Consider the following 72,089-nt stretch of genomic DNA (forward strand, 5'->3'; position numbering starts at 1 on the left):
TAGGAAGAAAAATATAAAAATTTCTTTCAAATTACCTTGCCATGGCTTACATTTTCAGAGAAGCTTTGGGTATTTTACAAAGTGTTCACCAGATCAAGATCTTGTTCACATCTCCTCAACTTTCTTCCTCCCATAACCTTGCTCAGAAAGAAGCAGATGAGTCCCATCAGTATTGGCAGCTACCAAAGGGAAGGTCACAGGCAGTAATAATATAGGCAGGCCCATAACAAGATGTTTGAAATATGTCCCAGAGCTATTAGATGAAGTAGTGGATACTAAAATGTACTCCTAAACTCTGCTCTTTGTGTAACTTCAAGTATAAGCCAGCTGTTCATCAGCCTTAGGAAACAAATGAAGGAATAACTAATTAATGGAAGATGTTTCCAGACTGAACAAGAAAAGAATGGTGTTTTGTTGCATGAATAGTTGGCCTCTATTGTAAAATCTTTCTTTTTCTCTGTGTGACATAACCATTTGGGGCAACTTCAATCCAAATGGAATTTCTGCGGCCACTCAAGAAGTTATAAGGTGGGGTCTGCTTCAGTTTTCTGGGAGTACTCTAGGCTAACCTGGCTTAATAGGCTTCAAGGAGACCTCACACTGATGACACTGTGACTTTTACTCCTCCAGAAACATGTTTACTGAGGGGCTCCCATGTGCCATAGACTTGCCACAGGGCAAACACTGGTGAACCAAAGACATCTGGTTGTTGATCTCAAGAGCTTAAAGTCTAGGGAAGACACAAGTGGTTGAATCCTTTGTCTGAACCTTTCAACAAAATAGTTTGAAAATTAGTTATCCGGAGTAGACATGAAACAAAGCTCTGTCTTTTAGACTCAAATATTGAGAAAGCCCCATCTGTTCTGTTCTCTAGGGCAGTTTATCTCTGAAATTCATATAATCTAACATTTTCATACAATCTAACATTTTCTGAAATTCATGTAATCTAACATTTTCTCCTACATCTAACTAATTGCTCTTATACCTATCATAATTCTATCAAATTACTACATTGTTAGGATGAAGAAACTGGGAAGTCTTTTCCTCTCATTCAATTTAAGGTACCAGACTGTAGTGGTTACCAGATGTACTTACTATGATGTCATTTCCTTTGTTGTTCTCAACCTTAGGGGGAAAGGAGCTGGATGATAAAAATAAGATAATGGATGAAAGGAGGAGTCATAAGAATCAATGCCTACAGAAACCAAAAAGGAAATATACTAAATGATGTGAGCAGTGAGATATAGTAGGGGATGCTGAGAATAAGGGTACAATGGAGGGCAAATGCCCCATGTTAAGTTCCAGTTATTGCCATGAGAGATGTGGTTCTATTATCATGAGTTTTTTTTTTTTTTTTTTTTCAAGAGCATGCAGAAATCCAGATTTGGTGTTAATTCCCTCAACTTTGCAATCATGAGGAATACTTGGTTGGTTTGTTTGTTTGTTTGTTTGTTTGTTTGTTTTCCTCTTAAATAATATGCAAACCACACACACAACATGACATTGGCTGGAATGTGGCTTTGGGGCAGCCAGTTCGGTCTCCAGAACAAAGGATATAAAATTGCATTGAAAGAATGCCTCTGAATCTTCCCCTGCAATGGGTATGCTTATTGGTTTACTCAAATGGGATGCATAAGGTCCCTCTTCCAAAGTTTAAAATTCAAAGAATACCTCCTGTAGCTTTATCACCAGTCTACATGAATCTGTGGAAGAAAAGACAAACTATCCCTGAGATGCAGATGTCAATATGGCAAATCATGTCTTGTCCCTACTGTGTTGTGTTATGGTTTTCATTGAGGCCTGTTGGTTTGATAAGATAATACATATATATACCTAGGTCTGCCTGGCCAGACTACCTGTGTACCCTTGGTCAAGCCCCCTCAAATGCCTCTGGAAATGGCCGGTTCCTGGGTCTGCCTTCAGTGAGAGAAGCAAATAGAGTCAGTTTCACCAGAGGTGAGCTGGGGAGGTTGGCTGTACCCCAGGGAGCCAGACTTTGAACTAGTTTCTAATTCAGTTCCCCAAAGCAATAGATCTATTCAAAAACTCTTTCTGGTTCAGTTTAATGAAACCACAGAAAATTTGCAAACTAAACTCACCAAGACGAGGCAATAATAGAAAGCAGATTTTTCTTCTTTGGATGCCATAGCTGATGAGAGCATCTTCAGGGAGGCACTGGAGTAAACATATTCTCTGTGTCCTCAAGGTTTGGGGGAATATGGAGCTGGCAGGGCTCTGCTTTGTGGGGCACACACCATCATGCTCCAGGGCCTTTGTACTTTATATATAAAATGCTCTTTTACTCTCTCATAATTATAAAAACTTGCTCCTTCAAGTTTGTCAGATCTCTGTATAACCTCCTCACAGAGAGCTCCCTTTACCAGTTTATCTGCAATAGCACTTGCCATTGCTCTTCTTTCTCCCATTGATTCTACTTTCCTTTGTAAAACTTCTACCTTTACTACATTATATATTTGTTATTATTTGTCTTCTCCACTAGAATAAATAAACTCAGTGAGGCTAGGAATTTGTCTACGGATTCGCTACTATTGTCTACTGCCCAGAACAATATGTGGAACTACGTAGATGCTCAAAATATGTGCTCAATGAATGAATAAATGATTTATGGCTTAAACACTAAGGCAAGATATACTTTGAGCTAAACAGATCTTGGCTGAGTGTCTCCAAGAATCCTTTTTTCTGGCATTCCATCAGATGTCAGCAATGAACTTCCCCAAAGCTGTATTCCTCTAGAAAGCTTCCTGCCCTCCCCCCACCCTGCCACCTACAGCACCCCGTCATCCTAGGTGGTCTCCCATCCAAGTACTAACCAGGCCCGACCCTGTTTAGCTTCCAAGATCAGAAGCTTCTGAGATCAGACAAGATCGGGCATGTTCAAGGTGGCATGGCCATAGACACAGGAAAGCTTTTGGCAAAATGATATATTCCATATAAAAAAAGACAAAATATTTTTCTCTAAATTGCTCAAAATACAATGGACCATCAAAAGACCTTCCTTAAATTAATTTGATGTACATGAATTGAATAATATTTCCATTCATAGATAAGTAGATCTAAAAGAAGAGAGAGAAATTTATAGATTTTAGTTATTATTTGGAAAAATAATAGCTTTGGGCAATGGATCAGCTTCCTTTTTGTACATTTCACCAGTTCCTGATACTGACATTTCAAATTTTTGTATCATTTATTTTACTCACTCACTGGACTGCCTTCAACACAAGTTCCAGTTATTTCTCTTATTTTTTGATAACTGAGATATTTTCAAAAGCACATTAACAAACCAAGAAAAAATATTTGTCCTTAGGCACTTGCTAAAGCTGGCATTCCAAGTTTTAATGTTACTTTAAGACAATTATGCTATGTGAAAAGAAAACCAAGTATATTATCCCCCTCACTTATTTTCTACACAAAATTTAAGTTTTAAAAGTGAATACTGCATTCTAACACACTACAAAGACATGTGGTAGGAAGATGGGAATCAGAGGGTAGTTGAAATTAAGCAAATGTTTGATGTGTGGCTTGAGGCCATCCTGTGACAATTGATATTGATCTTTGGTTCCAATATCCATTTACTAAGGAACCAAACAAGATACTTTAGCTTTAAATGACTCCTCCAGTGTTTGTGTGAGAAAAAGCAGGACTAGGAAATATACAGAGATAATGTCAATTCATTCCTATATGTGCTTGGCCCCAGTATTGCACTAAAATAGCTTTTGTTAGTGTGACCAAAGACCTCCTCACTGAATCCAAGTAATATTCTCAAAACTTTATTTCTCTTCTCTCTTCAGCAACATCTTTCCATTTTGGCACACTCTCTCCTTACTGTTTCCATGACACAATATTATAGTTCTCCTCCTACCTTCATAGAATCTTTTTTGCACCTTCAGTATGGGAATTTCCTGTTCTCCCCATCACTAAAAGTTAGTTGTTCAAAGGTAAAGCCCAAGCTCTCTTCTCTTATTCCATAATATTTTTAGAGGATCTCAGCAGTATGCCTTCCTTCAATTACCCTCTGAGCTAGAGTCTAACCTCCAGTCCATATCTTTAAACTTTTAGATAACTGCTCACTTGCTAACTTTTATTAAATGTCTTAAAGACATCCTAAATTCAGCCAGTCCAAAACTCAACTCATGATCTCATAATCTGATCTTCCTCTTGGCTTCACTTCCCAGATCAAGATACCAACATTCATCCCATTTGCAGATCACTCTTGAGCTCTCTCTCTCCTTCACTCCCTCTCCAAACCAACTTCAATTTTACTTGCTAATAATTCTCAACTTTGTTCATTTCTTTTCAAAGCCATAACCATTATTCTAAACTATCATTTTGTTTTCTCTGGAAAACAGAAAAAATCCTCCAAATGGCTCTACCCATACCCATTTTAATTCTTCCTCCCAAATCTAACACCTCAGAGTAGTACAAAATAGGCCTATCACCATGAGTTTGGAACTCCTATGTGGCTTCTCATTGGTTTCTGGGCAAATAGCACATATTAACAGCTTCTCTAACTGGTCTTTACCACCTATCAGGTCTCATAATACACTGTAAATTCTCTCTTCCTCCACATGTGCCAGCCACACCCATAGATCTTTTTTTCCTGTTTCCTAGTGCTCCTTCTCATCACAGGATCTTCCATGTAGTGTTCCACCCTCCAGAAAACTTTTCTTCTCTTTACCTACTTGGCTCTTACTTAACCCTCACATCTCAGTGGCTACCTCCTCAGTGAAATGTTCCCTCACTTTCCTGACCAGGTCAAATTTCTTAGCCCTTCTCTTTTTAGCGCTTAAATGCAATTTTATTTTATGTATGTTAGTATTTATTAATTCATATTTATTGTCTTTCATATATTATGTATTAATGTCTGCCGTCTGTGTAGGCCACAAGTTTCATAAACACAGAAACCATACCTAGTTTGTCTACCGTTATATGTCCAGTGCCTAGCACAGTGCCTGTCAGCTAACAGGCAGACCATTAATATTTGCTGAAAAAAGAAATAAAAGGAATTGCAAAGTGGTATTTATCTTTGAACATGTCAAAGGTCAGATTTAGGATATGTACATACCTTTGGGTTCTTAAAAGAAAATAAAATTTAATTCCTTTATGTTGTCCATTAGTGTTTATTACTATTTAAATTCTATTTACAGTAAAAAATACATATTTTCTACTACATTATTTGATATTCCCTATATAATACCCCATATGAAAACAATTTTCTTTTATAACTCAGTACTAGGACTTTTTTTTTAAATTAGCTTTATTGAGGTAACATTGGTTAATACAATTATATAATTTTCAAGTGTACATTATAATTTGACATCTGTATATTCCATTGTGTGTTTACCACCCAAAATCCAGTTTCCTTCAGCTACCATATATTGATCCCCTTTACCCACTTCACCCTCCTCCTATCTTCCTATATTTGACCCCCTTTACCCTCATCTACCTCCCCCATTCTCCTACACTCCCTACCCTCTGATAACCACTAGTCCATTGTCCATGTCCATGAGTCTCTGTTTGTTTGTCCTGCTCGTTTGTTGCTTTTAGGTTTACATCCCACATATAAGTGATATCATGTGATTTTCAACTTTTTCTGTTTGGCTTATTTCACTTAGCATGATTACCTCAAGGTCCATCCATGTTGTTGCAAATGGTAGTATTCCATCTCTTCTTATGGCTGAGTAATATTTCATTATATTACCACAGCTTCTTTAGACAATTATCTATTATAGGACATTTTGGTTGCTTCCATGTCCTGGCCACTGTAAATAATGCTGCTATGAACATTGGTGTGCAAATATCTCTATGGATATGATTTTTTAAGTCTTTGGGGTAAATATCCAGTAGAGGGATTGCTGGATCATATGGTAGATCAATTCTTAGTTTTTTGAAGAACCTCCATACTGTTTTCCCTAGTGGCTGTACCTATTTGCCGTCCCACCAGCAGTGTGTGAGGGTTCCTTTTTCTCCGTATCCCCTCCAGCATTTGTTATTACTTGTCTTGTTGATTATAACTATTCTAACAGGTGTGAGATGGTATCTCATTGTGGTTTTGAGTTGCATTCCCCTAATAGCTAGTGATGTTAAGCATCTTTTCATATATTTGCTGGCCATTTGTATGTCCTTTAGGGATAAGTGTGTGTTCAGGTCCTCTGCTCATTTTTTTATTGGATTGTTTGCTTCTTTTGTTGTTACTGAGTTGTATGAATTCTTTGTATATTTTGGATATTAGGCCCTTATCAGAGGTGTTGCTTGCAAATACATTTTCCCATTTGAATGGTTGTCTCTTTACCTTGTTGATGGTTTCTTTCGTTGAGCAGAAGCTTTTTAATTTGATGTAGTCTCATTCATTTATTTTTTGCTTTTACTTCCCTTGCCTTTGAAGTCAAATTCATAAATTCCCCTTTAAGTCCAAGGTTCTTGAGTTTAGTTCCTATGTTTTCTTCTATACATTTTATTGTTTCAAGTCTTATATTCAGTTCCTTAATCTATTTGAGTTAATTTTCATGTGTGATGATAGACAACAGTCTAATTTCATTCTTTTGCAGATGCCCTTTCAATTTTCCCAGTACCATTTATTGAAGAGGCTTTCCTTTCTCCACTGTATGTTTTTGGCTTTTTTGTTTAAAATTATTTGCCCATATAAATATGGGTTTACTTCTAAACTCTTGATTCTGTTCCACTAGTCTGAGTCTGTTTTGCTGCCAATACCATGCCATTTTGATTACTGTTACTTTGTAGTATAATTTGAAGTCAGGCAGAGTGATGCCTCCAGCCTCGTTCTTTTTTACTCAGGATGGCTTTTTGGGGTCTATTGTGCTTCCATGCAAATCTGATGATTTTTTGTTCTATTTCTTTAAAAAATTCCAATCAAATTTTGATGGGGATTGCATTAAATTTGTATAATGCTTTAGGTAATAGGGTCATTTTAATTATGTTGATTATTCCAATACAAGAACATGGAATATCTTTCCATTAAAGAAAATAAAATTCTAGGCAGTGGTTGCAGCCTATAGTTAGTGGTTCTAATCTCCTAACTTGAAGATGCTCTATAGTTCCAATCAGGTGACTCCGTATGAAAAAGAAATGAAGTATCAGGAGGTATGAGAATGGAAGAAGGATGTTGTCCAATTCTTTCTATCCTCTACTTTACTAGGGACAAATAACCTTTTATTTGCCTGGTTGAATAAAACATGTTCTCTTATAAAAAGTTTTGTTCCTCCAAGAGCAACAATTATAGTTTTAAAGTAGGAAACATGCAGGGTGGTGGTGTGGATGGAAACAAAGAATAGAGAAAGAGGAAGGAGACTGACCTTGTAAGGAAAATCAGTCTCTATATCTGAAAACTGGAAGAGAAAAGGGATTTCACAAAGGAAATGTGGAAAATAATTTCTACAAAATGTTAGCACCTAACATAAATTCCTTGTAAGCATATGTACATATGACTGCCACGATTTTGAATTTTAAATAATCTTTGCCATTCCGATAAAACCATCCCCAAATCGCCAAATTGTTGACATTCAGATGAGCTCTTCTGGAGTATTTCTCATATTCAGAAATGATGTAAGACATCTCTGGTTGACCGCGTGTTCTGATTTTTGGCTTAAAATATAAGGTTATCATATACACACTGCATTTTTAAGTTTTAGATTAAAAAAAAAAAGCCCTGGTATTCTTAATCATAACAAATCAAAATCAGTCCAATGTGTTAAATAGGAGCATGTCAGCACACAGAAAATATTTTTAAAACGTAGAGAGGTAGTGAGGCCCGGTACTAGGGCTAAACTTAGACTACAATATTTCTCTACTTTAGGACCACACATCTTGAAAGCTTTTCATAGAAGTCCTGCATGATATTGCATGGATTCTGGTAGGACACAAAACTTATTCAAGCTCTAACACTGGTGTCTGTGAATTCCACTTCACTTAGTGTTTTTGCTTCTGAACTGTTTAGGCCATTGTGATGAGAGAGTGTGGCTTAAATGAAAATTGCACTGAACAGTTGAACCCTGAGATCATAAAATGGTGGCTGGTAACCCAAATTTATTTTAAGATGATTTTTATTTAACTTATGAAATATTTGTAAAGTACTTTTTGAGTTAACAGTATTTTAAAAATAAGAGATTTTGCATAAAATTTAAGGTACTCAGCCTCTTGTTAAAAATTGTTCCGATGACAAGAATTGTCTGAACTTTGGTTGTACGTTTTATTAGGTATGTGTCCACAGGATGCCACACTTCTCGCCATGCCATATACCCTCCATTGACTAATTTGTACTACTGAAATTAAGCTCTGTAGGCAGAGTTACCAATCCTTGCCTAAACCATTACCAGTCATTTCAACACAAGCTCAAACTCTTAGAACAGTCTTATTTTCAGCAAGGTAACCTAAAATGCCCCAGGTCAGTAACTCAGGGCCTCAAGTACATTTTGTTTCTTTTATAATCCTGAACTTTTCTACTATTTTAGTAAGAATGCTATCTTTTCTTGTTATCACGGTTCAGTTTATGCCCCAAGTACAAAAATTGAGTGGTATAGCTCTATTCGCCAACATGAACTCTTCTTGTTTTGGACTATGGATATTTGTGGTTTGGCTGCTCTAAGATTAGAGTCTTGTCTTGAAATCTCAGTCCTCCTGAGTGGGTTTCCACTATTTATATGATCCTGAAAAGAATTTACTCCATCTGTGACAATAGTTCTCAACTCTGGCTGCACATTAGAATCATTTGGGGAACTTCAAAAAAATTTTGATGTCCAAGTTACAATGCAGACCAATTAAATCAGAATCTCTGAGAGAAGGCCCCCATTTTCAGTATTTTTAAAATTTCTCCACATAATTCCAATGTGTATCCACATTTGAAATCTACTCTTGGCAAGTATTGTGGATTATTTTCTTAATTCCATAAATTTGTTAGTCACAGTTTCTGTCTTTGCTTTCAGGACTATCCCACTGCCATTGACATCCTCTTGTATATGATCACTTCTTTACATGTTTCGATGACTCTCAACTCTGGCTGTGTATTAGAATCACTAGAGGACTTTTTAAAATAATGATGTCTGGGCCCTAATTAAATAAATTCAATTACTTAAAACAGAATTTCTATTAAGCTAAGGTTGACAACTATAGCAGTAAATTGTTCAGTCTAATAATAAGAACATTTCGATGAACATTGGTTACCTATTGCTGAAATAATCTGTGTAACAAATAACCACAAAACGTCAGTGACCCACAAAAATAAGTGTTTATTGTTCATGTATCTGAAGATTGGCCGAGTTCACCAGGATAGCTCTAAAGATATTGGTTAGCTTTTTCATATAACTGGGATTGACTGGAAGTCAGTTGATCTAGCCTGGACTTGGCTGGTACTCTCAGCTTTGTTTCATGTATCTCTTCTCTTCCAGGAATTAGCAAGCCAACTGAGTATGCACTTCTCATGATGTCAAGGCATAAGTAAACAAGGGGAAACATGTATGCACATTTCAAGGCTTTGCTGTGTCATTTTTTAACATTCTATTGCCCAAAGTAAATCCCATGACAAACCAACATCAATAGAGCAATATTACAGATGCTCTTGCACTTATGATGGAGTTATGTTCTAATAATCCCATAATAAATTGAAAATATCATAAGTTAAAAATGTATTTAATACTACACTATAGAGTAGTGGTTATTCTCATGCTTGCATGACTGACTAGAAGCTGTAGCTCAATGCTTCTGCCCAACATCACAAGAAATCTTACCATATTCTCACTAACCTGGGAAAAGATCAAAACTCAAAGTGTGGTTTCTACTGAATGTGTATTGCTTTCATACTATCATAAAATCAAAAAATCATAAGGCATAGCACTGTTAAGTCAGAGACTATCTGCATTCCCATAGAAGTAGGAAAAGAAAGGGAATATTTTGGTATTATTTGTGAACAATAATCTAATCTATCACAGATGATATGAAGATATTTATGAGTTTTTCCCTTGAATGATAAATAGCTCAAAAGTTTAAGATTTACAGAGTGTGTTTGAAAATTCTTAATTGATTTCACAATAGCTTTTGTGGTCTTTTCAGCACATAGTCACTGCTGAAGCTCTCCATTGACCTATTGCTATATCACATCTTTGTCACAACTCTAGATCCCTGGATCTATGCTCTAAGCATGTGCTAGCAGCAAACAGTTCTCTTGTTCCACCCATTACTGGATTTAAAAAATAAAGACAAGAAATGATACCTAGGATAATAACTATCTGTTGAAAAGTGAAAATCATGATCTTGTCCAGTGGCACAAAACATTCTTCTCTCATTGTAAGATGTAAAAATCTCTTACATTTATATACAATAAAGATTATTGGTACAACAGAGAACAGAATTACATGTACCTCAGACAGCAATCTCAAAAATTTATCTAGCAATAGTGATCAATCTTTCATTATCTTTATCTTTTTTGGACTAACTTCTCCCATTCTTTGGTACATGTTGCACAAAAGATGTTAAAAGATATTTAGATTCCTTTAAATGAAAGAATCATTTGATTATGAAAATGTGGTAACTGGGCCTAAAAGCAGGCACATACTTTCTTTTCTAACTGAAGCTCAAATCAGCTCTTTTCGGTGGTGGTTATAACAGAAAAATGAATCTTTCTGCCTCCTGCTTAGAAAACCAGACATTATTACCATTTGATTATTCATTTGCTAGTACAGCTTGTTTCATTTATTAAAAGAAAGACAAGGTTGAAATTGGATCTATGCAGTGCATGTCAGTGGCTTTATGTATTTGTAAATAATAGCCTTCGGTGTTCAATATTGACTTTCTAGGCTATAACTTGACATCATTTTGATATCACTTTTGATGAACCAATGGCATTATGGAGTTTTTAGCTTTAAATAGGAAAACAGTTAGTTATAAGGATGAGAGGGGCTAATGTTTCCTTTGGAAACAGAAGAGGACAGGGGAAGGAGGGGAGGCTTTTTTTTCAGTCACGGAAAATGGACGTGTGTCTCACGGTGGCCACAGTTTAAGTAAACATAAACTCTGAACCAGAGATCATACCCATCATTTCCTCAGTGCTAGCAGCACCAAACCAAAATATAGTTTTATTTGGCTAACCCCAAAGTAGGATGTGGGTGCCAGCCTTGAAAACCACATGATCAGGTTTCAAGCAGACACCACTAGGGCTGTGTTTTTGTCTTAAGCAGGAAAGTCATAAAGGCATTACTCCTCACAGCACCATCATTATGTTTAGCAAACAGAGGCAGCCATAACAACAGTTAACTTCAGAGAGAGGTTTGTATGGTCTTTTGCCTTTAAGCATAGAATATGCAGTTTTACCATAATATAATTCTGCAAACAGAAGGCACATTTTTGAAGGAGTGGAAGAGCAACAATGGAAGATCAGGGTATAGACTGGTGAAGGAAGAAATGATGAAATATATATCCATCCTTCTATGAGTTCTGGAGTCAACCAATCTGAAATCCATGTCTAGAATAATCACCTGTAATTCTCTGGAAATTTAGTTTTGTCAAACAGTGTCCCAACAATGAACAAAACAGCAAACTTTGGTTTCGGCATGTCACCATTTTGTCTTTCTTTTGTAAGGAAGATTCTTTAGGGTCCAGGATGATTTTAATCATCTCAAGTTCCACGAGCCTGAAGTCTTGGCTCGCTGCTTCAGAGATTTTCACGGTGTGGAGTTTTATTTATTTATTTACAATGGGGGCGTTGCTTTCCCTCTCTGGAGCCAGGGAGGAATGGGCAGATGATAGAGTTGGGTGCCCCTAGTTAATGACTAGCCCTATATTCACAACCTCGTTTACTTTTGTCCTCACTTGACACCTCAATGCTTCCAATGAGCAGGAATTAATTTTATTGAGGATCACTCAGTTCCTTAAAAGAAAAACTGCTCGTTTGGCTGGAAATGCTTTGACAGAAGGCAGCGTGGCTGGTCACACTCAAACACTGTGTCTTCTGGATTTCAGAGCAGAAGGCAAGTGGTAGATTCAGAGGGAGGAGGGGAAGAAGCAGTCATTTCACATGAGTGATTATGGGGTGGCCTGAATTACAGCAGAGTCTATCAACAGGCTCTTGTGCTAAAGACCCGCCCATGGCTCTCTTCTCTGCTACTCCCCACAGAATTGGTGCATGACCCGCCCCCCAGCACCCTTCCCAACAATCAACTTCCCATAAGAAGGTAATCATCTTATGGTGAATTGGAGAAGAAGAAAAGGCACTCTAGGAAAATGTTATGATAATAGAAAACTCTTCAGTGTTATAACCATCTGGTGTGCTGTAGTAACAAAGAAAGTGATAATTGAGTGCCCAGTAACTTCTTTTGGCCTCAGATAATGGGCACTCACCCTGATTTGTATTCTTCACAAGAGCAATTCACCATCATTTCACACCACATCTGTACCACATTTCCTCCATCAATACAGCCTTACACATAAGTTACCACACTTAATTAAGTCCACACCATTCTCCTCAAAGAACAGAAAGGTTTGTGTGTCAGCCTTAGTGGCAGAGAGGCACCGATAATATTTTAGTGATTCTTGTCTTGTGGGAGAGATTGAGATGGATGGGCTGTTCATGCCACCAAGTTTCGGCTCCAGGGTGGGGTGGAGCAGGAATACACCGTGACAGCTTCAGGATGGGCGACAGCTGTGGATAAGCTTAGGCAGTTAGCCTTGTGGCCAGGCATGCTCAGAGAGGAGATGGCAACCCCATTGTTGCATAATCTGGCTTTTGAAAATGTGGTACAATTGAGTTGATCTGATTTCTAAGGTGCTGTCACCAGAGCATCATTAAAAGTTCTTTAAGAAACTAGAGAATAGACTAGGTCACCAAAGGCAGCTTTGTCCCCACCTCTCTGTCTTGCTTTGACATGCTTTCCCTTCCAGCTGACAGAAGGGGTACAGCCTGTAAGCTCTGAACAATTAACATGGCTCATTTTATTTTTCTTTAATCAACAAGACAAAGTTACTGGGAGAATCAAAGCAAAGCTCTTTGGAAGACAAGAGTTTTATAAACTCTTTACTTCACCATCTCCTTGACATGAGGATGATTCTGTGTTCCTATGATTGGCCATAAACTTCACATTACTAAAAGGTTTGTTAGCTCTGTGTGTGTGTGTGTGTGTGTGTGTATGTGTGCATGTGTGTGTGTGTGTGTGTGTGTGTGTGCGCTCACGTGCATGTGTCCGCACATGCTTTCTCCCTGAAACCACTCCTAGAGGCTTAAAAATTCCTTTTTTCTAGAGGCTGTTCGAGCAGCAGACAGAAAGGAAAGCTGAGCCTAATGAGGACATTAATCAATAACCTAAGTACCAATGGAGGAAAGCAGAGATTCCCCCAGCCTCCCAACTATCTAAGTCCCTAAGTAAATTAGCAACTCTTTTTCCTCCCTTTAAATGATAAGGAGGGAGCCAGTGTGAGGGCCCTAAAGATATTTCTCACAACAAGTGTCAAAATACCCAGAAGCTCCCAGGAGTCCACCTCCCACACACAGTATGCCCTTCATTTGTTTATCTAAATGCTGACAAATTGCAGTATTTTAACAGCCTATCTGTGGGCTTGGCTTCATTTGCATGGCGTGCCCTCTATCTTTGAGCAGATAATGAGGCTCAACATAAAGCCCTTATTGAGGGTTCTGCAGAGCCTGACAGTGATGCATACAGAGCAGGAGAATTAGGTGGTTTAGAGAAGAATATGCTATTGTGCACAGCCTCTATCCTTTTATCTTCCCTCCTGCTCATTTTCAGGTCTTTCAAGGAAACTGCCTTGCTACCCCTTTCTAGCCAGTGTCTTTTACCTCTTTTTCACTTTGAATGGGCACCATCTTCCAAATTGTCAACTCAGCCTTCTGCTATTTTAGTTACCATAATTATCTTCCTGTCTTATCCTATGAAATGCTAGAGGTTTCCCTTCACTGCATGAGTCTCTGAGAACAGCAGTAAAGCATTGTCCCAGGAGCAGCTGGCCCCTCTACCCACTGGATCCTCAGATATTCTCTTCTGCATTGTAGAGCCCGGTCACCTTCTGTTGGAAACACTCAGCCACTGTCAACACATAGAGTTGTCTCTGAGTATACCATCAAGGCATGGGAGATGTTTAGGGAAGTTATAGAAAGCCAGTACAGTCGTGTGCTGCTTAATGATGAGATATGTTCTAAGAATGCATTGTTAGGTGAGAGCGTCGTTGTGAAAACATCATGTATGTTATAGCTTGCTGCTCGTAGGCTACAAACCTGTACAGCATGTTATTGTACTGAATAGCATATGCAATTGTAACACAATTGTAAGTATTTGTGTATCTAAACACAAAAAAAGTACAGTACAAATAAAGTGTAAAAGATTTTAAATGGTACAATTGTAGAGGGCACTTACCATGAATAGAGTTCTCAGGACCAGAAGTTGGTCTGAGTGAGTCAGTGAGTAAGTGGTGAGGGAATCAAGGCCTGGGACATTACTGGGGACTACTAAAGACTTTATAAACACTGTATACTTAGGCTACACTAAATTTATAAAACACAAGACTAAATCAAACGTAAGAGAAAATGATGCAATATAGTGATGCTGTAAACAAAGATATATAAGGCTGTTCATCATTTGATCATTATTAATGTATCGTTATGTTTGTCTTCTGCTTTTATATATATATATATATTAACATTATATTCTTAACTATACATTTCAGAGCCAAATATTTCTTTCCATTGACATATCTAGTTTTTTTTTTTTTTAAAAAAAAACAAAAACAAATACCGTATAGTACATATAATGGCTCTAAGAAATACTGTTTACATAACTGGTAATAAATGGCTAGCAAGTCCCATGAAAGAAGGTGAATAATAATAATTTCACACATAATGACAGGTTTGTGTGCAAAAGAAATTGAAAATTGTTATTACAGAGAAGTACTCAGTCAAGCTGGAAAGTCAAATGCTTTTCTATTTTATATTTTCTGGATGCAAGAATCCATAGGATATGTGTAGACTAGGCTGGAACAGAATGAAAAGCACAGGCTTTCACATCTTGACTCCATTCCTTATAATCTCTGAAAGTTTAGGAACTTTGCTCTCTGAGTCATCTTTTCTTCATCTGTAAGCGATAGGGAACAATACCTCTGTTTTAAAATGGTTGTAATGACTTAGGGTAATGTATTTTAGCCACCTAGCACAGTGCCTGACAAACAAGGAAGAGTTTCTCCAAGAGTAGGAACTTACAAAAGATATTTGTGAATCTCTCAGAATTCATCTGTGATGGATTCCCATGCCTCAAGTAGTGTGGTACGGTAGTTTAAGAGAAGACTAGCTGATCAGTTTCCATTGTGAGGATACATTTGCCACCCCTCTGTATAAAACCCAGGGACCTGCCCTCGGCACTGCTTCAAGGGTCGTTGAAGGAATAGTGATAAAAACCATCTGTCCTGCTGGGATGGAGAAAGATGATAAAATTTTATGAACATGTTCATCACAAGTAAATCACTGGGGTCTGCCTGAGTCTGAATATTCTATCCCTACAGACATTTGAGAAGACATATTTAATGGTATTTGAGTACTAATTTTTGCTTTGAGAAGAAAGGAAGATTTGCATTGGAAACATTATTAAAAACACAAATTGAGGCTGTAACATATGGAAAATAGACAATAATCCTCGGCATTCAGTATAATGACTCCAGTCTCATTGTGGAACATGAGAGAATATATACATTTACTAGCCTCGCTTAAAAATCAATAAAATAAGAGAAGATCTAAATCATTTGGGTGTGACATAGCAGAATGCAGCTGAATGGTTAAAAAATGAGGGTGTGAATTCAGTTTATTTCTTTATACAACAAGTCACTTATCTACTTTGAAATTTGATTTTTTTTAGTTGTTCATTCAAATATCATCTCTTCCAATGTACTTGCAATAAAGTGAAGCAAAGACTGACAAAATATTTACAATACTTTAGTGGGAAAGCTTTCAAAAAGAAAGTTAGAGATATAGCCCTTTCCTACTTTAATCACATTTGTATAAGACACACCCACATCTTCATGTGGCAAATGACACAATTAGCCTTGAGCAAAAAGAGATGCTTTTCCTGCTGAATCAAAAACCAACCAGTTTTCCCTTACTCTCCTATTTCGCCTTCTTTCACCCTCTTCCACTGTAACAGAATCTCTAACTTAGCTAGGCAAATGACTTCTTGAATGAAGACTGCATCTCCCAGCTTCCCTTGTGGCTAGGTGGTGTTGTGACTAAGTTTGCCCATGATATGTAGTTGGAAGAAGTATGTGCCTTTTCCTGGAGTGTCTGTTGACTTGTCTTCTTGCATGCTAGCTGGAATGTGATAGAAAAAACAGCAGCTCCCACAGTTCTCAAAGCCCTTTTTGACTGTGCAATTGGCATCTACATACAACAAAACAACAAAACAGAAAAATCTTGAATCTCTGACACCAAGGACCATCATACTATAATTTTAGGACTTATTTATATCCAAAATTTGTAAATGTCAAGGAAAATATACATTTTTACTTTTTTAAAAAACACTGGTGGTAGGCTTATCTGGTTTCTTGCAGATTGTACCTAATCTTAAATTCAGCATGTTCGGCTTTCCCTTTTGAAATTCAAATGGTTACCGAGTTTTCCAGAATCCTCCTGCAGCATATCAAGCAGTGATTTGTATTATGGGGGTGTATCTGCTGACCCTTTGTATAAGACCCAGGAACCCTCCTCAACATTACTTTCAGGAAGATAGTGAGAAGTATAGGAGGTACAAAGCCCATTCCTGTATGTTTTCCAGCTTGTACAAAATTCCACTGTGACCATGAGTTCTTCTGCATAGAGATCTGATATTTAATATTGGTGCTACCCTCCACAAAAACATCAAAAGTCATAATTATTCCTCACTAATTAATCAATTAAAAAGCACTGTATGGAACCCCTGGTTTCTGGTGAGCACTGTGTTAAGCAGTCTTGAAAATATATAGAAGACATGGTTTCTGTACTAGAAGAGTTTCATTGGGAAAGCCAAATAACAAGATGTAAACTGAAAGTATCTGAAAAGTAAGTTGATGTAACTTAATAGCAAGAGTTTCTGAGATGGGATGATCTGGGTGGGTCATAATTGTTAGGAGTGGTCTCATGCAGAGAAGGAGACATGACAACAGGGTCTAGAGGGTTCATACAATAAATGGAGGGAAAGACAGCAAAAGTATAAAGGCAGTAGAGATTCCTCCATTTATTCAATTGCTTGTGTATGCAAAGCTGTGCAAGGTGTTTGGGATGAAAAAGTAAAGTTAGTTCACTTTAGCTTAATTTCCTCATCTGCAAAATGGAGATAGTAAGAGTTCTATTTAGACTAAATTTGTTAATACATATAAAGCACTTAAACTATTGCCTGGTATATAGTACATATTCAATAAATATAACCTATCCTTATAGTTGTTATTATTTTAGAGGAGCTCAAAGCCTGTTGAGGATAACAATGTGTAAATATTATTAATGGTCACACATGTAATAATTTATATAATAGAGATGTGGATGCAGCACTCTGGAAAACAAATCAGGAAAAACTAAGAGATAGGAGGAGGCATTTGTTAATCCTCTCAAAGGAAATCATATTAGAATTTAGACTTGAAAGATAACCAGAGGGATTTCTCTAGATAAAGAATAGGATTCCAGGCAGTGACACACCTTGTGCAAAGACAAGGTGGGTGGACTAAATTTTGGCATGTTGGAAAATACTTATCATGCTTGGAGAGACAGCCAGGATTAAGTTTACCGGCACACACTGTATAAACATAGCAATTGTTTACAACTAGTATCCATTCTGATAGGTCCAGATCTGTTCCGATTGGCTGATACCTATTGATATTTTGAACATCATCCCTTCAAAATGGTGTGGGAGATGATATGAGAAATATCAACACAGCTTTGTAAACTTTGGTAAAGAATCAGAAATAAGTTTTGATCGTTAGTTCATGACTCCCTGAAAATCAGACAACCACTTCACAGAGACAATTCTTTGTTCCCCTTATCGGTGATGTCCTTGTGTAAAATTTAAATATCATCTAATTAACAATTTGTGCTCATATATATATATTATATATATAAATTTATAGCTGATATCTACAGAAGGGTTTAAACTATGTCACATGTCATTTGAAAGATGTCAATGTATCATATACAAGTGTGGTGAAAGTATGTCATTTGATCTGAGGTGGGTCTCTTGTAGGCAGCATATAGCATTTGTACGGGTCTTGTTTTCTTATCCATTCAGCTACCCTATGTCTTTTGACTGGAGCATTTAATCCATTTACATTTAAAGAGATTATTGATAGATACACAGTTATTGCTATTTTATTATTCATATTTATGGGTTTTATCCTCCTTTCGTTTTACAGAAGTCCCCTTAACATTTCTTGTAATTTTGGTTGTGATGAATTCCTTTAGCTTTTTTCCTGTTCAGGAAGCTCTTTATCTCACTTTCAATTTTAATTGATAGACATTTAATCTTAGTTGTAGGTTCTCATTTTTCATCACTTTGAATATCTCATGGCAATTCCTTCTGGCCTGCAAAGTTTCTGTTGAAAAGTCCTGACATTCTTATGGGAGTTCCCTTATAAGTAACTAGCCACCTTTCTCTTGCTGCTTTTAGGTTTCTCTCTTGTCTTCAATCTTTGGCATTTTAATTATGATATCTTGTTGTAAGCCTGTTTGGGTTCATCTTGTTTGGGAATCTTTGTGCTTCTTGGGTTTGCATGTCTATTTCCTTTGCCGGGTTAGGGAAGTTTTCTGTCATTATTTCCTCAGATAAGTTTTCAATCTCTTGTTCTCTCCCTTCTCCTTATGGGACCCCTATGATGCAGATGTTGGTACTTTTGATGTCCCAGAAGCCTCTTAAATTTTTTTCATTTTTTTTTTTATTGTTTTTCTTTTTGCTGTTCCAATGGGTGTTTTCTGCTACTTTGTTTTCCAACTCATTCCACTTCATCTATCCTACTGTTGATTCCTTCTAGTGTATTCTTTATTTCAATTACTATATATTCATTTTTGACTGGTTCTTCTTTATGATTTCTATGTCCTTTTTTAGACTTACTATCTCTTTGATGAAATTCTCACTGAGACCATCTAAATTCATTGAGTATCCTTATAGCCAGTGTTTTGAACTCCATCTCTGATAGGTTGCTTGCCTCCATTTCGTTTAGTTTTTTTTTTTTCTGGAGTTTTCCCCTGTTGTTTCATTTTCTGGCGTGTTTGTTTATTTGTTTTGTTTTGTTTTTCATTTTAGTTGCCTCTCTGTATTTGTTTCTATGTATTAGAAAAATTTGTTATGTCTCCCAGCCTTGGTCGGATGGCCTTATGTAGTATATTTCTGTGTGGCCCAGTGGCATAGTCTCCCTGATCACCTATGCTGGGGGCTCTGGGTGTGTTCCTTGTGTGGTCGTGTGTGTTCTCCTGTTATACCTAATCCTTGATTACTGTAAGCACATCAGTGGATGGGAGTGACTCTTGGGCTGACTGGCTATGGGGTTTGGCCGTGCCTACATGGTATGAGCTGCTGTGTGGGGCTGACCCCACAGTGTGGGATGTGCCCCAGCAGTCTCATGTCCTATTGAGATCACCCTTTGGGTATGCCATTTATGGGGCTAGTCAGGTGGTGCTCTGTTGTGGTCTGATGCCAGTCTTCAAATGTGTTGGTTCTGTGGCCCCTTGGGAGGGGCTCCCATGTAAGCCAAGTTCAACCACTGTCTTTGATTGTTTGGGGCTACCTGATAGGAGCTATAAAGCAATCCACGTATAGTTGCTGCCTACGCTGGATCTGGAGGCAAGCGAGAGAGGCCAAGTTGTGAGTTAAAGTTTGTTACCCCCAGTACAGAGACTGGGGCAGCTCAGTAAAAGTACCACTGCATCTCAAGGCCTGAGGCTGCCTTCCAGCTGCCCATATGACTCTACAGCTAAAGGAGCCTTTGAGCAGTCTGAAAGTTGGGTGGGGCAGGAACCTAGGGAGTCACTGGGGTAAAGCGAATGAATTTCATCCAGCCAATACAGAATCAGGTTTCATGCCAGTGCTGAATCTGCGACTTCCTGTAAAAGTCTTTGATCACAGCAAAGCCAGCCACCATCCACCTCAGGCCCTCAGACTTCCTGATCTCCCCAAAGCATATTGCAGCTCAGGCTGGCACCAGTGGCTTGCCAAGAAAAGTCTCCCCAAAAATGTATGGGCCACATGTGGGCCACATAAGCTGAGGGCTGCTGCTTGCCAATAAATAGGTAGCCCAGGGAAACTGCCGAGTGGGGATATCTGCCTGCCAATGGGCCTGCCTTAGGCAATTTGTGGACTGGGTGGGGCATGGCCCCAGGGAGACCCGGGGTGGAGTGGGCTGATGTCACTGGGCCAGTGCAACTTTAGAACTGGCCATTCAGGGGGAGGGTTCAACACAAGCAAGATGGCGCCTACCAGCAGACTGCTCCAAAGTGGGCCTGACAAAGAAGCAATGGCATCTGTCTTTCCAGCTCTTCCCCAGTTCCATGCCACTCAGTCTTTCCTCATATGTCTCTTGTGCTTCCCGAGTTGTTGACCCTCTTCCAGAGCCCAGGGTGAGTGTCTAGGAGCAATAGAGTTTGCGTGCAGGCCCTTTAATTGGGAGGTCTGGACCTTTAGGTTTTTCCAACTCACCCAGATGGCCAGAGTTCCTCTTGGTTTTTACAGTCAGAATTTATGGGAATTCCTCTTCCCAGTACTGGAATTCTGGGCTGGGGAGCCCCTGTGTGAAGCTCAGGCCCCTTATTCCTTTAGGAGGGCCTCTGCAAGAGACCGACCTCAGATCAAACAACACACTCAGACTGAAAGTAAAGGGATAGAAAAAGATATTTTATGCAAATGCAATGAAAAAACAGCTGAGGAAGCAATACTTATTATATCAGACAACGGAGACTTTAAAATGACGACTATAATAAGAGACAAAGGTATTATATAATGATAAAGAGATCAATACAGCAAGAGGACATAACCCTAGTAAACATGTATGCACCCAACGTAGGAGTACCCACATACATAAAACAACTATTGACTGACATAAAGGACGAGACTGGCAGTAGTACACTCAGTAGGAGACTTTAACATCCCATTGACTCCAATGGACAGATCTTCCAGACAGAAAATGAATAAGGAAAATTGATATTTTCAGAGTGTCTCACCCTCAAAGAAGCAGAATATACGTTCTTCTCAAGTGCACATGAAATATTTTCCAGCATAAACCACATGTTAGACCTCAAAACAATTCTCAATAAAGTTAAGAAGATTTAAATCATATCAAGTGTCTTTTCCAACCACAACAGTATGAAACCAGGAACTATAAAAAAAGAAAGAACTGGAAAATACATATAGGCTAAGCAACATGCTAAACTTAACAATGAATGGGTTGACAAGGCAATCAAGGAAGAAATCAAAAGATACCTAGAGACAAATGAAAATGAAAACACAATGACTCAAAATCTGTGAAAGCAGTCCTAAAAGGAAAATTCATAGTAATACAGATCTACCTCAAGAAACAGGAAAAATCTCAAATAAACAACCTAACCTTACACTTAAACTTGAAAAAGAGCAGCAAATAAAATCCAAGGTGAGTAGAAGGAAGGAAATAATAAAGATCAGAGAGAAAATTAAGGAAATAGAGTCTAGAAAAACAATACAAAAAATCAGTGAAACCAAGAGTTGGTTCTTTGAAAAGATAAACAAATTGATAAACCTTTAACCAGACTCACCAAGAAAAAAAAAGAGGACTCAAATAAATAAAATCAAAAATAAAAGAAGAGAGGTAACTACGGACTCCACAAAAAATACCAAGGATTATAGGAAAATACTACAAGCAAGTATATGCCAACAAATTAGACAATCTGGAAGAAATGGAGGCATTCATAGAAACATATACAGTCCCAAGACTGAGTTAAAAAGAAACAGAAAATCTGAACTGACCATCATCATCAAACTTGAATCAATAATCAAAAAACTTATGTAAAACAAGAGTCCTAGAGCAGATGGCTTCATAGGTGAATTTTACTAAACAGTCAAAGAAGAATTAACAACTGTTCTTCTCAAACTATTTCAAAAAATTCAAAAAGCCACCACTACCCTGATTTTATAAACAGACAAAGACTGTACAAAAAAAGAAAATAATAAATCTATATCCCTGATGAATATTGATACAAAAATTTTTAACAAAATATTAGAAACCAAATTCACCAATACATTAAAAATATTATACACCAAAAATCAAGTTAGATTTATTCCTGAGATGCAAGGATTGTTTAATAGCCAAAAATCAATTAATATGATACATCACATTAACAAACCAAAAGATAAAAATGGTATGATTATATCAATAGATGCAGAAAAAAATTCAGCATCATTTATGATAAAAACTCTTAACAAAATGGGAATAGAGGGAACATACCTCAACATAATAAAGGCCATATATGACAAACCTACAGCTAATATTATACTGAATGGGGAAAGGATAAAATTGTTTCCCATAAGATTGAGAACAAGACAAGGATGCCCACTTTCACCACTTCTTTTCAACATAATATTGGAAGTCCTAGCTCTAGCAATCAGACAAGAAAGAGAAATAAAAGGCATCCAAACTGGGAATGAAGAAGTTAACTGTCATTATTTGCAGATGTCATGATGCTATATAAAGAGAACTTTAAAGATTCCAACAAAAAACTGTTAGAACTATCAATGAATTCAGTAAAGTAGCAAGATACAAAATAAATATTCAGAAGTTGGTTGCATTTTTATATACCAATGATGAACTATCAAAAAGAGAAATTAAGAAAGCAATCCCATTTACAATTGCATCAAGAACAAAAAAAAAATGCCTAGGAATCAAATTAACCAAAAAGATAAAAGACCTGTTCTCGGAAAATTGTAATTACTAATTTGTACTTCTTCATCCCTTCACCTTTTTACCCAGCTCCCCAACCCCTTCCCCTCTGGCAATCACCAGTTTGTTCTCTGTATCTATGAGTGTGTTTTTGGAAGCACGTACCGTGCTAATGGGCAGAAAGAATCAACATCATTAAAATGTCCATTCTACCCAAAGCAATCTATAGATTCAATGCAATCTCTATCAAAATACCAATGACATTTTTCAGAGAGCTAGAACAAATAATACAAAAATTTATATGGAACCATAAAAATTCCCAATAGTCATGGCAATCTTGAGATAGAAGAACAAAGTTGGAGGTATCACACTACCTGATATTAAACTATACTACAAAGGTATAGTAATCAAAACAGCATGGTATCTGTATAAAAATAGTTACATAGATCAATAGAACAGAATAGAGAGCCCAGAAATAAATCTACGCTTATATGGTCATTCAATCTATGACAAAAGAGGCAAAAATATACAATGGGGTAAAGGCAGTCTCTTCAACAAAAGGTGGTGGGAAAGTGGACAAATACATGCAAAGAATGAAGCTGGACCACCTTACACCATATACAAGAATAAACTCAAAATGGATTAAAGTCTTAAATGTAAGACCCCAAACTGTAAAACTTCTAAAAGAAAACATACTAATATTGTTATTAGTAATTTTTCTGCTATATCTCCTCTGGCAAAGGAAATAAAAAGTAAACAAATGGGACTACATCAAATTAAAGTTTTTGCACATCAAAGGAAACCATCAACAAAACAAAAAGACAACCTACTGAATGGGAGAAGATATTTGCCTACAATACATCTGACAAGGGGTTAATATCCAAAATTTATAAAGAACTCACACAACTCAACAACAACAAAAACAAACAGTTCAATTAAAAAATGGGCAGAAGATCTGAATAGGAATTTCTCTAGAGGATACAAAGATAGCCGATAAATAAATGAAAAGATGTTCAAGGTCACTAATAATTAGAGGAATGAAAATTAAAACCACTATGAGATGCCACTTCACATCTGTTATATTGGCTATCATCAATAAATCAAAAAACAACAAATGTTGGTGAGGATGTAGAGAAAAGGGAATACTTTTGCACTCTTGATGGCACTGCAAATTGGTATAGCCACAATGGAAAACAGTTGGAAGGTTCCTCGAAAAATTAAAAATAGAACTATCTTTGATCCAGCAATCGCACTTCTGGGTATTTAGCCAAAGAAAACCAAAACACTAGTTCATAAAGATCTATGCACCCCTATGTTTACGGCAGTACTATTCACAGTAGCCAAAATATGGAAGCAACTTATGTGCCCATCAATGGACAATTCAATACAGAAGTTATGAGATTATATATGTGTGTGTGTGTGTGTGTATAATGGAATATTACTCAACTATTAAAAAAATGAAATCTTACCATTTGCAATGACTTGTATGGATCTAGAGGGTATTATGCTGAGTGCAATGAGTCAGACAAGAAAGATAAATACTGTATGAATTCACTTATATGTGGAATCTAAAGAACAAAAGAAATGAACAAACTAAACAAAAACACACTCATAGATACAGAGAACAAACTGGTGATTGCCAGAGGGGAAGGGGTTGGGGAGCTGGGTAAAAAGGTGAAGGGATGAAGAAGTACAAATTAGTAATTACAAAGCAGTCACGAGGATTTAGAATACAACATAAGGTATATGGTCAATGTTATTGTAATGGTGTGTGTAGTGCCAGATGGGTGCTAGAGTAATCGGGGGCATCACTTCATGGATTGTAGAAACATCTAAATTTTAAAAATTTTTAATTAAAAAAAATAAAGAAAAATGGAACACTTTTTCAAATAAAAAGAGTTTTTTAATTAATAATTAAATCAAAACAATGAGTGTCAACCTGGCTTGTCCTTGGCAAATAGGTATATATGGCAGCCTGAATATAGTTTTTATTGATTAAATACCTATCATAAAAAATATGATGAAAGTACAAGTGATTGTGTAATTTCCATATACTCCCTACCTCTCCCAGCCCATATATAGTTTGTTCTAACAAATGATATATGAGTAAAAGTGGTGAATATCACTTTTAGTCAAGTATTAAGGGCTGGTGTATGTTTTCCATGTGTTTTCTTCCTCTGCTATTCCACCATGAAGTGGTGTGTAATGAACATTCTTGCTGGATGTGTAGCATAAATGATAAATAAAGCTTTCTTATGTTAATAAACTGTGTTTGCAGGATTAATTTGTAACCATTACATAAGTTAGCCTGATTAATGGCAGAATTGTTACGAGAAGTGGAGTGTTACTCATTGTTATGGGTTGAATGTTTCTGTCTCCCCCAAATTCATATGTTGAAACTCTACCTTACAATATGATACTTTTAGGAAGTGAGACCTTTGGGAAGTACTTAGGATTAGATGAAGTCATGAGGGGAGAGCCCTCATGAATGGGATGAGTACCCTTACAAGAGTTATAAGAATGTTTGTTTCCTGTGTCCGCACTCCCTTATATGAGACTACTATGAGAATTCAGAAGTCTGCAACCTGGAAGAGGGCACTCACCAAAAACTGACGAGGCTGGCATCTAGATCTTAGATTTCCATCCTCCAGAACTGTGAGAAATAACTTTGTGCTATTTATAAGCCACTGGTCTATGATATTTTGTTACAGCAGCCCAAACTGACTAAGACACACATCAAAAACCTAAAATACATAGCTTTGGTTTAGTGACTGGTGGTATGCAGTGATGAAATATATTAGAGGCTAAAAACATGACGATTCATGTTTTGCGGGGAAAAAAATATTTGGTAAAACTGTTCAATCTGAGAAAGTTTACTTGATACCAGACAATGTGGGTTTTAAGCCAGAAACTCTCAGGAAAGACATTGAAAAACAGAATTCTAGTTTTACTACTGCTTTTTTGTAGCCTAAATTAACAAGGATCCAAAGATTTGAAAGGGGTGACTTAAGAGAGAACTGGCTTGTGCATGCGTGTCACTAAAAGGGAATAGAAATGGTACAGAAATGTGAGGCCATGCTTTGTGGGAAAAGCTGGCTTTAAGATCTCCAAATCGTTGGTGCAGGTAAAAGTGCTTTTACTGTCGATTTCACCAATAAGATCTTTCAAAGCAAAGTTTTTGTTCTTTCTTTTCTTTTCTTTTCTTTCTTTCTTTCTTTCTTTCTTTCTTTCTTTCTTTCTTTCTTTCTTTCTTTCTTTCTTTCTTTCTTTCTTTTTTTTTGAGTATAATCTCACTAGAGCCAACAGCCTTATAAATTAAAAGCTAGAGGAAAATGCTGAGATGAGAAAATAAATATCTTAGATTATATTTAAAAGCAATAATTGTGATTATAGACATGTATAATTTACTGGAAACAAGTGAATTAGGGGCCTATTGAGCTTTTTAGAAAATTTTTATTGCCAATGAAGCTATAAATTCTGTCTAAAAACATCTGTGGCTACTAAGGTCTAAAGCCAAAACTATTCCCACAACCATGGTCCCCCCCCCCCCCCAGTCAGGAAGCAGGCTGAGAAGTAGTGCAGTCTAAAAGAATACTTCCCAGCATCTATTAAATGTGGCCAAGGAATATAATGGATGAAAAAGAATAATCTGGAAAGGGATCCAAGTACCTTGGAAAACAGTGGGTAAGTAAGTAGTCTCCTCCCAGAAAACAGAAACAGTGTCTAATCAAGTAACACTCTGCACCCCCAGGTCCTCTTCCCCGAAAGAGTAGACAAATAGCTGCTGTGTGTCTTTCATTATTCCTGATTATTCTGGTTAATCTTACTTCTCTTCTACCATTACATAATGGAGAGTGAGCATAAAATTTGTTTCATACGTGCATTTCTAGACTAAAATGAACCATATTTAGGCATGATTTAACAATTGGTGAGTATTGTATGGATATTCAGGATTTTGAGCAAGATGCAATGATAGTATGAAATCTCAGATAATTTCTCTTAGAGAACCATTGAGTGTTTTCTAATGTGAGAGTGCATCAAGTGGAATTCCTTTAGGAAACAGAAGGCTCTCTCAAATTAGGATAAATCAAAGAAGGTTTATTGATAAAGGAATTAGTTATAAAGATATTGATAGAGTGTTCAGGGAACAATAAGGGATGGTGCAGAAACCTGGGGCCATTGTCATCTCTAGGCCCAGCAGAATGAGGGGAGTGAATGGTTTCCAGGACCTGGAAGGAGAGCAAGAGTGAGTCATTAGTTCAGTTCAAAAGGCTCAGAAAGCCAAGGTGACCTCACAGGGAGAAAATCAGGGGCATAAATACACTGACCTCATTCTCCTCCTCCTTCTCTTAGGTCTCCTGGGTCTTTCTCTTTAGTAATCCCAGCTGGAAGTCAGTGGGAATGGAAACCTTTTGATGTGATCCATACATAATAGTGTCAATGGGCAGAGAGCTGGGTGATAAAGATGTGGAAGGGCAAATAGAAGATACATGAATTGGAAAAGAAGGAAAAAGAAGGTTATTGGAGAATACAGGCATGTAATCTTATACACACACCCTGCCACATATTTATAATTTAAAGTTTTCAGTGAGAAATAAATATATGTTGTGAGGGGCAAAGATCTCATGGTGAATGCTGCAAATGATAAATCAGAGCTTCAGCACAGTTACCTATATGTTTGGTTAGAAAGGCATTGATCTGGGCCAGGTCTCAAAGTTCATGATTTCTTCCTAGATATCATGATTCTGTCCCAGGACTACAAGTAAGTAGCAAGGAGGAGTATAACACAGGAAGTATGACAGTGTATAAGAACCAAAGGGACCATTTTGTATCCTTCACTGACCACCCAGTTTATCTCTTGAATGATGCTTGCATTAATGGTGCCAGTTCTTTATCCCTCTTCATACCTCTGCCCTTTACCATGTAATTTTGAAATTCTTTTCATTAAACAGGTGGAGTTAGTTTTTACATCCCCTTGAACATGGGCTGTCCCTGTGATTTGTTTCAGCCAGCAGAGATGCTAGTGATAATACACCAGCTCCAAGCCAAGAGGTCTTGTGTGTCTACTTACACTCTTGAGCTTGTGTTATCACCATGAGAACATGCCCTGGTTAACCTGATGGAAGACAAGAAATATCCCAAACAGAGCCAAGTCACTTCAGCCAAAGTCAGCATAGGTTAGGCATCAACCAGCTGAACCCCACACATAGTAGCAATCCCAGGCAAGATCACTGGATATTAACCTGCCTCCAGATGATTCAAGATGTGTTAACATTGTCTTTGTATGCTATTGAGGTTTTATGGTTGTTTATTACAGCATTACTGTGACAATAGATAACTAATACACTCTCTCATTCCTCTCTAGCCACATTAAATCACAGCTTCATAAGGATATTATTCCACTTTAATGACAGCTTTGACTGCATAATGGTTTTAGGTCCAACTCTTATGAAACAGTGTACCTTGTACCTTTAGTCCTTATAAGAATTGTTTGTTACTTTTTCACACTCAGCTCATTAATCATGCTTTAACCTTAGTTAAACCCAGGCTCTCGCAGCAATTAGTCCTGGGTTTGTTCTAACTTTGATTTTTAACAGCTACATAATTGGGTAGATTAATTAAACTTGGTAAGCCTCAAACTCCTCTTCCATAAAATGGAAATAAACTGTTGTGAGAACTAAATGAGATAATATATGTTTTTAGCACAGAGCTTTCACTTATTGATAAAACTTAGTCACAAGAGAAAAGATTATATCTAATTATTATTACTCTTGGAGATGAGATGTGGCATGTAAATCATCAAAATGGATGGAAGGAATGAGATAGACTGTGTTTACAATCACAATTTTTTATTTCTGCCTATTGTTTGCCGCATCTTTTTCAGGGAAGAGTAGATTTAATTAAGGCCAATAACTTTATAAATAAAATCAAACTGACCAGGAGTCCTTAGTTTATTTATAGTTAATGTTTATATACTCCCATGAGGTCAGCATTGCAGGTTATTAGTTAAGTTAACAAAGTTTGGAACAGGTGTTACTTGTGGTATGTTGAAACCAGCCTGTACCTGTTGATGGAAGTCAATTGTTAAATTTTCAGCATATTTTTTTCAGCCAGTTATTATATATAATTGGTATTTTAAAAAGTTAAATTTATAGATATATATGACTAAGTTACATTAAGATCAAATGTAGTAAATGCTAAAAACCCACCACTTTTGAATTATTTTATCACATTTTACTATTATCTATACTCTTGAGGTTATTTATGTTTATTAAATCTAGATGATAGAAATGCTAAATAATGGTATGTCATTGTACAACTTTTCCCATCTCCGAGTTTGGTGATGCCACACTGGTCCACTGAATTCAGCCCCAGTGGGTGTATATATACCATGGAAGCCAACACCTTCCACAGGTCTGGAATTTTCATTTTGGCAAGCTAGTTGATCAATGCGTACCAGCAGAAAATTGTGTGATACCATCATTTGCACCTGGAAGACGTTGTTTTTGCATTTGTTTTCAATAACGTTATCCCTTGCCCGCTTAGCCATGTGATGATATTAAGAAGTTGCCTGTAGCTGTCAGTATTCCTGCAATGAGAATTTTTTTCTTCAACACTATACTAATGAGTCAAACAAACTTTCAAATAGTCATCAGAATTAACTACAAAATGTAGTCATTGTCATTCTTAGCTACCTCATAATCTGGCAAGGGATAGTATGAGAAAAGTATAGCAAGAATGAGGCAGCCTTGGAAACCTGGGCAAATATTTTCTGAAAATTCTTCCATTGATCTGATTTCTTGGCTAGCTATGGTGTGTGGAAGGAATATTGACTTGTGAGGTGAACGACAAGAGTTCCAAGCCCTGCTCATTCCCTACTGTATATCTGGCCTTGTTCTAGTCACTTTTACTTTCCTGAGCCTGAATTTTACTTACCCCGAAAAATGAGATGATTGTATTAGATTATATGCAAGATCTTATTTAGCTCTCAGACTTCATGACATTTAGTTGAGAGAGAGAGAGAAAAAAGAAGGGAACATTTCTGAAAGACTGTCCATTTGATTTCCTCCATTCTTTATAAATCTTTGATGACAAAGACAATTTCAGAGATGTGTCCAGGCTGAGTGGAGCTTTTCTTTACAAGAAGAGAATTTAATGTAATAAGAATAATTTTTCATTGGGAGATTGTAACTTATGCCTCTCAGTTTCTGATTTCATTACAGGTCATGCAAAGAGAAAACTTAGGCCTTTCATGTCTCTGTATAATTTTTAAAGAGTACACAAACTGTTCTGCACCAGGAGACCAGAAATGAGCTGTTTTGTCCACTTTTAGGGATCGTTGGTCTCTGGAGATACATGCCAGCAGGGGGTAGGAGTGGCAGAAATGAGAGAGATGGGGCCTCAGGTCTTGTTGGGTAAACAGCTCCTTTGGAGCTGGTCAGCGCCAGTAGTCCCCAGGGAGTCCTGGCTTCCTCCACCGCCCCACCTCCCTGCTCCGAGGCAAGCAGTCACCCCTGCCTCTGCCTCCACTAGGCTGAGCTGGGGCTGGGTTCCCATTGCCACAGAGCAGAGCTGGGGATACTCATCACCCTGAGTCAGACAAGCTGGAGGGTATGACCTATTAGACCACAGAACTCTCGCCACACGCACACTGGAGTCTGACTCAAGGCCACAAAAGCAGGACAGTCAGACTTTTGCGGCCAAGAGCCCCTCACCTCCTGAATTCCCAAACCCCCAGGGTGTCAGTCTACCCATCCTGTGAGCACTCCTGGTGGTTGGAAACCTCAGGACCCTGGGAGGATTTTGGGAGAAAGAAACAGTTTGGGGCAGAGTGAATTGTGCTTTAAGAACAAGCTGGCACCATACCCTCAGATGAAGTTCTTTCTGACTTGCAGAGAATTTCTGACACCCGTGGGCTTTGACCTCTTGTAATTTTGTTTCCCAACTAGACTATAAGTCCCCAAGTTTTTCTTGGTTCATGCTTCTTCCAGTGCCAGTCACAAAAGAGCACCTGGTAGATACTTATAATTTGATACATGTTTCCCTACAGAGCCCTGCTGTTGAACTCGTAACCCCTCCAGAGATGGCCATCACCTTTCCGGCAATATGGCATCATCAGTCAGTGCTGCTGGTTCAGTTTCCCACTACAAATGAGATCTGCTCTTCCATAAACTTACCTGACAAAACAAAATTCTTTAGTGGCCAAGATAATATCTTTCCTCTGTTTACTTTATTTCCATGGTAGAACATATTAATATATATTCATATATATTATTCTTTTCAATATTTCTGCACAGTTTTGCACGAAACTAATCGAGTCATAAAAGGCATGATTAGCTAATTCATTGGCTTTGAGATGCAAATCAATTTTAAGGGTTTCTCTGAATCTAAGACTGATTTTTCCCCCTAAATAATTCTTTAATTTGTTTTAATAATTCTTTATTAATCGATTCATCAATCCAGATTTAAAAGTTAATTTTTAGTAGTTAATGATAGCAATATTAGTAGTTCCTTACTATGGGTTTTAAGGGTCAATGTATCGCACTCCTAGTTATATACCAAAGAGAAATGAAGACATATGTCCACACAAAAATGTGCACATAAATATTCATAGCAGCACATTCATAATAGCCAAATGTCTATCGACTGATGAATAGATAACCAAAGTAGGGTATATCTGTACAATGGAATATTATTTTGCCATAAAAAGTAATGAAGTACTGACACATGCTACAGCATGGATGAAACTTGAAAGCATTATACAGGCAAAGAAGCTAGACTCAAGGCCACATATTCCATTTATATGAATTGTCCAGAACACATATATGTGTAAATAGAAAGTAGATTAGTCATTGCCTAGGGGTTGGGAGGAGGGGTTGAGGAGAAATTAAGGACCAACTTAATGGGTACAGTGTTCCTTTTTTGGGTTGTAGAAAATTTCTAAAATTGATCATGATGATGATTGCACAATTCTGTGAATATACTAAAAACCATTAAATTGTGCACTTTATCTGGATGAATTGAATGGTATGTGAAATATATCTCAATAAAGTTATTATAATTAAAAAAATTTTAAAGAGCCAATTTATTAAATCTCTAATTTTTTTGATTTCATAAACTATTATTTTTAAATTATCGATAAAGTATCTTACTACTGTGTAATTTTAAAAAGTATAATGGCAATCATTTTATTAAGAAACAATAATCTAATAAAATCATATTCAACAACAGAAGTAACATGCTCTTTTTTAATGGAATAGCTTTTTATATGGAGCGATCAGGAAGTACTATTTAGTCAAATGGGTTGGCAACTGCTACTATTTGTCTTTTAAAACTTATTGACATATGTGAAAATCACAGTCCTTTTAATGCCTTCAGAGACAACAACCTGCTTTCTGTTTCTTCTGTGCATCATTTCCTACCACTCTTCCCTGCACAGTGGCCTCAGGTTTGCTCTTTCTGTACATGTTTGGCATGCTGCTCCCAACTCAGCCTCTGCCTGGAATACTCCTTGCACATACATGAGCATAGCTTCACACTCACTCAGTCAAGTTTTTCCCAGAAGTCAAATTCTCAGTGAGGCTTCTTTTGCCCACTTAGGGTATTCCTCAAGCATACTAAATAATTTACTTGTTTATTATATTTACATTTTCTTGTGGTCAACCCTTTTAGAATATAAGCTCTATGAGGTCAGGGATATTTGGATATTGTGTTCCCTGATACATCCTTGGCATGTACTACAGTGCCTGGCATATAGTAGATCTTCAATTAAAATCTGTCGAATGGAGGAATGGACATAGATGTTAGTACTCCAGTTTGAGATACATTCTATTTCCTGTTAGTTATTTAATTAATCAGTCCATTTCCAATTTTAGACATCTTTCTAACTTAGAACTGAATAACAACAACAACAACAACAAAAGTAAATTGGAAAACAGGAAAAATGTATCTTTGGAGATTAAGGGGTCAGTCCTTTAAAAAGAAATGAATCTGTAAGGGGAAGTACACAATATAAAAAAATCTGGACTATGTGTAATTTATTACTCTGGTAAAAGATATCCAATAGATCACTTTGAGTTCTCTTTAGAGTTAGCACCATATATTAATTCAGTCAGCCAAACAAATATTAATTGAGTACCTTCTCTGTGCTAGGCGCATGGTGGCGGTGATTTAACAAAAGAGTTTACATTATAGTGGAAAAACCAACAAAAAATAGCCGAACAAATATATATGATATCAATTGGTACTGACAGTTATAAAGAGAAACCAGTAGGGTAAGGGCTAAAGAATCAAAAGGCTTCTGGGATGGTTAGTCAAGACCTGTTCAAGGTGGTAACATTTGTACAGACTTAAGTAAAGTGAGAGAGAAATTCATGTACATCTGCTATACAAGTGTCCCAGGCAGAGAGAACAGCTAATGCAAAATCCTACAAGAGGAATATGTGGGCATGTTCAAAAAAAAGCAAGAAGTGAAGAGGAGAGTGATAGGAAATGATGTTGGAGGGGTCTCTAAGAATCAAATTGTTATAGAGCCTTGCATACTGTGGTCAGAACTTAGGGCCACAGGAGCCTCTGCCAGGTTGAACAGGCACAACACTTCTCCATTGAGTGACATGATCTGATCTACATTTTCAAAAGGCTGTTTTGACTTTGGTGATGCAAATATAAGCAAAACAATAAGATATATGATGTATGCAAATCAGAGGGAGATCTGTGGCTACACTCTACCTAACAAGTAGCAAGAAGCCTCAAGAAAAAAAAGAGCTAAAGTGAACCTCCTCTATCTTGGAAAGATAAGACCTCACAGAACTTTGCCTTCATCCTGGGAGCTGCTCTGTATGACAAGCAAGTTGGTATGTATCTAGAGTAGCAAATAGGACAGTGAGAAAGATGAACCTCATGGGGTTAGGAGCTGCCAACTGTGTTGGGATGAGTTCCCTCTTCTCAAAGCCTGGATTCAAAAATATTATGGGATATACTTCTATTCAGGATGGAATGTCAGCCTGTTCTATCAATTCCCCAAAGAGACATAAAAGCATGGGATCTAAAGTGAGCTTTCTCCTTTCTTAGATCGGATTCCCCAAAAATTCCTGATACAATAATTCAATGGCAAATAGTTTTGGGGGGAAATAAAAGAAATATAGATGAGGGAGAGAGAAAGTGACACAGGAAAGGAAAGGTAGCCCATTTAGGGCATTTCATTCAACCAGCTACTCTTACGAGCAACTGGAACTTAGTCCTGCTGGGACTGCTGGGAAAGGATGGGAAAGATATGGCTCAGATTTCTCCCTCCCGAGTGGCAAGAGAACAGGCATGTATACGCAGAGTCCTCTCTGTCATTCATCGAAGACTGCTCCCAGGGGGTGTTAATTCCTCTTCACTTTTTGCTCACCACTTGAGTGGCTAAGCTGGAGGCAGTAGGGGCCAGAGAAAGCCAATAGGCAAAGAGGAACTAGGGCTGCTATGTCCTGAAGGAGTAAGGGCAAGAAGCATGGATAGAGTTCATATAATATCTGCCGCAACCACCCCTCATGGCTATTGCCATTCAAGTAGGTTATATACAAGTGGCACTCCCTGGGATTTTGCCTCTTGTTCATTGTGACTTCCCTAAGCCCAGTCTCTGTGAGATTGGCAATGCTGAAGAGTACATGCTCCTGTGTCTAGGTCTGAGGACCATCCTTTGGAGAAATTAATAGTGTCTGTAGGGCAGATGGTATTAACATCAGTGAGAACTATGATGAGCTCTTCACAGATGAGTGATAACACCCTAAGAGGTGCTTTGAGACACTCAATCATAGAAAAGTAAGAGTTTTATAGCTCGAAGTCAGGTTATCTTCTGTTTGTACCTATTTCTGTTTGTACCTATTTCTTATGAAGCCAAGGCATCTTTTCTGGATAACAGCAGCCAATGCTTTTCTCTTTCTGTCTCCATCAAATAGTATGTCCAGGTGCATGTATTCTAAATGATTTCAGAAAAGGTGCTTTCTCATTGGCAGGCAATGCAAATATAATATGATGGGTTTAAAGCATTTCCCTTCTGAGCTGAAATTTTGATTTGATCACAGAGTTAATCTGGGAGAAATAATGTATGACCAAGTTTTAATTAGACTCTGAAATAAAGGGTATGCATGTGCATGGTGTGTGTGTGTGCGCGCGCGCGCATGCACACACACAATGTACACACACTTGCATGGCAATGGTGACCCTGTTTTAACTCTAGTGGTACAAGTTAGGCTGTTGTAAGGCAAGAATGACTTCACCAGGAAGTCAGGAAATCCTCACTTAAACTTCCAAATATACAAATAGATTCCTTTTATTTTGCTGTGAATCAAAATTATGCCATGTCCTGTCATGAAGGATGTTGTTGACCAGATTGAATGGGAGCCAAACCATGCCGTGTCTTTGTTTCTATGACAGTCATTTCAAAGTCAGCATCTTAAGGCTGCTAGTTACCTTATTTGGCAAATACTCAGGAGTTCTGTTTCCAGATTTGTTTTGGGGTGACAGAATTTTCATCTAATCTTTACCTTGGGGTAGGAGACATGTTAATGACTGGAGGCCAGATGCATAAATATTTGTGTAGTCTAGGCAGGTAACTGTGCAGTAAAAATTAAAATAGAAAGTGATAGCTAAAAAGAAAATCCCTACCATAGTGACTTAAGCTAAACTGTCCTTGAGCCAAAGGATATTTTAAAAATGTTAGCAAATGCAAATATATGTGCAAGTAGGTCAATAGATAACTTTGGCTTATTATTTCTTTCTTGCAAGAAACCATATGCAACCATTAGTCTCTCTAAATATTAACTTCTCAAACTGACCAGGTAACTCACTCCTGGGATGGCAGGATGAAATGCTCTGTTGAACAGGCACATGGGGACAATGGTAGTTGTAGCACATTCAGGGCAGTGACACAATCACTTCTAAAATCAGCAACTCAACTCTGTCAGAGAAACAAAGAAGCAATTCCCCTAAACCCAGCTACACAGGCCCTGTGTGGAACCTCCTCCTTTGGATTTCAGAAGGGGGCACGCTGCCCAACTTTCCCAGCTGCAGGAAAGAAGAAATCGCCCTAAATGTTGAGATAATGCCTGAACTTGCAAGGTCTTCTGTCTCACCTTCTAGTCCACCCCCATCAAATTCTATCTTTGTTTTAGGCCATGACTCATGACACACCCCCACCCCTCAGTCAGCTGTGACTCATAGCAGAAGCCAGATAAACCAAACGTTGAATGGCAGCAGTGGAGGAGCCACAGTGTTTTTTCCCTTTTTTGACTAGTGAGAAAAGTTAGGTTAAATGGTCAGGTGGTGGGAATCTTCTTCGAGTGTTTCTTTCCTTTTTTTTTTTTTTTTGTTTTCTTCTCTTTCTTTCTTTCTTTCTTTCTTTCTTTCTTTCTTTCTTTCTTTCTTTCTTTCTTTCATATGTATGCGTGTGTGTGTGTCTTTTTGTGTTTAATTTGGGAGAATTCCTGCACTGGATGAGAGACTCAGGTGGGTGTTCCATTTTAAGGTAACTCAGTGCTACTGTGGTTCAAGCTTCTACTATTGGGAATAATCTATGGTTGACTATGAAAATGGCCCAAGTTTTTACTATTCCCTATATTCTTGCCTTTTGCAATATAACTTTACAACTTCTTCCATGAAAGATAGAGTCTCTTTTTCCACTCCTAGAATCTGCATTTGAACAAATGACTTGATTTAGCCAATTGAATGCTGTGCCAGTTTGGGGTCCAGGCCTCAAGACATGATACATTCTCTGGCTCCCTCTTATACTCTTCTGCTTTTCTGTGATAACAAACCCTAACTACTCTGCTGGAAGATGACCACCATGTGCAGTAGAGCCAAGTCATCCAAGCTGAGTCCATTCTGGACCAGCCAGATTCTAGCCCATCTGCCATCTGACTATAGACAAATGAATAAGTCCAGCTGAAATCAGCCGACTGCTGGTCCAAGTTAACAGAACTACTCAGTTGATTGGTAGTTTCATGAGAAAAACAAAAACAAAACCAAAATTGCTGTATAAGATACTAAGATTTGTGACAGATTATAATTTTGGCAGTAGATAACTGACATACTGCCCTTGTACATTTTAACTCAACTATACAGACTGATATTTTTAGATTAGGAGAACTCATGCCACATGTGTTTCTGGAGACCATGTTTCTGAATTCTAAGTCCTCTCAATTCTCAAAATGTTATTGCTCAAAGGCACTCCAAAGATAGAGAAAGTTAAGCTCTTAAAGCATGTCACATGTATTCATTAAGAGGAAATTTTACCCCCATTCTGCTGTACACAGCTGATCAAGCTTCAGTAAAATCAATGCTAGACCCATTGTATTAGTTCGTTGGAGCCCTAAGTACAAAGTACCATGGACTTAAACAGCAGAAATTCAATCTCTCACATTTTTGGAGGCTAGAAATCCAAAATAAAAATGTCAGTAGAGTTGGTTTCTTCTGAAGTCTCTTCTCCTTGGCTTGCAGATGGCTGTCTTCTCCCTGTGTCTCCACGTCGTTTTCCTTCTATGCATGTCCATGTCCTATTTCCTCTTCTTATAAAGACACCAGTCATATTGGATCAGGGCCCACCCTAATGACCTTATTTTAACTTAATTATCCTTTAAAGGTGATCTCTCCAAATACAGTCACATTCTGAGTTTCTGGGAGTTGGGACTTTAACATGTGAGTTTGGAAAGGCACAATTCAATCCATAAGGCCCATTTATATGTTATCTCATATTATATTGCTAAAACACATCTCTGATTATACTACTACCTTGCTCAAAATCTTTGTATAGTTCTGAATTGTATATAAGAATAAAGGCTCATTTTTCATACATTGATCCCTCCAGTTCTACCTTATTTTAACCCAATAGTCAAAGCTGCCACAAACTTGATTCTTTTCTATTTATCTTTCTTTCTAATTATTCATACCATCATGAACAAAAAATATTTGCTACCCTAGTCTACTTTCAGTTCCCTAAACACACACACACACACACACACACACACACACACACACACACAATTCTGTGCTTCTCATCCAGTTCTTCTCCAAGTCTGGAATGGATTTTCCCATTGCTTGTCAAAATATTTTTAATTAGTAATGCAATCAGATTGAATCTCTCCCAAGTATTTTGGCATCACATGACTCCTCTATTACTGCACTTTTTAAAAACAGTCATTCTATATTATGACTACTGTGAGCTGGAATTATAGCTTATTCACTTTTCTGTTTCCTACAGTGGCCACCATGGTGCTTTTTATATTGTAGATACCTGTGCCAGAAAGTACCCTGGTCACCATATTCCATATCACCCCCTTCTTTGTGGGCACACAGCCTCACTTGAAGCTGAGTGGGGACATGTGACTGAATTTTTGCCAGTAAGATATATTCAGAAGTAATGTATGACAAATCTCCTACGTGATGATATGCTGGCAAATTTCCTGTTTACTCTCAGATGTATCTACTGTCCTCCTCTTCTGATGTGTATTACTCATTTTTCCAAGTTCCTTTCCCTTCTGGATTGTGGGTAGGTTCATCCAATGGGAGAAATTGGCTAAAAATTGGAGTGTGGGAGGAAAGGAAAGCCAGGATATATTTTGTTTTCTTTCTTTCTTTGTTTCCTATGGCATCTCTATTAACAGCCACTTTCTCCCACGGCTCCGTGTCCACTGGACAAGGTCCTACTATCTTGTTGGATATTCTAGGTTCCTGGACTCTGGTAAAAATATCAACCTCCCATTGTCATACAAGCTTTGGAATGAAAGCAGCTACCCGATGTTGCTCTGTTCAGTGGCCTCTCTGTCCCTTGTTTGGCATCTGTAGAACAGAAATAATAATGTTGGCCCCACAGGAATAATGTGAGAGCAAATAAACTAATATATGCAGAATTCATAACTGAGGTCCTTGCACATGATGGAAATGAAATCCTGAGTCTCTCCAGCATTACACAGGCATGTATCCTTCCAGAAGTCCTCTCCTCTGTCAGTCTCTGAGACTCTACCTGGTCTTGGTTTCCTTTATACCCCTCTGGGCATTTGTGGCCAATCTGCTTTGCTGCCCCTTGAATCTCCTCCCTTCATCCCTTACTTATAGAGCCCTCATGATTTACTTCACTACATCTCTTTTCCCCACTCCATTTTGAAAGAGTTCCCTCACCTTCATGACTTCAACACTGACCTTTCTTCAAGGAGTACACTCCCATGCGTATCTTGTCTGTCATTCCCCTCTCAAGTCTCCATCTCATTTCTCCAATTACCTCCTGGACCCTTTTTATTAGCTACCTAAGTACTGTTCATGGATGGAGTGTCAGGTAGGGAAATGGCAGATGCAGACTCCAATCCACCACTGATGCATTTAATGTTGATTTAGCCTTTTGAGGATTTAGATGCTCCTTTAAGAGAGAGGTCTGGGGATAGATGATTTCTAACTAATAGTCCTTATAATTCTATTACTTCGGTTTTTCATCAAAACTTAATTTATCATCTTCACTTCCCATTTGACAACGAGTTTTACTCCCAACTTCCCTATATCTCTCAATGTTATGTCATTAAGGCTCAAAATTCTAGAAGTCAGATATGAATCAATAAGTCTCCCTCCTTCTCCCTCTCCTTTACCATGGCAGTCCAAAAGTTATGAACTTGACCATTAAGTCAAATTACGTGAGTTCAAACCTTGACTTCAGCACACGTTTATTATGTTACATGGATATACCTCTTTTTCTAGAACTCAGTTTTTCACTTGCTTAAAGGAGATGAAATGAGGAAAACACTTGATTCAATGTTTGGCATATTGGAAGCACTCAATAAATGTTTGCCTTTATCCATCCATCCATTCACCCCACAAGCTTTTGTTTTGCAGTGCAGTTACTTTTCTTTTTGAAATTTATTTTTACTCATTTTATCTCCTGAGACTTCATGTGTTTTTTTCTTTTGAAGGAGATCTAATTTCTCTTAAGTCACAAAACAGCTTGTATAGTAAAAAGCTGTATAAAATATATGGAGAATTTACACTCCTGGGAATAAAGTACACAGTAGGCTGACCATGTATCCAATTTTCCAAAGATTGCCCCAGTTCATAGCTATTATTCTAGCTAAATTATAAATAGAATCCCATTTCTCTGTCAAAAGTGGCCTGGGTATGGATAATAAATTATATGTGATCTGCAAGTACAGGTGACTTGTATTCATAGATGATCTGTTTGGGATAGTCTAACACCACAAAAGACTCTTAGAATAAAGTCCCCATATGTAAACAATATTAGGTAAAGGATATTTAAAAATAAATATGATTCCTACCCACCGTGAGTTTTCAAGCTCAATGTCATTTATATGACATGATTCACTTTATGTTTGATGCTGAACCTTTACTACATTTTGTCCTACATGTGTTAATAATAAAGTAAAATCTATTTGATTGGTGGTTTTAAAATTAATTTTCTAATTGAAACTCATGTTTCCATTAAAAATAAACATGTATTTATTTTCCAACTTGGATGTTATATACATTTAGGATATTTCTCACAAAATATGCTATCCTTAAATTTTTTTGTATAAAGGTCAATTATATTTCACAAGGAAGAAATGAATTCTTAATATCAGAAAAGTGGTTTGTAGTTTTTGTCTCCAAAGAACCACTAAAGATACAAAGTCATCCTCAGTGGAGGCTGCAAAGTTTTCTTTGCTGTTGTTTTGGCTTATGTTCAGACCTTAATATTCTATCCAATTACACTCATGGAACAATTCATTCCAGGTCAAATGTGAAATAAAACTGCCAACTCACTTCTTCACAGCTGGGACAGCTTTTAAAATTGCCAGATAGTGTACCCGCTCTGGGGCTAAAAAGTGACATTAGTCCATTTCTTAGAAACCACATGTTCAGAGTCTTCAATTAAACAATATATTAGCAGTTTATCTGAGGTATCCTAAACTCCATGTGACTTGAAGGGCTCAAATATTTTTAATGCAGTAAAGAAATTTAATTTAATTGAAAATAACAAATATTTTCCCTCAAGCCATATGCAATATTCTATAGAGATCATAAATATGATTGACATGTGATCTTTGTCTCTGTTCACAAGAAATACTAACTTCCTCCACCACCCCTCACCTACAAAAAATAAGTAAAATCATGGTTTCCTCCACAGGGAAGACCTATGGTAATTATAGTAGTTTGCCAAATACACTCTCCATTAATAGCCACATACATTGGTTAAAAAAATTAAGTAATGAGATAGATTGGAGCACTTGGTGTTACCTTCCAACTGCTGAACCTTAATGCCGTGTTGAAATGGAAATCTGTGAAATACACATACATACTCCCTAACTTACATGTGCTTAATTAAAATATAAATTTTGAGGCTCTTTCTACAAAAATTCTGCTTTAGGGAATTCAGAGTTGTTTCCAGAAACTCACTTATCATTCAAACACTCCAAGGGATTCTGGCAGGGATTCAAATCTCCATCAGAATGAAACAGATCCTGTCTCTCAAGAGATGAAGAGCCCTGAGATGATAAGTTAGAACTCAGAAGCATTCAGAGCACAAGAGGGAGGAAAGACTCCTTCTCCACTGTAATAGGAGGCAGAAATAATGGGAAGGATTGATTGCAATGATGGTCCCAATTTATTCATACTTCCTTGAATCAGGGCCTTTTGCAGCACTGTCTGCAAAATACTGCAGTATTGTCACGGGTGTGTGTACACGCACACACAGCATGAGAAAGGTGTCGAAGTCATTTTGGACAAGGAATACTGTGGACAAATATTAGTATTTTGATTACTATTGAATTCCTTTAATTTTATACTACTAGACTAACTCAATCATCCATCTATTCACCTATCCATCAAATATTTACTAAGTACCAACTACATGCCAGTCTCTATTATAAGTGAGTGAAATACAGTCCAAAAAATTATTTGGTTGAAGCCCTTCTATCCTTTACCTAATCAGTTTAACTCTAATATACATGTTGAGATTTTATTAGAACCTTAAATATTTAGATATACTGTAATAAATAGGATTTTATTGCACTTCGTAGTGGATACTTAGTTCTATTTACAGAGATCAGGACTCTTGTACCAGTGGTATGATTTAGTGTCTACATATTTCAATTAAGGCATACTTGAAAGGCTTCCTATTTCTGCTGACCCCATTCCCTCAGCCCTCTTTCAATTGCTAATTGATGTCATGAAATGCAAATATGGTGATTCAAGTTTTAAAGCTTTGTTCTTTATTAGGCATGCCATCCAGTTTTTATTAATATTTTATTTTTAATAACCCTACCACTATCTACCAACCCCCCTTTATCCCATCTACAATGAGTCTTATCCATTTCTTACACTACACACACACACACACACACACACGCACGCACACGCACGCACACACATACGCACATACACACACATACACATAGAATGCTAAGCTAGGATCCATCAAACACTACTACTAAGTCAAACGTAAATACAGGGGAAAAAAAACAGGGAATAGGTTAACTAATGGAAGGATGTGGAAGAAGAGGAGCAAAGTGAGGAGACTGTTGTATAGTTGTTTTCACTGTTTAGCTAAGACTGCTGGCTAAGGTGCTGTGGGGTAGACCAGGTCCTCTGCTAAGTGCTTGTTTGGGTGCCTTCCATTTCTTTCCCTAAATATACTCTCCTCCACCTTTCTTTATCCTGTTCTGCTTTGCTTCTGCAGCCCTAACATGGTAACGGCTTCGGGATGTCACTGCACAAGTCCCTTCTTGCTTTTCCTAAAGTGTGCTTGCAACTTTTTACAAAGTCTCCTTATTAAACAATACTCTACTAACACATTAAAATGTACCCTTTTCTTACCTGATATAAGATATACCATTGTATCTGGAGTAGCCTCATTAATACCTAACAACAATCCAATTGTTATTATTTTTCTTCTTTTCGAAGCATAAAAACCTGAAAGGTAAGTTGCCCATTGCTATGCAGGCTAGGATATAAATGAATCAAAATTAAAACCCAACTTTGCTGACTACAAACCCACATTTTAAAACTAAGGAATCACCCCATTTGTTAACATAATATTTTGATTGATACTGGGTTTCTGGCTTAACACTAAGCCCTGTGGCTCATTGTCTAGCATTCGGCCAGGTCCTGGTTGGGCGCTGGGGGCCATTCCATGCAGGGGAATGCTGAGCAGTGCGCTGCCAGGCAGGCCCAACTGTCCAGGTGACACCGTGCCAGATGGTCACCCACCCCGAGGCCACTACTGAAAACCTGAAAGAGACAAACCATTTGTGGAATCTTCAAGAGGGACCAGATGCTGCTTAGGGAAAACCTGTCCCACTGCGGCATCAGGCAACAGATGAACAACGCAAGGCATAAGGAAGAGCTGCCTTGCCTCATTTGAGAATAAAATAATGGCCAGCCACCCTGTGTTTTCCCCACTTGTGGTTATCCAGGCTAAAATGACCCCTATCAAAAGATTAATATAAAAAATAGACTGTAAGAAATAAACTCCCCATATCTACATTAGGGATTTCCATGGAGAAATACTGAAGAGGATAAATGAACAAGAGGAGGCTCCCTCCTTGTTGCAGGGCCTGGGTGTGTGTTTTCCACTGCTAGTATTTCTCTTGGCAGAGTGAACACTTTTGGAGCGTATCCCCCAGGCCTTAAGTAGGGGCAATGGGTCGTGAGGGATGGAGCCTTATCAAATGGGGCTGGAAGGCGGTTTTGTCTGACGTGACCCCGGGGTGTCCGCCAGGATCTGTGAACAGACACGGGTCTGCGGGATCGCCCTCCGCCTCCCTTTGTTCTGCCTGGCTCCAGCCTGCAGCAGCTGATCTGATTATTATGCTCCTGAAAAGAATTTCTAGGTGGCCACAGTGACCATAAGGAACCGAGAAACCACGAGGGCTGAAAGCCACGAAGAACAACACACAGCGGCTGTTGAACACTAATCCCGCCCATAATTAGAGGATCCCTTTCAGGCCTGTGGTGCTGGTAGAAATCTGAACTAAGGCAGAGAGGAGCCGTCAGAGGTCTGTAGCCCACCATTTACCAAATGTGCTGTCATCAGCATAATTCACTCATTTAGTAGGATTCAAAAATTTTTTTTTAAGTCAGAAAGCTATCTGAAAAGTAGATTTGGGGGAAAATCCAACCACATTTAAGATTTAATTTAACTCATTGTAATTTTCTCAGTTTTTGGTTTTGTTTTTTTGTTTTTTTGGTCTCTAACCCAATCTTAAAATCTTGTGTACTTTAATGGAAATTTAATCTTGTGTACTTTAATGGAAATTTAATCTGCACAGGTCTGATTAGTTAACCTTAAACTCATCAAAATGCTGTTTTGTAAGAACAATTTCATATCCAACAAGATTTATGTAACTTTCTCTTGGGCTATAGTTCTAAAAAATAACAATTGATGTTTTGGTCCTAAACTAATAAGTCTGCTTCTTCTGAGTTTTGACATGGCTTTAACTGTGTGATTATTCTTGATCCTCTCCTTTTCTATACTCTCCAACCCCATTCCAAGCATCTCAAGGTCTGCACTGCAATAAAGGCGATCTGTACCCTGTCTGTCACCTGAATTTAATCTGCGTGTGTGCTCAGGAATATGCCACCATGTTCTGTGATGTCACCTTGTATTTTAATTTGTCACACACTGCCTTTGGCTGAGTACAGGAAAATGAATATCTACTCACAAGAGCACTAATCATGTTTGCTTATTGGCTAAAATAGTACATAAAATTCAAAAAAAGAGAAGAAAACCATAGTTAATTTTTGAAGTGATATGAACCCATCGCTGTTCTAACCTTATTTAAAAATACATGTGTGTAATTAAATTATCAGAGAGATGGAGATAATGTTGTGAATCTATATAATATTTTTGAGGTTTTCTTTATTTTCAAATCTATTAACTTGTTTGATTCTCCTAATAATAAGATGAGAAAGATAAAGGTAGATTTTCTTAGTTCTCTCTTAAGATGAGGAAACTGAGGTCCAGATTTTCCATAGCCACACAAAAGATTCAGTATCATATTTGGGTCTTTAATATCTTACCTGTGCTATTTCATTACACCAGATTACAGGCAGGGGTATAGGACCTTAATTTAGGGGCATGCTTTTCCAAATTCCAGTAAGATATCTGTTTACATCTGGTTTAGCAGCTAAGGAGAAGACAAGAATAAATCTAAACACTAGTTGCCTTGGGTAAAATTCCTGTTGGCAATGGGTCTTGGCAAATAAAAATATGAAGTTGTAATTCTACTAATGACCCAGCAGGATCTTCCTGATATATTTGTCACAAATCCCTTTAGGGGCTAGGAATGAGAAGGAGAAATGTAAATTATTGTCTCCCTAGAAGGTTGTAATATCAACTTGAATAAATCTCTATAAAGCACATATTGTAAATATGGCAAACCTGGTGAGGAGAAATCATAGAAAAGGGTCCAGTCGACCTTACCTTTGGCTCCAGAGGATGCAGTTATAAGCCTAGAATTTGGAAAGGCATTAGATAGAAGGACTGTGAATTTTAATTAAAGTTTCTTAGTTTAAAGCAAATGTTAATGTTACTAGCTAGCAAATAGGCTGGATTTGGAGCCAATTTTGAGTACCTATTCAATGTTCCATTCTGATTGAGGACAAAATAGCGTTTTAACAGGACATAACCAGTTAGAAGTAGCATATAAGTAGCTAGTCTGCATCCTGTCCATAATTCTAAGTCACAAAGAAACTTTGAATAATATATTTACCACATATGACCCTCCAAAAGTTTCTGTTGAATGGCAAAAGATTTGCACACATTTAAATTGGATTTCACACAATCTGTAAAATGACAGAGTATTATTCAAGGGGATTGGCCTAATTAAACGAGATTCTGAGAATGCCTCAAAGAGATCCAAAGTGCAGATATCTTCCAAGCAGGATCACAGGGAAGTCTTCCAGAATCTATTTTGCCTCTTTCCCGAATCTCAGCCTTCCCATTACCGGCTGTCGCGTTAGCACACTTGTGTATACAGTGACATCTAGTGACGAAGTAAATAAAATCAATTCAAGTGACACTCCTCTCAGAGAAGTTCCACAAAAATAATCCCCTCCTTGTCACCAGACACATTGGTTTCTACACTCAATATAATTTAAGAGGATAATAAAAAGAAGCATCAACGAAGTTGGGCAAATTGCCCTAGCATCAGAACCCAAACAGACATTGAAAATATATTTCTTTCTGTCTGCCTACACAGTGAAAACTGGTGTTCACACTGCTGACACAGTGTGTGGAATGTTCTGAAGGTCTACTGGCATCTTCAAAGGAAAGAATACATTCTGATTAATAGATCATGTATAGAACATTTCTGACATTCGCATTCAAAAATTAGAAGAAAAAATATATATACATTCAAGTTATGCAGACAAGACAAAGATTTAATCAAACCTCAAACTGACCTGCATCTACCCAAAATCAATTCCAGATTATTTGGAGTAGGTCATAATAAAATATTTATCCTTTTATTTTATCTGATTTTAGGATTTTAAGCAAAATTAATAGAATATATATCATATATCATGAATATTAATAGATATATATTCTTACAACTTTCTCTGTATAACTAGGACTTGAGTTCTTATCTTGGTAGAGCTGTAAGAAAGCAAAATCCTACTGGCTTCCCTCAGCCACAGAGTGGCTGGTTAGCTCTGTCCTATCTAAGCCCCCAGCATCCTACCTTTCAGGAGGCATTCCACTATCCCGCTTAGAGACCTTGGTGCTTCATAGATTCCTGGAAACTGTAGTGTGGCCCTGGAGTCTGAATTTTCAATGAACACCCAGATGACTCATGCAATTATGCCCCAGTCTACACTTGCCTTATATGCCACAGTGAAAAACGGAGAATGCCATCAGAAACATGGAGGAGGTTCAAATTCTGTAAAGACAATTTATAGTCATACAGTTGCTTGGGCCATAAACCAGATTGTCCACTTTTTGCTACAATGTTTTTAATTGTGTAATTGACAGAATATTCGGAAGTAAGTTGTGAGATGGCTGAAAGACTTTTTTTTATATATCTCTTTTCTTTTTGTCATAATCACCGTTTCTAATTTGGGGTTTCTCTTTCCTAGCTTTTATGGAAAAATAAATTCTGTAAGCAAATAAACTCTTTAAGCAAATTAGATTTACAGTTACATTTTAAAAATACTTGCTCTACAGCATGGCTGGGGCTTATAAAGACATTCTCATTTCCCCTAAATTGCTGATTATGAATTAAATGCTTATAAATTGAATCATTGATATATCAAGAGAGCTTGATATTTAATGGATCTCCATAGTCTATCTTGTAGTCAACTTTTATAAAGAGAATGATCAACTAATTATTTTGTGATAAAGTGGGATGTTAATATACATATATATATGCACATGTATTTGGTTTGTTTAAAGTGAGCAGATCATGTGGACATTTATGATATAAGTAAATATTTCTTTTGATTTTAGAATTCATTTATACTACTAGAATGTAAGTCCTAGTGTTAACTGTTATTGTTAAGATGTACATTTTTTTAAAGTTTTTTTTTCTCATTTGTATTGTTTTTCAACTGTCTTTCCTTCGAAATTCTGACTCATGCAATTATGCCCCAGTCTATACTTGCCTTATATGCCACAGTGAAAAACGGAGAATGCCATCAGAAACATGGAGAAGGTTCAAATTCTGTAAAGACAATTTATAGTCATACAGTTGCTTGAGTCAGATTGCTTGCACTATCTTTACCAGGTGATTTTGTCACATACATTTCTGCTATCTGAAGGACCTAGGAAAAGCTCTTTGATGTTAATTTTCTCCTGGTTGTGGATATTGTATTGCAAAGCCTCAGGGATCTGGGACCTGCTTCAGGGACTGGGGAAGGGAGGAGATGGGGTTGTCAAAGAGTCCCCTCAAGCAGAGCCTTGGGGTTTATTTATGTTTCTATAGGGGAAAATAACAGGTTTGCTACTTCAAGCAAGTTTTATAAACATTAATTCAGAGATCTCCTTGGAAAATATTTCCCCTCCTCCCTCCACTATTTTTACCTTAATTAATTTAATTTTGTCCCAGAACCAATTTAATTAATTGTTAAGACTTCATAGATCCACGCAATGTGAAAATCCAGACATTGTGTATAGAGTTTGCACAACTGAACTCAGTACTATCCTGTACTCAACTGAAATGCCTGCTTGTCTCCACTCTGCAGGATTTTATGTGCTACCTGTACTATTTCCTTTTCTTTCATTTTAAAGACAAGCGTTTAGATGCCAGCAGGCCATTCACCCCTCTCCTTACATTTACCCTTGCAGCAGGGTACTCCTTTTTAGATTAGCTAGATCATGCAATTTCCTTCCTCAAAAACTCTGATTGGCACATTAATCAAACATGAGCCTTGCTCAGATCACCCCTAGGGATCATTGCATCTGGCCCCACTGACTACACAGCCTTCCTAATGCTCCTTACTCTGCTCTTATTTGCTTTCGGACCATTTTATTACTTTTTAATATACTCTATTTGTTTATCTACCCATCCATCTATTTATTTGTTATTGTTGGAGCCCGAGTTGAGGTGGCTTGAACAACTTCTGAAGATGGGAATGGCACCTGCAGGACCATGTCTTGAGCCTTTGTTCTGTCTGTCAACCAGGTTCTGCCTTTCTTCTCCACAGGGTGCCTTCTGGGGCAAGTATGTCCTTGAAGGCTGCTTTTCTCATCTCTGACACCTCAGTTGGCATGGCTAAACTACTAGGAGCTGGCTGGGTATCTCTCTCTTCACGCTACTTCTCCATATGGCTAGTTGGGTCTCCTAATGGCCATCCAGTCTCAGCGTAATTGTCCTTCTGACCTGGATTCCAGTTTTTGACGAAGTACATTGGTGATTGCCGGGGGCTGTGGAGAAAAGGGAATAGGAGTAACTGCTCAATGGGCAGAGGGTGTCCTTTGGCAATGATGAGTGTTTTGGAATTAGAGGTGGCAGTTGCACAATACTGTGAATGTACTAAATGACACTATATATTCACTTTTAAATGGTTAATTTTATGTTATGTGACTTTCACCACAATAAAAAGAAAAAATACAGTCACAAGTTATCTCAGATTAAAGGAAAGAGGACTACACAGGATATGAATACTGGGAGATAGTGTGCTTTTGGAGATCATCTTTGGAGACCAGCTGCCACACCTGCTCTTAGATGTAAGTTCATCAAAGCAGAGAGCTCTTTCTGCCTGCTTGTGGAATGGATGTACTCTGTGTCTCTATTTTAGCTCATCGTGTCAGGGTCATTGCCCTTATCAACTTCTGTCTCTCATAACATTACAAAAGATGGAAACACAGAATATCATATTATTATTGTCCACAAAATTAATACACACTTTGTAGATGATAAGGTTTCCAAAAACCTGAATTAGTCATTTTTAATCAATGTCTACAGACAGACCTGCTTCAAAAGGTCTTTCTAATTGGTTGCTTAAAACTCAATATATGCTTTTCTTCAGAAGCACTTTTAGACATAGTGGTTAAAATTCAGTTGTAGTTCATTCACTATAAAGAGGCTTTATAGTCAGAGAAGCCCCATCCACAAAATTTTATATAATTCCTATATGCCAGAGACTATTTTAAGGTTTTCATATATTACTTAATTTTCAGAACAATACTATAAGGATGTTACTGTTACTATACCCATTTCATGAATGAGGAAACTAAAGCACAGAAAAGTTAAATAACTTGCCTATAGTGGCATAACTAGTAGTGGTATATTAGGATTCAGGCCCAGACAGGGTGATTCCATTCCATGCTCTTGATCATTTTGTTATCATGCCTTTCGCTTTTAATGTATAACAAACTCCCTAACCCTAAGTTTCTTCATCAGCAAAGAGAGATAACAATGCCTTATTCCATGAGATGTTTCAAGTTTTATTGGACTATTCTGCAAAGTTCAGAATAATATATAATTCTAGGTTTAATGCATCATTCTATTTCTTCCATATATTCACTCAAGTATATTAATTGAACACTTTCAATACAGTCGTTGAAATAAGATTGAATTCTTGTTCTCAAAAGCATGTTGTATACTCAAGAGACACACAATTAAAAATTAATTATTCTACAGAGTGAGAAACTTTCTATAGTAGGAGGCGGAGAAAAAGGTTTGGGGTCTGAGTCTATCATTAAATCTGGATGTGAGAATTTCAGACTATCTTCTTTTGCTTGCTGCATAGTTAGAAAGTTTCCATGACAATAGCTGTAAAGTTAATGTAACTGTATAGCGCCACAGAGAATATATTGAGAAACTCGTGTTCTCTCAAACCACACAGGTTCAGATGCCAGCATCTTCTAAACTTGGTGGAGAGCCACCCTAGACCAATAATAAGTGACAAATCCTCAGGCAGACAGGGGTACCATCTTGAACTGGCACCTTTGACATTTTGATGGATTATTTTTCAAAATGTATATATTTATTTTTACTATCTTTTGTTTTTGGGATACGACAGCCAAAGCTTAGTCAAACAAAAAAACATTTGGTGAGAACATGATAACATTTCTTAAGAGTCTTTGATTCAATAAAAACTCTAAACCTCGAATTACCTGTACACTTTTAATACTCCTCCAAGTTTTTATAGGAGAAGAAAGGTAAACAGCTGCTGCCACTTCTAAAATAGTGAAAATATGCACTATTCTTTTAGAATAAGGTATGCTATTCAGAACGAAGCATAGGGTCTCACTTAAACTACAGATAGATGCATGATCTGTCTAGAGAGAAGCTGAAGTTTCTATTCAAATATCCTCTCTTGTTTGGAGGTCAGGGGAAGGTAAGATTACGATCAGTTAGGCTTTTGTTGTGCAACAAGCACATACTTCTTTGGAATGCATGCTTTCATTTGCATTTGAAGTTTATGTAGACAAAGGTATGCATTTTATGATATTCCATTTGAAAAAAAAGAACAAAGCAACTCAATATTTCACTTTCTGTTGATTGTTTTATCTTTTAGTGGCTTTTGGGAAGAGTCAAGGGGAGACTTTAGGTTAAAACAATCTGAATCATGGGGATCAACTGTACTGGACAGGACCAAGAAAGAAAATGAAGTGTAATAAAAAAGAATTATATGTATATGTCTTCCAACACATGAAATACAGGAATAAATTAGGTAATATTTCCAAAGCTGCATCTCTGTTACAGGAACCTAAGGAGACATCATCTTCTGTTCACCATAGCCCTTTTTCCATGGGATTGTATTTATGGGGAAAGAAGTCTGCAATTCTAAGAACTCCTTACCGAGGGGAAAAACTAAAGCTAGAGTATACATTAGAACATTAGAAGTCGCGCGCGCGCGTGTGTGTGTGTGCGCGCGCGCGCACACACATATTAAAAACCAAAGAGAAATCATTATATAGCTAAAAAAATTTAAATAGATTTTATTACTTGAATTATAAAAACATATTTCTAAAATTTTTCAAATTACATATCTTTGTTTATAGAGACATACGCAGTTTTAGCCCTACTTTACTTAAGAGCATTTTTAGTAATATAAAACAAAAAACTTATTTGGAAAAATTCTAAAATATGTGTTTTACAATTAAAATAAAATATATTTAAAATTATTTAGGTATGTAATAAATGGTTTATTAGATTTCTCTTTAATTTCTTATCATTTTATATGACCATTATTTTGGAGAGCAAAGATATGTGTGGATTAACTTTGAAATTAGAAAACTGCTGAGATATCATGGTACATAAGTCAGTCAGTCACACACTAAATGGTCATCCCAAATTTCAAATATTCTGGGGGTTTAGAGCCTTTGCTTATATACTGTGCACATGACATAGGATATCATAGGATATTTGCTGAAGTTGCTCTAATCTATTTTATCCTTTAATAAATACATCTTTGCTTTGAGGTAATATGACTTACTGATACATTTTTTATGCACTGCTCACATAATCATTACACCTTTCTAAATCAACCTATTGAATGGAAAGTATTCTGGAGTTCTGAAACAAAGTATTTGATGGAATTGCTAGAATATTTACTTCTACTGAACATTTTTCAACTTAATCCCTTAGAAGAAAAAACATTTTTTCACTTTCTACAGAGTAACAAATTCAATTGTAATTTAATTTAATTGTTTGTTTAGCTTGAATAAAATTGGTGTGGTACTCTATCACCCATCAAGTGAAAGGAGGGGAATAAAATTATTCCTCTCATAATAAAGAACAAGCATCTGTAAAGAGAAAAAGTGAATTTGGGGACTACAAAATGCATCAGAAATGATAACAATACTGAATCTCTGAGAAAAGCATTTTCATGTTGGTAGGGTAGATGGCCACTGACCTGAATTTTGGGGAGTAGATATTACCTAGAAACCACAATCACATTGCTAGGAATACTCAGGTAGCTCCCTTTGAAGATTTTAAAGCTCAATATGACATGATTGGTTTAAAAAATCCTGTATGTTGTTCTATTCCCAGGGCTTTCTTGGAAATAGATTAAAGCAGAAGATGGATAACATTGATCCTTGCCCCTTGTCCCATTATTAAAGTGGAAATAGGTAAAAATGAATAGTAAGAGCAATCTTGAAGGATAGAGAAAGGTGATGGGTACCTGTGAAAGAGTTTCTTGGAACGGGAAGTGTTGCTAGAGCAGCAAGTATTCTTCTCAGCAGATAGCTGGATGGTGCTCAATCTAGTTTAGAGATGACATCTCTTTATAGCCCTTCAGTGGGGTTTTTCTGATTTTCGTTATGATTTTAATCATGCACTTGAAGAGTACCAGGAAAGAAATTTTGAAGAATACCTGTGTTTGGTAGAACATATATATGTATATGTGCACAGAGAAATACTTATGCTGCTATGTTCCTTATCACTACACTTGTAAGGTCATTTATATTTGTAGATCTTACTAATGGAGAATTAAACTGAACAAATGAAGAACAATGAAGCAAGAATTTTCACTACTTTAATCTTGCCATATATGAAAACAGGGCTGAAGTATTACACAAGTGGGAGCAGAGATGGGACACTGTACCTACATTTCTGGTATACATTAAGAGATTGAGAAACAAAGAAGGGGAGATTTCATAAAAATTTCTATTAAATATGAACCTATGTAAACTATTATTAAGTTCTTTTAAATAGCATTTTAAAACATTTCTATCAATTTCCTTAAAATTTTAAAATTCACTTTCTGGAATAAGCCTTTCTGTAATTAATCCAAAATTACTCTTACTTGCATCTCTAATGCTAATATAATGCAATTATAACTATACAGTAAAAAGATTAATTACACCAATAGACATAGCTATGTGAAGATTTTCCCTTTCACATATGGTACCTTAGGTTTTCGCAGTGGTCTTGCCACGAACTGAAATGTTCATCAAAGACTTTGGGGGTTTGTAGTAGTATATTTAATTCAGGTATTTAAATATCTTTCATGGTGAAATTGAATGTAGATTTGTTATTTTGCTAACAGTCAAAATCTATTCAGAGATAAATCTAAAGAATGAAATGAAAGACCACTGTGTGTAATATAACTGAATTTATAAATAGAAGTGACCTGGTTCCTAGGACACAATGGAAGACTTAATATAGCCATCTAATTTTGCTTTCTTCAAAAACCCTCAAAAAAATTGGATTTAACATAAAAGACACACCTACAAGAATGGGGAAAACAGTAGAAGAGACAGGAGCTATACACTTTTCAGAAATAACAGACTACAGAATTCTTTGTTGTGGGGTAAAACAGAAATACAATCTGACAGTCCCTAGGGTCATAAAAATGTTTAGGAACTTGAGACATTGGATACCTCCAAGCCTTGGGTGAAGGGGAGGTTGGAAAAATAGAAGGATGGCATCAAAACTTTTTAAATTTTTTCACTAGATCCCATCCCAATTCTACTACTCCAACAAAAGTTTACTAGGAAAAAGTTTACTAGGGCTATGTCAGGCACAGTTGACAAAATGAGTAGTATAATGGAATTGCAGGGAAATTATTTGATTTTATCCAGTGATCCTTCTGGAGGTCATTGGCTGCGCTAAACAAACTTTTGTAAGATTCAACTCAAGCTACAGCTTCCCACTAGCTATTTGTAGTTTATTTACAGTTTTCTATTCTAAATGCAATTTGCCAACCAGAAGTCATTTTTACCATAAACAAGGTTGTTTGGTACCAGAACTGACCTTTATCAGATTTCCCAGGAAACAGAGAGGAAAAGTCATCTCAAGGTCAAACTTGCTCACACAGTCGGAGTACATTTATTTGGTAGTGTCTATCTATATCTCTCTATCCATCCATCCATCCATTCACCCATCCGTCTGTCTGTCTATCATTTAGTTGTCTGTCTATCTGTCTATTTATCATCCATCCATCCATTATAGGAAAAATTAAACTTAGAAAAAATTCAACATAGGAAAAATTACTTCAGGAAAAAATATAAGTTAGGTAGAGAAAGTGTCTTAAATTTTTAATTAGGTATAACATTTTATCTGGAAAATAAGTAAGATGAAATTACAGAGATGGTAAATAATTTAAAATTCATGTTTTTAGACTGGTTTTAGAATAAGTATCCAAAGTATTTTGTCTGAGCAAGATGTTTGAAACTGAAATTAATATGTTAAACTTATGAAGAGTGCATATCAACATGTACTTATGACTTTGGGGAACAAATTTTTTTCAATTAATAATATTTTGTAGCTTTTATGTCAACGTATAGAGAAATAAAAATTGATCATTTATTAAAAAGTTGCATATTGCACATATACGCAAGCATAGTGATGTTGATGATGATAGTGATGCTAAAAGATAGCTTAAATCAATGTCCCAGATTTTAATATAATAATAATGGCACCAAAAATTATAAAGATAAGTAATTGTGCATATTCTTACAATGTAATATTATATATAACAACTCAAATAAACAAATTACAAAGCTCAACAAGTTGTAAAGTACTGTATTATAGCATTTATATAAAATTTAAGAAACAAAATAATACTATACGGAGCTATTCAAAAAGTATTGAAAGACAGAATAAAAATGAACCAACTACTGGTACATGCTACAATATGGATGAATCTAAAATGTATGATGAGTGAAAAAAGTCAAACATAAGAGGATATGCCAAATGATTCCATTTGTATGAAGTTCTAAAACAGGAAAGTGGTTATTTATCTGTGACCTACCATGATAGAAAATAGATCAGTGGTTACTGGAGGAAGAAGAAACTGGGAAAGGCCATGAGGAAAACTTCTGGAATAATAAAAGTGTTTCATATATTTATTGAGTTGGTGTGTTTACATTTGTCATCAAACTCATAATCTTTGCAGTTTATCGTATATAGAAGATCCTCAATAAACCTTATTTCGAACAAAAAAAATGATAATAAAAATAATAGTAAACTTAAAGTACTTCCAGGTCTCCTTTGTAGCAGGAAATGGGATCATGAATTCCAAATATGATTTAAGCAGCAGTAACTTTTTTGTGATGGGAGCAGAAGCTCCAAGAAAACCTGTTTGAAGGACAACCTGCATGTGCCTGAATTAACTCTGTTAAATTTGATTGTAAAAAAGGAAGTCATGTCACCTTATAGTTATATCTCATGGGCTCTTCCCACATGTTTACATAGCAATTGTATTTACTAGCATGTCAACTTATTCAATTTATCTCTTCTCTTTATGGGCCAGAGATTGTTCTCAGGGTACCTTTTGAATCTCCCAATCCTGATCCAAAATAGCACAGTTTGTGTTGCACATGAAGACGCTGGTGTTATTCTGAGAACACATTTCTAACAGACTGTAATTAATTACTTTCCACTTGTGGTCTTGACCTACCACACAATTAAAGTCTCAGATAATTTACCGATTATCCCATTCTACCTCTCATTCAGCAGACTTGGATAGGGACTAAAGGTTTCATGCTGTGCTTTCTTTCTTGGAATCCCCTCAACTCACTAGGCTTTTACTCAGATAAACACTTCTCTGTGTGACAGAATGTCACCTTGCATCAACTGTCACATACTTTATACTTGATAAGCCTTTGCTCCCAAGTCCAACACAAATAGTCAAATGAGGGGGCTCTGCTTAGGCAAGAGATCCCACACTCTCCCCAAAGTGTGGGAACAGTGAGGAGATGAACAGCTGTCTGGGAATCATTTTCACAAGAATCCTCCTGGGAAGGTAATGGCGAGAGCCATTCTGAAGGTCCATCCTGTTGGCCATCAGCACATCCTTTAATTTTATCAGTGGTCTTAATTTTCTTTGAAGTTTTTTAAACACAAACTTTTAAAAAACTATTTTAAACATACACAAAAAAAAAAGTGCAGAAAAAAAAGTGCAATGAAATTTTTTATATATGTCCATTCTTCAGATTAAGAAATTATTAAGAAATTGATACATTAAGTATTTGATTTGTAATGAAAAATATTTTAAATCAATTTTCATTTATCTTGCATTCCTCTGCTACATATTTTATCATCTTTCTCTAAATATTGTGGACTTTTCCTTTACATGTCATCGCTGTGAAATCTAACAAATCTAACAAAATTGACAGTGATTCTTGGTATTATCTAACACTGAGGCCATAACAATTTTCCCTTAGTCTCAAAAATGACATTTTGCAGTCTGTGTGATTAAATCAAGATCCAAGCAAGGTCCATGCATTGCATTTGGTGGTTATTCTCCCTTGATCTAGAGCACTACCTTCCATCCTTCTATTTTGTTTTTAGTATTTTTATACCATTGGCTTACAGATACTGGGTCATTGCTATATAGATTTTACCACATTTGGGAATTGCCTGCCTCCTGCTTCCTTATTGGTTATCTAACTTCTTCCTCTATCTTCTGTATTTCCTGTGTATTAGAGTTAGCTATTTGATTAGATTTAGATTTAGATTTAGATTTAGATTTAGATTTAGATTGTGTGTGTTTGTGCACACACATGCAAAATATCCTTCTTTGCTGGTGCAATGTACTCCATCAGAATGAAGCACATCAGAAGGCACACTTATCAGTTTCACATTTAGTGATGCTAAGTGGCTTTAGTTTCAGGTCTTTCCATTGTAAACATTTCCATCAACTTTTCATTCAACAGAGATAATTATTCCTGATCAATTATTTCAAAAGGGATTAAAAATGGTGATTTTTCTAATCCTATTTTTCTTTCCCTATTTTAATAGATGGAATTCTCATATAAACATTTCCTTATTGACTAGGAATATTTTGTTGCCATGAAATATAGCTTAAACAGGAAATCAGGGTGAATTCTTTCTTAATGGCTGTTTTCTGAGTAAAAAATTAGTGACCTAATGACCTACAGTATAAAAAGTGCTTGCTTTTCTAGGATGGCAGAAGGAGAGGGTCAATGTATATATGGATATGATGGCTTTTTTTCCTATTTTTTGAGTACTTTAAAATAAATACATACATATATTTTTTCAACATTTTAATAAATGACATTCAATATTCATTTTGTTGTTCTAATTGTTTCATGTTTGGTAATCTTATTGGCATCTATATTTTTTGATATGCCATAATTAGTTTCTAATCTTTTCCCTGCTTTCTGACACAACAACATGACCAAGAATTATTGTGTATCTTTCCTGTTCTAATCCTAGATTCAGTCATTTCTCTAAGGAGCACCAATGTCTTTCAGTAGCGAATGATATTTAGAAATCCTGATCTGGGCACTTGGTGTGCACATTGCTATCTGTCTTTTCTTCTAGGCCTTTTCAATAGACTGCTTTTACAGGTTGAAGATGTTAGAGCTTTGTCATGATATAAACTTCGTTTTTTCCAATGTGTCATTTTCACTTGACTTTCCATAAGATATTTTTCTTATAATATACTCAATATTTTAAATATAGCTTTTAAAGCTATATATTTTTTCAGTTTATCATATTTTCTATATTAGTTTTGTATTTTGTCTTAGAAAGATTTTCCCACTATCAGGTTTAAAGGATTTCATTTTTTTTTATGTTTAGATCTCTGAATTACATGGAATTTACTTTGGCTTATGGTACAGCACATAAGTTGAGTTTTATTTTTTTTGTAATGGTTTGTCAGCTTTCTCAATCATTTTTAAGTTAATATTCTCCCTACTGATTTTAATTATAATCTTTATCATATTTTCAATTTCATACATACTATCTACTTTTGAATGTCTATTCTGTTCCCTTAGTCATTCTATTCCTGTCTTTTTACCACACTATTAATTATACAGAATTTATAATGTGCGCTGGTATCTATGTCTAAGCACCTCTATATTGCACATTTGTTTTAGCATTTATCTGATCACTTTTATTTGTTTTTCAATATAAATTTTATCTTTGTTTTGTCTACTCTTCTAAAAAATACCTCTCATTGTTATTTTTATCATGTGAATTTTATAAACTTATGTAAATTACATCAATCCAATGAAGGAATAGAGATAAGGGCTCTCAGAGTCTTTCTCTCATGTGCACATTCTCTCTTTCTCCCCTCACCCCCAACCCACCCCCACCTTAGTAACAACAATAAATGCAACATAGCAGAGTTCTTGGACCAAAATTTCTCATGAGAGCCTAGAAACATACATTCCACTCATAATGTTAAATTTATCTTTCTGAGAGATGCACAAGCTTTTTGGTGTGACTTACTTGCAAATAACATTTAACAGAACACATATTCTATTCTCACAAATATGTAAAACGGAGGATAGAAAGATGAGTAAACATACATTTAGCTTTGAGGAGTCTCAGGTCTATGAAGAATTTAATCAAGAGACTCCTAGAACACTGACAGTTACAAAAAGATTTAGCAACAGTGGCAAGAATGGCCACACTCTGCTGTTGTTCCTGATTTTAACTGGCTATACAATTTAGATTTATATTTTTAATCAAGTTGAAAAAGAACCATTCTAGTTCCTAATTTACTTTTTATTAAAAATGGATATTAAACCTTAATCTCTTTTTAGCAGTTATTGAGAAGACTTCTTTTCTCCAGTTTTTAATATCTATAAATTATACCAATTAATTCCTAATATTAAAAATTCTTTGCATTGCTATTTGTTCCTGCAAGCTATTATTATATCCTCCTGGATTAAATTTATGAATATGTATTTTTAAGATTTTAGTATTTGTTCCTACATTCTTGTATAGATTCCCACTATGAAAGATGGAAAATTTTTATATTTATACTTCTCAATTTGTCTTCTTCCTCTTGTCCACTTCGTTTTGGTATGTTAATTTAGTTTATATTCTCCAAGTGGTTACCTTAGTAATTATAATTATATGACTGTGAAAGTCTATGAGAGAAATAGAGAGTCTTATTAGTAAGGCTATAAGCAGGGAAAGATGTTTTATGTGGCCTACAATTCAAGCAAACTTCTAAAATATCTTTTCCCTTTGTATTCTACAGACATACTTTGAAGACTCCGGATATTTCTTGAAGTTCTATTTACTTAATTTTCAAATTTATTAAGTTATTTTAAACAAGCTCTTATTGTTTGCTCATTTAAAATCTGCTTTTTTGTTTATTTAAATACAAATATTTTGTATTCCATATTTTACATTTGGTAAATCCGATATTTGCCTTCTTTGTGGGTCTGATTCCTCAGTTGTTTCTGATATCTCTTTTTCACAGCTCTTGTTTCTGTGGGTGCTTTGCGATGGTGTGTGTGTGAGTGTTTGTGTGTGTGTGTGTATGAGAGAGAGAGAGAGAGAGAGAGAAGGAGAAGGCGGGGAGAGAGAGCACATCAGTATTGAAAATTTCTCTGTGAAAATTCTTTGAGAAACTATTTGTATTTACTGATCCAGTTTCTGGGAGGCATTTAATAATTATAAACACTTTAAATTTCAATTCTCTCTCTCTCTCTCTCTCTCTCTCTCTCTCTCTCTCTCTCTCTCTCTCTCTCTCCCTCTGTCTCTCTGTATGTGTGCGTATATGTATAGTGCCTTAAAGAATATTCTTTGCAATATCATTTTGCAGAGCTCTTAGTCATCTGTTTTCCTCCTCCACCTTGCCATATAGTTGCCTATTTATTATTGTTGGCAGTGGTTGGTTGTTTATATATGTAATGGAATGTTTCTTTATGCCTACATATTTCTCTGCCACTTCACATTAATAGATGTGGCTTGAATGCACCCAAACCTTGCTGCGTCTTATGGTATAGAGGTCTCTATTGTGGACTTCCTGTTTCTAGGTATTACATTAGAATAGTTACTCAAATAAGTGTTTTAATTATAATAGCTAAAATGCCAGAAAACAACCTTAGAAACGAATTTAATTAAACTTTATAAATTTCTGGTCATTTGAAAGTCAAAATGCTGTGTTAAAAATTTTTATAATGTTTGGATTTAATGAGCAGTGATAATTAAATCACATCGGTGGTAAATGCCTACCTTGATGGGAAGAACACTATTTCCCAGCCTTCTCGGATTTCTGATAAGTCCAAATTTCAAAATATTTTGTTGTCTAGATAGAAAAATTAGGAATTTATTATGCCAACATGAAATATGAAACTGTGATTTTGAATAATTTGGAAATCATTTCTTGAAATGATTGAACTATTTTTCAATGTGCCCATATTGCCATATTGAGCTTTGTAAACCTACCACCTGTCATAATAAAATTAAGTACCTAAGGTTCTGTAATTACAGGTAATCAAGCAGATAACTGAGCTGAGAGCATTCAAGCCAGTTTCAGCATGAAATTGCGTCTGTCATTCATCACGGTTCACAGGCACAAGCCAGCTCAACACAAAAGCCACCTTGCATTATTGTCCATCTTGTTTTATCTCTCCTTATGGTGGAAAAGATGCCTCTTTGTCCTAACCAGCAATTAGGAGGCAGAGTATTTAGAGAACAGGGTAAATTAAACCAGGGTCATCACAAGAGTAATGAAATCTGTGTGTTAGAGGCCCCATCATAAACTCTGGCCTTGTCCCACAGAACTGGCTATGGTTTTCATTAAATGGGGTCCTGAAGTAGACAACTAGGGGACTCTTTCTCATATTTTCCCCTTAGAATGCCTATCTGACTGTTGTATATTCTTAAACTAATGGATTCTGTGATGGTGGATTTATGAGTGGGAAGGCCAAGTTGAAAAAAATGTTAGTCCAAGACTACATGGGTGGTCAAACAGGGAGCAAACTCTAAATTTCTAGGTTCTACATATGCTCTTTAAGTTCCTTCCCTGTGAGATATTGGGTAAGTCACCCCATTACACCATACCTCAGTGTCCCCAAAGTCTCCATTTTATCTTTACTGTCTTCTGGGTAGTGCTTCTTGAACTTTAATGTGTTGTTGTATCACAACTTTAATGTGTACCTATATTTAATGCAGATTCTAATTCAGTAAGTTTGGGAGTGAGTTTGAGATTCTGAACTTACAACAAGCTTCCAGGAGAGGATAATACTGTGGTGTTCAAGTCATATTTTTAAGTAAATAGCTTTTAGAACTACACTGCCCAACATGGCAGCCACTGCTCCACATGTGGCTATTGAGTATTTGAAATGTGGCTAGTAAGATGAAGGAATTGAATTTTTAATTTTGGTTCATATTAATTAATTTAAATTTAAAAATAATACTTAATTTAGTTATTGGGAAACTTTTGTTTAAAACAGTTTGAATATGTGAATCTATCTTTTTGGCCGTACATTTTTATGAACTCTAAATACAGAGCAAGTAATTCTGATAAAAATTTAATGTCTAAATTGAGATACGCTGTTACTGTAAAATTCATACCATATTTGAAAGAATTAGTGCAAAACAAATAATATGTCATTAACATTTTATATTGATTACTTATTAAAATAATATTTTAATATACTGAGTTAATATATTGTTAAATTCATTATATCTTTCTTTTTATTGTTAAAAATGTAGATACAGAAAAGTTTAAAAGTTATATGTATGTTATTATGTCTTATATTATAGTTCTGTTGGACAATACAGGTCTTGATGGTGGTCCTGTAGCTCTTAATTCCACCGGAACTGGATTAACCATAGAATCAGGTCTCTAAAAACTGCAGAAACAGTCCTCTATAAGTAGATCTTACTTTCTTGTTCCTTTACTCTCTTTTCCTATTCTCATCACACCTTTTTCTTTCATTCTGTTCATCTTCCCTTCTATTCTCTCTCCTTCCTTTCTGTCTCTCTGTTTCTCTTTATAGATTTCTTTCTTTCTTTCTTTCTTTCTTTCTTTCTTTCTTTCTTTCTTTCTTTCTTTCTTTCTTTTTCTCAATAACTGTGTATCATCCTAGGCTCCCTTTTTTCACTCATCCTTTCACTCAATCAATGCTCAAGTCTTAGAGGTTTCACCTCATATCTCTTCCCTATACTCATCTCCACTACCTGCATTCAGGTCCTCCTCCTCTCATTTTGGATTTCTTCATTAGTTTCTTGATTGGGCTTCTTTCTCACTCCTGACTCCTCGATCCAGTTGTCTCCTCTTTACTGCTATTTGAGTGAATGAGAATAAGAACCTAATTATTTTACTGTCCTCACTCCCTTAACATTCTTTAATGTGTTTACATTTTCTAGATGAAATTCAAATTCGAGTTCAAAATAAAAGCCCTAAGTGTTCTCCTTCTGCTATCCTTCCAGATTTTGTTTCCTACTCCACTCCCCACCATATATTCTTTATGCAGTCACACTGAATGACCTTTTAATTGCACAGAAGTACCCTTCATGTGACATATGCTGTCCTGCATTGATGTCTTCACACATGCTTCTTCCCAGAATGTCATTATCCTCTTCTTCCCTTTGTGTAATCCTACTCATCTTTCTCCACTTCCGATTCTCATGTTGATTTACATACTACTCTTTTGCATAGTTCTCCCATGGTAATCAGTGCATAACTGTTTCTTCTGATCATTATTATTATACTTTGATTCTTTCTCATGTCAGTAAGATGAAATATATAAGACTTAAAAGGCAGAGCCATTCACAAAAAATGCACCACTGGGCAATGTTCAGGTATTACCCTCACTGACCCTGACTTCTGCTTGAAGAAGGAATTTTACAAATCCTGAGCAGATCTGGATTTAAGATGTTCATACAACAGTGAGGGTCCCCAACAAAGTCATTGTCCAGGAGAGGCCTGACCCACTGTGAGCTCCCAGTTACCAAATGAAAGTAGATGAGGTCTTCTGATCTTCTTTATCACTTTCCTCAGCAAACGAATTACAGACTCATGATGACATCTGATTAAAATTGTGTTATTTTGTGGGGTGGGCTCATGGAGATATCCAGTCAAAACTTTATTACCTCATTTGGGGGCACTGAGGGATAGGTTTTCCTTTTATCTATTATGGAAAATTTTTAAGCCAACAAGAGGGAAATTTCTAAACAGAGAGGGAATTTTAGCAGCAAATTAGTAGATATTTTACATATGTGGATTATTAATATAAAGAGACTTAAAGATTCTAGCATAGCTTTCTAACAAACAATGATCACAAATAATTTCATCAGATTTTCCTGCGTAGGAGGTTTTAGGCTGTTTTAGATAAGGTTCTGTGAAAGCAAAACCTGAGAGAGAGATTCTAATACAGGTGATCTATTGAGGGAAGGCTCTCAAAAGAGAGTAAAGGAAGTAGAATGTGACAGATGAAGGAGCTGAGCAAGAAATGAAGTCTTAGCTGTAGCCTACCTTCAGCCTGATTCCATAAGGAGGTATACAGCATGAATAGCAGCCAGAATTGCCTCACCTGGAGGCAAAACAGCTGGCAGTAATTTGCTGTAGGCTGTCCTCAGGGGCAATGATAAAACTTTCTGGGAGAATTGGCTGGCTCTTCTCAGCAGATGGCAATTCCCTGGATAGGGAGCTGTGACCAACCATTAATAACCAAAACACGGCAGTAGGGAGATGAATGTTCGGACCTGGTAAGGGATCTGTGTGGGGAACCCAAAGTACGTGCTATATAAATCCCTTGAAAAGGATGATACTTTCCCATACAAAACAACTTCTCAAATTCTATAATTTCTAGTTCTAGGGCAACCTGATTCACCTTTACTCCACTGAATATCTCTTGTAAAAAACAGCACTCGACATTGAATCCAATAATCTAGACCCAATCTGAATATAAAAGTTATGGTGAAACTTGACCTTACTTGTTGAATTAACATAGCAAGGAGAGAGAGCCCCAATATCAGATGGGGGTACTGCTGGAGGATATGGATGCAGATATGTAAATGCTAAGTCTAGACCATAGTCTCAGAGCATGTGAGGGCTGTGTAAAAAAAAAAAAAAATAGGCATGGTGCAATGGAGATTGCTTTTGGTAAGCGAACTGAGTTAGGGCAACAGAGGTCCCCGACAGTGGGATTAATCTGAAGTCTGAAGGTGGTGATTCAAGGGATGTAATTTACTGGATATCTAGCTAGGGCAATTAGGCAATTAGAGATAAAAGACATTAAGATTGGAAAGGAAGTAAAATTATCTCTATTTTTGTATAACATAATCATATATATGGAAAATCCTAAGGAATCCACCAAAAATTATAACTAATAAATGAGTTTTGCAAGGCTGTATGATACAAGATTAATATAGAAATAAATTACAACTATGCAATGACAATAAACAACTCAAAAATTAATTTACAAATATAAAACAATTCCACTTAAAATGGTATATAAATAACAATTAATTTAACAAAAGAAATGCAAGAGATATTCACTGAAATTTATAAAACATTGTCAAAAGAAGTTAAACAATACATAAATAAATAAGAAGATATTCCATGTTCAATGATTGGAAGACTTAATATTGTTAAGACGGCAATGCTTCCCAAATTGATCTACAGATTCAGTACAAACTCTCCCAGAATCTCAGTTAGCTTGTTATAAGAAAACGATTTTGAGAAGCTGAACCTAAAGTTGATATGAAAATATAAAGTATCTTAAATAGTAAAAACAGTCATAAAAGAAAAAGGAAAGGTTAAAAGAGTCACACTTCACAATTTCAAATCTTAGTATACAGCTGCAGTAACAAAGACCAAATAGTACTAGCATAATTAAGAATTATGAGTTAAGAATTAAGAGTTAAAAAATAAACTCTAAAATTTATGGTCAATTGATTTTTGAAAATTCAATGAAGATAGGTTTTAAAAAAAAAAATCCAGCTGGGACAACATGCAGAAGAATTAGTTTGGACCCCTGCCTCACATGATACTCTTAGAAGAAAACACAGAAGTAAGTCTTTGTGACCTTGGATTAGGTAACTGTTTCTTAAATACAAACCAAAAGCACCAAAGGAAAAATAGGTAAATTGGGCTTTATTGAATTTAAAAAGTTTTGTGCTTCAAATAACATCATTAAGGAAGTAAAAGAACAATTTACAGTCTTGGAGAAAATATTTGCAAATGATAGATTTGATAAGAGACCTGTGTACAAAATATATAAAGCACTCTTAACACTAGATAATGAAAAGACAAAAAATTCAACTTAAAAATAGACGAAAATTTGAATAGACATTTCTTCAAAGAAGATATATAAACAGACAATAAGAATATGAAAAAATGTTAAGCATTATTAGTTATTAGTGAATACAAATGAAAACTGCTACAAAATACCAGTGTACATTAGAATGGTTACAATGAAAAAGACAATTACAAGTTTTAGTGTGGGTATAGAGAAATTGAAACCCGCATATGTTGCTGGTGAAAATATAAAATGGTGCAGTCACTTTGGAAAACAATTTTCCAGTTCCTTAAAACATTAACTACAGAGTTACTATATAACCTAGAAATTCCATTCCTAGGAATGAAATGAAAATATACATGCACACAAAACTTGTATAGGAATATTCATAGTAGAATTATTTATAGTAGTCAAAAAATAGAAACAATGCAAACATCCATTAATGAATGAATGATTAAATAAATGTGGTAAAATATTAATAAATGCTACAACATAGATGAACCTTGAAAACATGATCCTAAGAAGCTATTCACACATGCACAGACACACACACACACACACACACACACACACACAGACACGCACACACACACACACACACACAATCCCACATATTGTATGATTCCACTTATATAAAGTGACCAAAATAGGTACATCTATAAAGTATAGTAGTTACTCAGGGCTGTGCAGGGGGAGGAAGATGAAGACTGACTGCTAGTGAGCATAGGATCTCTTTTTGAGCGACGAGAATGTTTGCAACTTAGATTGTGGTGATCATAGCACAACTCTGTGAATATACTAAAAATCTCTGAGGCGTATGCTTTAAGTAGATTAATTTTATGACATGAATTTTATCTCAATCAAGCTGGAAATTTTGTTTTTGTTTTTTGTTTGTTTGTTTGTTTTTGTTGTTTGTTTTAGTTTTTTTTTCTTTTTAATTTTTATTTTGAAGGAATTATAGATGTAAAAGAAATGCAGTGACAGTTCCAGAGGTAAAGACTGCCTTGTTGCCACTGAATGGTGGTGAAGTTCCACCTTCCCACTTGACCAACTCTGACACCGCCCAGAAGCAAGGAGGCAGGGAGCCTTATTACTGCTGGGTGGGGTGGAAGTCCAGCACCCACCGTGGCCTCCACTGACCTCCTTGGGGGAGGACTTTATTATTACTGAGTAGGAATGAAAGTGACAGGTCTTCTTTGGGAGGCCAGGGGCACCTTGACCAAGGATGAAAGTTTAGGCCACCCACCTGGCCCTCCCAGGGGTGGGCATGGGCCATGTTTTGTTCCATCGTGTTTGGCTGGGGTAGATAAGGTGCTCTGTTTGGGCCCCTATAAAGAAATAACACAGACTGCGTGGCTCATAAACCAGAAAAATTTTTTTTTCACAGTTCTTGGGGCTAGGAAGTCCAAGATCAAGGTGCTGATAGATTTAGTGTTTAGTGAGGACCTGCTTCCTGATTTGTAGATGGATGTGTCTCTATGTTCAAATATCTTCAATCACCATAGGATAAATGCTTGTGAATTACTGTTTTATTATTATTATTATTATCATTATTATTATTTCATTTTAGTTTCAAGTATACACTACATTGGTTAGACATTTATATAGTTTATGAAATGATCCCCTAGATTACTCTGTCACCCATCTTCAATCAAGTCGTTTTTTTAAAAAAAACATTACGGTTTATTTGTATTCATTTAAAAGTAAGATTTGGCTTATCCCTTGTTACTTTGCAGAGGTGGGAAGTTGCGGGTAGTGGACTAATAACATGGGTTTAAAACAGCATCTTACAGTAGCACACACCATTCTTTGGATAGTAGTAATCTATTAAGGAGACAACTGAAATTTCTTCTGTATTCACAAAGCCAAATCATCATTATCTTCCCTCATGTAAAGTTTCACTTGGGAGCTAGTTTTAGCGGCTCAGGTAAAAGGAGATTTATTCTGGAAGCTCCAAGTGATTCTTTTCTATAAAGAACCTTTGCTGTTTAATTCAAGAAGACTTGCCTCAGGGATTAGGAGAGAGAACGCTGCAAAACTATTCCTAAAACTGTGCGCTAAATGTGGTTATTCCACACCCATTACTGGTGAGCTTAGAACAAGGTCATATTTCCTCTCTTGGTTTCTCTTTGGCACCAATTGTGTAGGAGGAGAATCAGAGAGGAGTGCTTCACAAAAGATTGGCCTCTGGCCTTTAGCAGAATGTTGAAGGCTGTCTGCAGAGACTGCCCGGAGTGACCGGCCCACCTGTGGGGCTGGCTGGGCTTTGGGGTGAAGAGAAGAGAGAAGAGCTGATCAGATTTCTCAGCTTTGAAGTGAACAATGAGCCAGAATGAAGAAGCTCCTGATCAAAGGCCAGTGAACGATAAGAAAGGCGACAGTAACTCTCCAGGGAGAGCCTGGGCAACTGTGGCAGGGTGGGGAGAGGGCGCCCAGCTCACTGAATGGACACTTTTGTTTCTGCTCCTTTTGACAACAGGAAACATTTGAAGCAATTGGAACCAGTGATTTATAGATCAGATTGGCTTAAATGCAATGGCTCTCAAAATTGATACGCTTCAGAATCACTTGGAGAAGTTTCTAGAAATATAGATACCTGAGCTTCTGGCCCAAAGACTGTAGTTCCTTAGGTCTGAGGTGGGCATCTCAGCTTTGTATTTTTATCAAGTTGTCCCAGCTAGTTTAGATGCCTGCATAGTTTAAGACCCACTGACTCAATGCTCACCATGAATCTGGAGGAGGAAGCAATGTTGGGGGGATACATATTTTCTTTATGTTATAGCTATGCCATAACTTCTAATGTTCATTAAAACCCTCGAAGAAGAGAGGTTATTTTTAGTAAATCTAATCTACCAATTCTTCGAATTCCTCTAAAACTCAGAGGAATTTCTCTGGGGACCCAAATGTCTTTATTAACATTCCAGGCACTGGGCTAGGTGCTAGGGGTGGAGATGACTAACACAGATTTGTTCCCAAGAGCTCACATCTCGCTGGGGAGACAGACATGTAAACAAAATAAATGAAGTCTTACAAGAAGAATGTATAAGGCCTTGTTCTAGCCCAGGAAGAGAATGACTAACTATGCCTGGAGGGTGGGAGGAGAGGCAGCAGAGGCTTTCTTAAAAATGCAAGATTGGAAGCCAGACTTTGGTGTTCAGGAGCAGCTTGCCTCCCTGGCATGGGGAGATGCAGGTGGCCTGGCAAGGAAAGGAGAAGATTCCTGTCTTAGGGGAAGCTCTGTGCAGAGACAGAGGCCTTAGAACCCTGGGAGATTCAGTATGGCAGGAATACAAAGGAAGTTCATGATGGGATGGCTGGTGATAATGTAGAAAAGTAGCCTCAATATGAAAGAACCTGTAAACTCCATGAAGGAGAACTCAGAACTTTGCCTGTAAGGGATGAACACTTTGATGCAAGAATTTTCCATCTGTCTGTAAAACCAAAGAACGCAGAATCCTGATTACCAAATTGTTGTTCAAGTCCAGAAAGCTTAAATTGGGAAAATATAAGAGATGTGTTTCCAGAACTATAACAACTCAGTGTGTATTTCTCATTTGATTTTGTAAGCTCCAAGTGAACACTAATAACATTTATTTACAGCTATTTTCACATATGCTATTCATGTTCTCACAGTAACCACTCAAGATAAGTATTATTGCCTCGACTTTCTAGAAGAAGAAATTTCTTAGAAAAGCTAAATACCTTACATCACACAGCTTATTAAGTAATATATTTAAGACTCAAATATACAATTGTTAATTATGAATCTTAAGATTTTTTTTTTACTGTAGAATGTGGATTTACTGGAAAAAGCATAACTCTAAATAAACACAGAATTAGAGATCAGAAAATATACTATGAAGCAACGTAGAAGAGAAATTTAAGAGAGAAATGTTATACCTGTATACACATCAGGTAGGCCCAGCTATTCTGGGGTTACGAACAAATGAACGACCAACCACAATAATTCAAAAATGAGATATCAGAGATGTACTATAGTAAGAGGTTACTTCTTGCTCACTTCACAATCTGATGAAATTTGGGGGTACTCCTGAGTGTCTTTCTTCCTCTTGTAATTCAAGGTCCAAGATGTTTCCAGCTGAGGGCCATACCTTTTTATGGCTGTGAACTTACCCTTGATATTCCCCAGCATATAGAATTTTGTAGATCCCTCTCATTCTGACTCTTGATTCAACTGGCCAATGGGGTGTTAGCAAATGTGACACCAGCAGAGGCTTGAACAGCACTGTACACTTGGCCTTGCTTATCCTTGCACATTTGCCCCTGATAACTATGTCCCGCCTTGAATACTGTGTGGTATGGGGAGAATAAAAATGTCCATTATTAATTGACTTCAGTTCTATTTCTTGTGTGTGATAATGTGTAAGTAAAGAAAATGCTTTGTGATCTACACGGCTTTGGACAAATGTCAATTGCTTATCAAATAATAACTATCTTAATAATTATCATGTATAAGCCGTCTATACTACTGAATACTCTAAGCCTCAGGAATGGTTTATGCAATCAAATGAAGACTGACAAAGAATTGAAATGGTGTGAATTTCTTAAAAGCCATGTGTTTTTAACCAAACTAAATTAATTATGTCCTACTTCAGGTTCTTTTGGGTATGTCCCAGCAGTCACTAAATAGTTTCAGATAAGTATAATTTAGATACACTTGCAATTTTGCTGCCAGGTTATAATGAAATCAAGTTTCAAACCAAATTCCGCCACACACTTGGACATTAATGTAGCAAAAATGTTCATATAACCTGTCTATAAATTTGATGACTTTGCAGCTGTCTGTCTTTGTTGACGCCTGACTAGTCTTTGCATGCCAGTTTACTTAAGGTAGACACAACATTCTAGAGATTCTGTTCCTTTTGGACTTGGACTTAGGCAACCAACTATCCTTTAAAATCAATAGCTAGACATAGCATCACTTAACAACTGGTTAAAAGGCATTTGTACTAACTGGATTCTAATTCTCTATTTCTGTATAATTGGCAATGTCTAAAATATTTGTAGCCTTTAATTTTGCCCATTTCTCACATTGGTTATGCTTGTCAACAAGGCACTTATTTTCACCAAAATTTCTCTCATTTAGTATACTAACTTCAAAAGCCATGATCAAGACAAGGATAACAGATAACAAGTAGTAGCTGCTTTGCAATATGGCACTCTCTAATTAATGCCAACTGATCAACCCTGGATTATGCATTTTTGATGAAGGTGATTGACTATCTCTGGGGTTAAAGCTGAAACTAATTGACAAGCACATGATGCTGATGCACTTTGATGAATCTCAGAGAGATGGAAATTCCATGTGCCCTGAGACTCAGGAAATCTTCACTGGGCTTGTCTCCAAACATTGTTGGTATTTATCTTCTGAGCTCTTTATCATACAACTATTGTCATGGAGACATGTTTAATAACATGGAGTAGAAATACGTCTTTTATGCTTGACATAGTCTCAAAATTCACACACGGATAAAGCCATTTATGTTTTAGCCATAAGTCTGATGTAGGCTGTGGATGTTAGGCTAGATTCTTATGGTCTGTAAAGACAAGTTATATGGAACTAGGGGTACATTAATTTTCAGAGACATTAACCTGGCAGGCATTCTAGCTGCATAGTTAATTCCTTCCCTGGCAAGAGATTGGTATTTTATGAGATTGATTGGATTGGATCTTGCTATCATTCACTGCCTGGGAGGAAAGAGAAAGCTTTGTTTGGTCTTCAGGTGTACACCCTTAGACAGTCAAACTCCTTTCCCTGACCCATGGAGATGTGGTAACTTGTAGCAGGATTATGACTCCCACGCTGACATTAGCAATTGATTGAGATGTGGTTTTGGGCTGAGGCAGAAGGAAATAGCACAGAACAATACAGCCACGTTCATTATGCTCACTCAGGGCTATAGCTCCCTGAGAACCAGATGTAAATTGAATAGAAAGGATATTATCAGCTCAAGGTTCTGCTGGGTGGTGTAGAAAGGAGGCCATACCTGTCAACATTATCTGACTCATAACTGTCATTTCCCCCATTTTTTTCTTAAATTCAGTCCTTTCTTCCTTCTTTTTTTCCTACATAATTGGCAGATATTCAGATTTCATCAGAAAAAAAAAAAAAACGAGAAAATAATGTTCCAGATCCAGACAACTGTAGCTCCCACTTGAAAGAATGGAAAGGTAAGAATTAACACAGAAGCAGTGATAAAGTTTGGAAGTAGAAGACAGCAAGGAATAAAAAATTTGTGGATTTGTTCTGTGCCAACCCAAATATAGGCACTTTATATTTATTTTTCTTGTGAGATCTCTGGTTGTTAGGGACTATTACCACAATTCAACAGATGAAAAAAACCAAAGATCAAGGTGTTCAAATAACTTACCTATGGTTACCCAGGTAGTAAATAATGGAAAAGGAATTCAAGGCCAAGTTCATTCATTCTCAAGCTACTCTACCATCTTCTTTCTTTTCATCACCTGCTCTCCTGTGCCCTATTCGCTTTATTCATTTTCCCCAGTATTTACTAGACAAAAGTTATATGCCAGACACTATGTGCTAGGTATTAAAGAGTTACTGACCCTTTTTCTATTCAGAATTTATTTCCTTTCTTCTTCATTTTCTTCTTTTTGGGAGTGCTCTCTCCTAAACTCTTGATCATATGTTCTGAGTGAGTCGCATCCCACCTTGCGGCCCTGAAAGCATCCCTGGTCCTAAAAGTAGGTTCAAGAGTGGGTGTGATCCAGGCCAAATCAATGAGAACCAGATTGGGAACTTTCTTTGAAACTTTAGGAAAGAGAAGCGTTTCCAATTGGGATAGCTAAGGTGGTAGCCAGG

At 36.7% G+C, this 72,089-nt stretch overlaps 1 long non-coding RNA gene across 1 annotated transcript; it reads right to left on the reverse strand.

Annotated features, from left to right (window-relative positions):
* Positions 1-26,943: 26,943 nt before the first annotated feature.
* Positions 26,944-46,780, reverse strand: LOC118610005. Its single transcript, XR_004953651.1, has 3 exons — positions 46,572-46,780; positions 27,204-27,327; positions 26,944-27,104 (listed from the first exon to the last, which is right to left on the reverse strand). It is a non-coding gene; the product is annotated as an uncharacterized LOC118610005 (long non-coding RNA).
* Positions 46,781-72,089: the final 25,309 nt, after the last annotated feature.

The sequence above is a fragment of the Rousettus aegyptiacus genome, unplaced genomic scaffold (genome assembly GCF_014176215.1).
Source record: "Rousettus aegyptiacus isolate mRouAeg1 unplaced genomic scaffold, mRouAeg1.p scaffold_m13_p_12, whole genome shotgun sequence".
NCBI classification, from domain to species: domain Eukaryota; kingdom Metazoa; phylum Chordata; class Mammalia; order Chiroptera; family Pteropodidae; genus Rousettus; species Rousettus aegyptiacus.